Below are 58857 nucleotides of genomic sequence, written 5' to 3'. Positions count from 1 at the left end.
AGAGGAAAACCCATAACTCTGAGTGCCTGCAAAAAGAAATTAGAGAGAGCATTCACTAACAGCTTGACAGCACACCTGAAAGCTCTAGAACAAAAAGAAGCAAATTCACCCAAGAGGAGTAGATGGCAGGAAATATCAAACTCGGGGCTGAAATAAACTAAGTAGAAACAAAAAGAACTATATAAAGAATTAACAAAACCAGGAGCTGGTTCTTTAAGAAAATCAACAAGCTAGATAAACCCTTGGCCAGACTAACCAGAGGGCACAGAGGCTAACAAAACATAGAGAATTAACAAAATCAGAAATGAAAAGGGAGATATAACAACAGAAACTGTGGAAATTCAAAAAAAAGTCAGATCCTACTACAAAAGCCTATATTCAACAAAAGTAGAAAATCTGCATGAAATGGACAATTTTCTAGATGAATACCAGGTACCAAAGTTAAATTAGCATCAGATAAAAGGTGCCAGAACTTCTGAAGAAAAAGAAGCAGACATTCAAAGTCTCCCAATCAACAAAAGCCCATGACCAGATGATTTTAGTGCAGAATTCTATCTAACCTTCATAGAAGACCTAATAGCGATACTGTCCAAACTATTCCACAAAATATAAACAGAAGAAAAACTACCCGATTCCTTCTATGAAGCCACAATTACACTTATACCTAAACCACACAAAAACCCAACAAAGAAAGAGAACTTCAGACCAATTTCCCTTATGAATATCGATGCAAAAATACTCAATAAAATTCTCCCAAACTCAATCCAAGAACACATCAAAATGATCATACATCATGATCAAGTAGGTTTGATGTAGGGATGTTTCAATTTATGGAAACCCATCAACCTAATTCACTATATAAACAAACTAAAAAACAAAAAAACAAAAAACAAAAAACAAAAAAAAAAAAAAAAAACACATGATCGTCTCATTAGATGCTGAGAAAGCATTTGGCAAAATTCAACTCTCCTTCATGGTAAAAGTCTTGGAAAGATCAGGAATTCAAGGCCCAGACCAAAATGTAGTAAAAGCAATATTCAGTAAACCAGTAGCCAACATTAAACTAAATGGAGAGAAACTTGAGTAATCCCACTAAAATCAGGGACTAGACAAGGCTGCCCACTCTCTCCCTACCTATTCAATATAGTGCTAGTGCTAGAGAAATTAGACAAGAAAAGGAAGTCACAGAGAAACGAACTGGAAGGGAAGTAGTCAAAATATCACTATTTGCAGATGATATGACAGTATACTTAAGTGACGCAAAAATTTCCACCAGAGAACTACTAAAGCTGATAAACAACTTCAGCAAAGTGTCAGGGTATAAAATTAACTCAAACAAATCAGTAGCCTTTCTCTATTCAAAGGATAAACAGGCTGAGAAAGAAATTAGGGAAATGACACCCTTCAAAACAGTCCCAAATAATATAAAATACCTTGGTGTGACTCTAACCAAACAAGTGAAAGATCTGTATGACAATAACTTCAAGTCTCTGAAGAAAGAAATTGAAGATCTCAGAAGATATAAAGATCTCCCATGCTCATGGATTGGCAGGATTAATATAGTAAAAATGGCCATCTTGCCAAAAGCAATCTACAGGTTCAAAGCAATCCCCATTAAAATTCCTACTCAATTTTTCATAGAGTTAGAAAGATCAATTTGCAAATTCATGTGGAATAACAAAAAAACCCAGGATAGCAAAAACTATACTCAACAATAAAAGAACATCTGGGGGAATTACCATCCCTGACCTCAAGCAGCATTGCAGAGCAATAGTGATAAAAACTGTATGGTATTGGTAACAGAGACAGTCAGGTAGATTAGTGCAATAGAAGAGAAGACCCAGAAATGAACACACACACCTATGGACACCTGATCTTTGAAAAGGAGCTAAAACCATCTAGTGGAATAAGACAGCATTTTTAACAAATGGTGCTGGTTTCACTGGAAGTCAGCATGTAGAAGAATGCAAATTGATTCATTCTATTTTTTTTCTTTTTCTTCCCCATCTTTATTAACGTGGGTATTTCTTATTTACATTACATTGTTATTCCCTTTCCCAGTTTCCAGGTCAACATCCCCCTAACCCTTCCTCTTCCCCTTTTTTATGGGTGTTCCGCTCCCCATCCTCCCCCCATTACTGCCCTCCCCCCAACAATCATGTTCACTGGGGGTTCAGTCTTGGCAAGAAGAAGGGCTTCTCCTCCACTACTGCTCTTACTAGGCTACCTATGCAGTTGGAGCACAGGGTCAGTCCATGTATAGACTTTGGTAGTGGTTTAGTCCCTGGAAGCTCTGGTTGGTTGGCATTGTTGTTCATATGGGGTCTCATGCCCCTTCTACCTCTTTCAGTCCTTTCTCTGATTACTTCAACGGGAGTCCTGTTCTCAGTTCAGTGGTTTGCTGCTGGCATTTGCCTATGTATTTGCTGTATTCTGGCCGTGTCTCTCAGGAGAGATCTACATCCGGTTCCTGTCAGCCTCCACTTCTTTGCTTCATCCATCTTATCTAGTTTGGTGGCTATACATGTAGGGGCAACATGTGGGGTAGGCTCTGAATGGGCGTTCCTTCTGCCTCTGTTCTAAACTTTGCCTCCCTATTCCCTCTCAAGGGTATTCTTGTTCCCCTTTTAAAGAAGGAGTGAAGCATTTGCATTTTGGTCATCCTTCTTGACTTTCATGTGTTCTGTGCATCCAGGGTAATTTGAGCATTTGGGCTAATATTCACTTATCAATGAGTGCATACCATGTGTGTTTTTCTGCGATTGGGTTACCTCACTCAGGATGATATTTTCCAGTTCCAACCATTTGCCTATAAATTTCATAAAGTCATCGTTTTTGGTAGCTGAGTAGTATTCCATTGTGTAGATGTATCACATTTTCTGTATCCATTTCTCTGTTGAAGGACATCTGGGTTCTTTCCGGCTTCTGGCTATTATAACTAAGGCTGTGAACATAGTGGAGCATGTGTCTTTGTTATATGTTGGGGCATCTTTTGGGTATAGGCCCAAGACAGGTATAGCTGGGTCCTCAGGTAGCTCAATGTCCAATTTTCTGAGGAACCTCCAGACTGATTTCCAGAATGGTTGTACCAGTCTGCAATCCCACCAACAATGGAGGAGTGTTCCTCTTTCTCCACATCCTCGCCACATCTGCTGTCACCTGAGTTTTTGATCTTAGCCATTCTCACTGGTGTGAGGTGGAATCGCAGGGTTGTTTTGATTTGCATTTCCCTTATGACTAAAGATGTTGAACATTTCTTTAGGTGTTTCTCAGCCATTAGGCATTCCTCAGCTGTGAATTCTTTGTTTAGCTCTGAACCTCATTTTTTTTTTGGTTCTTTTTTTCGGAGCTGGGGACTGAACCCAGGGCCTTGCGCTTCCTAGGTAAGTGCTCTACCACTGAGCTAAATCCCCAGCCCCTGAACCCCATTTTTAATAGGGTTATTTGTCTCCCTGTGGTCTAACTTCTTGAATTCTTTGTATATTTTGGATATAAGCCCTCTATCAGTTGTAGGATTGGTAAAGATGTTTTCCCAATCTGTTGGTTGCCATTTTATCCTTACCACAGTGTTCTTTGCCTTACAGAAGCTTTGCAGTTTTGTGAGATCCCATTTGTTGATTCTTGATCTTAGAGCATAAGCCATTGGTGTTTTCTTCAGGAAATTTTCTCCAATGCCCATGTGTTCAAGACTCTTCCCCACTTTTTCTTCTATTAGTTTAAGTGTATCTGGTTTGATGTGGAGGTCTTTGATCCACTTGGACTTAAGTTTTGTACAGGGTGATAAGCATGGATCGATCTGCATTCTTCTACATGCTATCCTCCAAATGAACCAGCACCATTTGCTGAAAATACTATCTTTTTTCCATTGGATGGTTTTGGCTCCTTTGTCAAAAATCAAGTGACCGTGGGTGTGTGGGTTCATTTCTTGGCCTTCAATTCTATTCCACTGGTCTATCTGTCTGTCTCAGTACCAATACCATGCTCTGTAATACTGTTTGAGTTCAGGGATAGTGATTCCCCTGGGAGTCCTTTTATGGTTGAGGATAGTTTTAGCTATCCTGGGTTTTTTGTTATTCCAGATGAATTTGCAAATTGTTCTGTCTAACTCTCTGAAGAATTGGATTGATATTTTGATGGGGATTGCATTGAATCTGTAGATCAATTTGGTAAAATGGCCAGTTTTACTATATTAATCCTGCCAATCCATGAACATGGGAGATCTTTCCATCTTCTGAGATCTTTAATTTCTTTCTTCAGCGGCTTGAAGTTCTTATCATACAGATCTTTCACTTGCTTGGTTAAAGTTGCACCGAGGTTTTTTATATTATTTGGGACTATTATGAAGGGTGTCGTTTCCCTAATGTCTTTCTCAGCTTGTTTCTCTTTTGTGTAGAGGAAGGTTACTGATTTATTTGAGTTAATTTTATACCCAGCCAATTTGCTGAAGTTGTTTATCAGCTTTAGTAGTTCTCTGGTAGAACTTTTGGGATCACTTAAATATACTATCATATCATCTGCAAATAGTGATATTTTGACTTCTTCTTTTCCAATCTGTATCCTTTTATCTTCTTTTGTTGTCTGATTGCTCTGGCTAGAACTTCAAGAACTATATTGAATAAGTAGGAAGACAGTGGGGAACCTTTTCTAGTCCCTGATTTTAGTGGGATTGCTTCAAGTTCCTCTCCATTTAGTTTTTTTTTTTTTTTTGGTTCTTTTTTTCGGAGCTGGGGACCGAACCCAGGGCCTTGCGCTTCCTAGGTAAGCGCTCTACCACTGAGCTAAATCCCCAGCCCCCCTCTCCATTTAGTTTAATGTTAGTGACTGGTTTGCTGTATGTGGCTTTTACTATGTTTAGGTATAGGCCTTGAATTCCTATTCTTTTCAGTACTTTTATTATGAAGGGGTGTTGAATTTTGTCAAATGCTTTCTCAGCATCTAATGAAATGGTTATGTGGTTTTTATCTTTCAGTTTGTTTATATAGTGGATTGCATTGATGGTTTTCCTATATTAAACCATCTCTGCATGCCTGGGATGAAGCCTACTTGATCATGGTGGATGATTGTTTTGATGTGCTCCTGGATTCAGTTTGCAAGAATTTTATTGAGTATTTTTGCGTCGATATTCATGAGAGAAATTGGTCTGAAGTTCTCTTTCTTTGTTGGGTCTTTCTGTGGTTTAGGTATAAGAGTAATTGTGGCTTCATAGAAGGAATTCGGTAGCGCTCCATCTGTTTCAATTTTGTGGAATAGTTTGGATAGTATTGGTATGAGGTCTTCTATGAAGATCTGATAAATTCTGCACTAAACCCGTCTGGACCTGGGCTCTTTTTGGTTGGGAGACCTTTAATGACTGCTTCTATTTCCTTAGGAGTTATGGGGTTGTTTAACTGGTTTATCTGTTCCTGATTTAACTTCGGTACCTGGTATCTGTCTAGGAAATTGTCCATTTCCTGCAGATTTTCAAGTTTTGTTGAATATAGGCTTTTATAGTAAGATCTGATGATTTTTTAATTTTCTCTGATTCTGTGGTTATGTCTCCCTTTTCATTTCTGATTTTGTTAATTTGGACAGACTCTCTGTATCCTCTCATTAGTTTGGCTAAGGGTTTATATAGCTTGTTGATTGTCTCAAAGAAAACAACTTTTGGTTCTGCTGATTTTTTGTACAGTCCTTTATGTTTCTACTTGGTTGATTTCAGCTCTGAGTTTGATTATTTCCTGCCTTCTACTCCTCCTGGGTGTATTTGCTTCTTTTTGTTCTAGAGCTTTTAGGTGTGCTGTCAAGCTGCTGATATATGCTCTCTCCTGTTTCTTTCTGCAGGCACTCAGAGCTATGTATTTTCCTCTTAGCACAGCTTTCATTGTGTCCCATAAATTTAGGTATGTTGTACCTTTATTTTCATTAAATTCTAAAAAGTCTTTAATTTCTTTCTTTCTTTCTTCCTTTACCAGGTTATCATTGAGTAGAGCATTGTTCAATTTCCACGTATATGTGGGCCTTCTTCCCTTATTGTTATTGAAGACCAGCTTTAGGCCGTGGTGGTCTGATAGAACGCATGGGATTATTTCTATCTATCTGTATCTATTGAGGCCTGTTTTATGACCAATTATATGGTCAATATTGGAGAAAATACCACAAGGTGCTGAGAAGAAGGTATATCCTTTTGTTTTAGGGTAGAATGTTCTATAAATATCTGTTAAGTCCATTTGGTTCACGACTTCTCTTAGTCTGTCTATGTCTCTGTTTAATTTCTGTTTCCATGATCTGTCCATTGATGAGAGTGGGGTGTTGAAATCTCCTACTATTATTGTGTGAGGTGCAATGTGTGCTTTGAGCTTTACTAAGGTTTCTTTTATGTATGTAGGGGCCCTTGTATTTGGAGCATAGATATTTAGGATTGAGAGTTCATCTTGGTGGATTTTTCCTTTGATGAATATGAAGTGTCCTTCCTTATCTTTTTTGATGACTTTTAGTTGAAACTTGATTTTATTCGATATTAGAATGGCTACTCCAGCTTGCTTCTTCGGGTCATTTGCTTGGAAAGCTGTTTTCCAGCCTTTCACTCTGAGGTAGTGTCTGTCTTTGTCTCTGAGGTGTGTTTCCTGTAGGCAGCAGAATGCAGGGTCCTCATTGCATATCCAGTTTGTTAATCTATGTCTTTTTATTGGAGAGTTGAGTCCATTGATGTTGAGAGATATTAAGGAATAGTGATTGTTGCTTCCCGTTATATTCGTATTTGGATGTGAGATTACATTTGTGTGCTTTTCTTCTCTTTGTTTTTTTGCCAAGATGATTAGTTTCTTGCTTTTTCTAGGGTGTAGCTTGCCTCCTTATGTTGGGCTTTACCATTTATTATCCTTTGTAGGGCTGGATTTGTAGAAAGATATTGTGTAAATTTGGTTTTGTCATGGAATATCTTGGTTTCTCCATCTATGTTAATTGAGAGTTTTGCTGGATACAGTAACCTGGGCTGGCATTTGTGTTCTCTTAGGGTCTGTTGACATCTGTCCAGGATCTTCTGGCTTTCATAGTCTCTGGTGAGATGTCTGGTGTGATTCTGATAGGTCTGCCTTTATATGTAACTTGACCTTTTTCCCTTACTGGTTTTAATATTCTTTTTTTGTTTTGTGCATTTGGTGTTTTAACTATTATGTGATGGGAGGAGTTTCTGGTCCAATCTATTTGGAGTTCTGTAGGCTTCTTGTATGTTTATGGGCATCTCTTTCTTTAGGTTAGGGAAGTTTTCTTCTATGATTTTGTTGAAGATATTTACTGGTCCTTTGAGCTGGGAGTCTTCACTCTCTTCTATATCTATTATCCTTAGGTTTGATTTTCTCATTGAGTCCTGGATTTCCTGTATGTTTTGGGCCAGGAGCTTTTTCCCTTTTACATTATCTTTGACAGTTGTGTTGATGATTTCTATGGAATCTTCTGCTCCTGTGATTCTCTCTTCTATCTCTTGTATTCTGTTGGTAGTGCTTGTATCTACGGTTCCTTGTCTCTTCCTTTGGTTTTCTATATCCAGGGTTGTCTCCTTTTGTGCTTTCTTTATTTCTTCTACTTCCATTTTTAATTCCTTCACCTGTTTGATTGTGTTTTCCTGTAATTCTTTCAGGGATTTTTGTGATTCCTCTCTATAGGCTTCTACTTGTTTATTTATGTTTTCCTGCATTTCTCTAAGGGAGTTCTTTATGTCTTTCTTGAAGTCCTCCATCATCATGATCAATTGTGATTTAAAATAAAGATCTTGCTTTTCTGGTGTGTTTGGACATTCAGTGTTTGCTTTGGTGGGAGAATTGGGCTCCAATGATGCCATGTAGTCTTGGTTTCTGTTGCTTGGGTTCCTGCACTTGCCTCTTGACATCAGGTTGTCTGTGGTGTTACTTTGCTCTGCTATTTCTGACAGTGGCTAGACCATCTTATAGGCCTGTGTGTCAGGAGTGCTGTAGACCTGTTTTCCTGTTTTCTTTCAGCCAGTTATGGGAACAGAGTGTTCTGCTTTCAGAAGTGTAGTCTTTCCTGTCTTCTGGTCTTTAGCTGTTCCTGTGGACGTGTGTCCTGAGTCCACCAGGCAGGTCACTTGGAGCAGAAAATTTGGTCTTACCTCTGTTGTCAGACCTGAAGTCGCTCCTCAGGGGCTGCGTTTCAGCTCTCTGTGAGGGCAGCAACCAGAAGGGCCTGTCCCGCCTTTTCTCGGGTCCCTATGCACAGGGGTTCCAGATGGCACTAGGCGTTTTCCTCTAGAGTCAGAAATGTGGGCAGAGTGTAGTCTCCTCTGGCTTCCCAGGCGTCTCTGCCCCTCTGAAGGTTTAGCTCTCCCTCCCGTGGGATTTGGGTACAGGGGGCTGTTTGACCAGGCCCCTTCAGATCCAGGCGGTGTCTAGACCACAGGGAACCTGCAGCTTGAGTGCCCCTATGGTCCTGTTCCCAGAGGCCCTATACAGTTTCCTCTTGGGCCAGCGATGTGGGCAAGGGTGAGCAGTACTGGTGGTCTCTCCTGCCCTCCAGTCTCAGGAGTGCCCACCTTTCTTGGCGATGCGCTCTCTCTCCCACAGGGTTTGGAAGCAGGGAGCTGTGGGCCAGGATCAGCGAGGTTCGGGCTCTAGCAAATTGATCCATTCTCATCACCCTGTACAAAACTCAAATCCAGGTGGATCAAGGTCCTCCACATAAAACCAGATTCACTCAAACTAATAGAAAAAGTGGAGAAGAGCCTCGAATACTTGGGCACTGGGGAAAATTTCCTGAACAGAACACCAATGGCTTATGCTCTAAGATCATGAATCGACAAATGGACTTCATAAAACTGCAAAGCTTCCGTAAAGCAAAGGACACTGTCATTAGGACAAAATGGACACCAACAGATTGGAAAAAATTCTTTACCAATCCTACATCTGATAGAGGGCTAATATCCAAAATATACAAAGAACTAAAGCAGTTAGACTCCAGATTATCAAATAACCCTGTTTAAAATGTGGGGTACAGAGCTAAACAAAGAATTCTTGACTGAGGAATATTGAATGGCTGAGAAGCACCTAAAGAAATGTTCATCATCCTTAGTCACCAGGGAAATGCAAATCAAAATAACTCTGAGTTTCAACCTCACACCAGTCAGAATGGCTAAGATCAAACCTCAGGTGACAGCAGATTCTGGCAAGGATGTGGAGAAAGAGGAACACTCCTCCATTGTTGGTGGGATTGCAAGCTAGAAATCAGTCTGGAGGTTCCTCAGAAAATTAGGCAGAGTACTATCTGAGGACCCACCTATACCACTCCTGGCCATACACCCAAAAGATGCTTCAATGTATAACAAGGACACATGATCCACTATGTTCATAGCACCCTAATTTATAATAGCCAGAACCTGGATGCAACGCAGATGTCCCTCCACAGAGGAATGGACACAGAAAATGTGGTACATCTACACAATGGAGTACTACTCAGCTATCAAAAACAATGAATTCATGAAATTCACTGGTAAATGGATGGAACTAGAAAATATCATCCTGAGCGAAGTAACCCAATCACAAAAAATAAACCCAAAAACAAAACAAAAAAAAAAACCCACATATGGTATGCAATCACTGATAAGTGTATATTATCCAAAAAGCTCAGATTACCCAGATACAATCCACAGACCACATGATGTTCAAGAAGAAGAACGACCAAAGTGCAGATGCTTCAGTCCTTCTTAGGAGGTGGAACAAAAATATTCATAGGAGGAAATATGGAGACAAAGTTTGGAGCAGAGACTGAAGGAAATGCATCTAGAGACTGCCCCATGTGGGGATCCAGCCCATATACAGCCACCAAACCCAGACAATATTGAGGATACCAAGAAGAGCTTGCTGCCGGAGCCTGACAAATGCAGAGGTGGATGCTTGCAGTCAACCATGAAGTGAGAAGAGGTTTCCCACTAGAGGAGTTAAAGAAAGGACTGAAGGAGCTGAGGGGGTTTGCAACCCCATAAGAAGAACAATACCAACCAGACCCCCTACCCAGAGCTTCCAGGGTCTAGACCACCATCCCAAGAGTACACAGGGATCAACCATATGCTGCAGAGGATGGCCTTGTTGGGCATCAATTCAAGGACAAGCCCTTTGTCTTGTCAAGGCTCAATGCCCTAGTGTAGGGGAATGTCAGTGTGGGGAGGTGGGATTGGGTAGTGGGTGGTAGAGAGCACCCTCAAAGAAGCAGGGGGAGAGAGGATGGGATACCAGGTTTCTGGAGGGGAAATCGGGAAAGGGGTAACATTTGAAATATAAATAAAAAAATCCAATAAAATAAGATTCATGTCAATGTGAGCTGTAGATATGCCTCAGTAGGTAAGAATGCATGCTACTAAAACATGAGAATCTGTGTTTGAATCCTCAGAATTCATACAAAAACTGGGTATGGCCACAAATGTGTCTGTAACCTCAGTACAGTGACGGTTAGAGACAGGACCTGGCTGTTGGTCTATCTCCGTGTTCAGTGAGAAACTCTATCTTAGAGGAATAAGGAACAGAATTATGGATAAGGGCACCCTATATCTTCCTCTGTTTTGCATGCATGCACATACCTAGCACACATATACACATAGACTGTACACACGCACTGCATGATTTTTCTCTCTATGCCTGTCTGTCTCTGTCTCTGTCTCTGTCTCTGTCTCTGTCTCTGTCTCTCTTTCTCCAATCCTTAACCCCAAAGTCAAATAAATTAATGGATCAGTGGGTTCAGATAGAGTCTGCAGCTGTGGATTGGGAGAAAAGAAACAGCAATTAAGAAAACTAAAGATCAGATAGGAGACAGGAGGCAGGATTCTTAGGGTTGCAAGTGACTCAGAGCTCACGTATTACAGATCTCACGTATTAGCTTCCAAGGCAACACAAGCAATTAGCATGAGGATCAGGCATCACTGGCTTTGAAGGTGAAAGTGGTGAAATCACAGCTTTGCCCATTTCCTGCTTGATGGCTGTTGGCCATTCTAAAATAACCCTGCCTTCCTTGAGCTGCAGCTCCAGCCCTTCATCAATCTAGGTTCTGAGGGTATGAAGGACATATCTACCCCTCAGAAATCCTTAGAAAAGCCTCTTGGCTCAACCTAAGTGGCATTCTCACTCATCACTGAGGGAAAGTGAAGACCTAAGTGGCCAGCTCTGAGTCACATGGGCACATCTGGGGCCAAGGGATGACTTAACCATAAGGGTTGGGAGCAGTGTGGTCAAAGCAAGTTCAAACACCCATTAGTGGTTACTAACATGTGACGTCTATGATCCCTTAGAGCAAAGTAGGACTCACCAGAGGTGGGCAGGGTCATTCTTTAAAGTCAGCGAGAGGGCCTAGTGGATAAAAGTGCCTGCCAACAAGCCTAGTGACAAGTTCAATTCCAAGAACCCACATGGTGGAAGGAAAGAACCAAATCCCACAACTCATTTTCTGATCTCTACACAAGCTGGCTTACACATGCAGGTCCCACCATACACACACACACTCAGTAAACAATAAACATAAATGTAATAGCAAAAAGGGGTGTGAGGATAGGGGAAGAGGGGAGGGCATTGTTATAAGAGCAGCAAACTCTGCCCCACTGAGGGGTGTTCAGGAGTTTCTGCTCACTGGAGAGCTGTAACTGCCACTACCATCTGGGTAGACTGTTCACAGGCTACAACTTTCTAATTTGCCACAGTTCTCCTACATCTGTTCTTTCCTTTGATCTAAATTTAATACTTCTGTGAGTCAGAGAAGTTAAGTATCTTGTTTAAAGTCACACGCCCAGGAGAGCTCCCAGATTCCCAGCTTCTACACAGAGGACTAGGCTCACTTGCCTCGTACTGGGTTTGCAGAGGTTGTATATGGTTAGGAGAAGTCCAGGCATTTAAATGGGAGGATTATGAAGACAGAAGTAATTCTGACTGTCTTGTCTCTGTGTGCAGGTCTAACAGAAGTCCATGGTTGCACTGGTACAGGTGAACACAGAACTTCCTGGGAGATCCTGCTGATGTAGTGACTGCATTCATCAAGTGATGGTGGGAAAAGGGTCATTAAATCTGCTTATTGATTACAATGATAAAATATAATAAGTAACAAATAAAATATATTAATACAATACACTGATAAATATAAAACATAAATCACATATTAAAATATAATACATTATGGGGCTGGGGATTTAGCTCAGTGGTAGAGCGCTTACCTAGGAAGCGCAAGGCCCTGAGTTCGGTCCCCAGCTCCGAAAAAAAGAACCAAAAAAAAAAATATATAATACATTAGTAAATACAAACTAGTATATAATATAGAATCTAACTAATAATTATTATATAATTATAAAATTAATATATAATTAATGTATGCAATATTAAAATGTATCAATATACAGCACATTAATAAATATTAAATATCATATAAATATTGATACATAATATGTTAATAAATAGGAACTATAAAATATATAAAATAATATAAAATATAACCATTAATGTATAATAAACTGATACCTATAAAATATAAAATAATATAATATAAAATATAGATATCTTTTAATATAAAATATGCCAATGAATGAAAAATATAAAGTAATATATGATATACAAAATAATAACCTAGTCATTAATTTGCTGTGTTGTTCACTAACAGATTGTGTGGCAGGAATCCAGGCCAAGCTTCTCCCTGCTAGAGCCTGGACTGTGGTTCCAGATTCTTCTCAGTAATGTGTACCTGTACACAGGAACACGTACATATACAAACGTACACATGCAGGGGATTGGGCTGGGGAGGAGAGTATCAGAGTAAGAGTTTTCAGAAGTATCAACTCTCTTGACCAACCTTGACCAAGCACGACCAACCTTGACATCATGAGAAGACCTGAGGTAGCTTCAGGTTCCAAAACTTCCTACCAGATGGCCACCTTGCTCTTCCTCATCTGCATGCTCCCATGCCCCACCCTACCACCAATTCCCTTAGTTGGAAAACACTGTGACCTATTTAACACGTATCTATTCAGTGGCCTGCTAAAAGCAAAAGTTTTTTCCAATGCCAGCCTAGTCCCAAGAAAGACCTTGTCTGAAGGAAATAAGGCCAAAAGTGATAGAGCAGGGCCCATTACCCTCTCATCTCCATAGTTCTCCTGTTCTTGGCTCTAGGAGAGTGGTTCTAAAGCTACCTAATGCTCGGACCCTTTAATATAGTTCCTCGTGTTGTGGTGTGACTGCAACCATAAAATTATTGTTGTTACTTCACAACTGCAACATTGCTACTGTTATGAATCATACTGTAAATATCTGAGATGTAGAATATTTGATATTCGACTCCAGTGAAAGGGCCATTTGACCTCCCAAAGATGTTGCAACTCACAAATTGAGAGCCACTGCCCTAGGAGAAAAAGGGATGTGCTCATGTTTGGGGTGTCATCCTGGTAGAGACAAAATAAAAATAAAATCCTGTCAAATGCTGTTGAACTGTATTAAAAACACAACAACAACAACAGTAACAACAACCATAGATTGCACCTGCTGGAGGCAAGGCCAGAGGCTCTTGAAGAGGACTGGGTTCCCATGGCCCGATTGATCAGGAGTGGGAAAGTGGTCAGTGGTTGTAACTTGAGAGTAGTCACTATCTGGACCATGGAGACCTGCCTTTTGCTCCTAGATTCAATCACAAAGCAAAGCAGATGTTGTCTTAATAGTTTTCCAGTCCAGTAGCCAAGAGCAAGCAAATGATGTCATCCATGTGGTTGTGTTTAAAGACAGAGTTACAGCGCAAGCCCTGCCACACTGATTGCTGCTGGAGCAAAAGGGATTCTAGCTATGACCTTGGTTGAGTTAACTGTAGATGAGGACTCTTCAATTCAGCCAGATCTGCCAGAGACATCCAGCATTCTCAATGCTTTCTCCTGTTCTCTCTAAGGCTCCAGCCTCCATCTGGCTTCAAGGTGCATCTGGACATAGTGCACACCTTTAATCCCAGCACTTCGAAGGCAGAGGCAACCTGGCCTACAGAGCAAGTTCCAGGATGGCCAGGGCTACACCGAGAAACCCTGTCTCGAACAAACAAAAATAAGTGCTAGGTACAGTACATAAAGTAGTTTGGTGTTTAGACCTGACCATTGTAGAAAGGCTTCCATCACCTTAAGGGAGTCAACTTTTAAAACAGAAACTGGCTCAGATGTTTGAGGCCCTTGCCATGCAAGCCGGATGAGGTGTGTGTATACAGTCCAAGGAACGAATAGGGGGCTGAGGATTTGGCACTTTGCTAACTGACTCATCTACTTGGCCCCAATATCAATGCTTTTTAATTGCAATTGATTAGTGTCCAGCCTCTTGGAGACTGAATTAATCCAATAAGACAGACTGCACACAGGCACCTCAGGCTCCCTCCCTCATCCATGCCTGAGAGCCAGGGCCTCTGCCATCTACAAGACCAGCCAGTATTTCTGGCTTCACTTAGAAATTCCAAGACATGGGGAAAGTCTTCTCAGTGGTTCCCAGAGGAGTGAGGGTGGGTGGTGGCAAGGCTGGAGGCTGATTTTAGCTCTGCTTTGGGGCTTCTTGAATCATCTTCGATGGGAAACTGGAAAGACCAGAAAAGAACAGATTAAACCCATTCCATCTGAAGGAGCTCACTCAGGGGGTGCTGGGAAGATGGCTTAATGGAAAGCACCTGCTTCACAAGCATCAAGACCTGCATTTGAGTGCTTAGTACCTACAGCACCAGCAAGACAACTCAATGGGTAGAATGTTTGCTAGCAAGCCTGACAACCTTCGTTTGATCCCTCGGGACCCACAGAGCAGAGGTGAGAACCAACTTCCATAAGTTGTCTCCTGACCTCCACATGGGTCCTGTGTTGCGTGCGTACACACACACACACACACACACACACAGAGACAGACAGACAGACAGACAGACAGACAGACAGACAGACAGACAGAGCATGGTCATGAATAAGCCTGTTGTATCAGCAGGAACAAGAGGATGGCTGGGTTTTCCCCAAGGCCAGCCTAGTCCCAAGTTCAGAGAAAGACCCTATCTGAAGGAAATAAGGCCAAAAGTGATAGAGCAGGGCCCAGTGCCATCTCATCTCCATGTTTGTCCAAGGTACACACACCTACAAATAAGTGCATACAACACAGACATATTCAACACATACATATACCCTATCTCTCTCTTACATGTGCTTGTGGGAGCACACACACACACACACACACACACACACGCACATGGACACACACAGATGCACACACATACACACACACACACACACACACACACACAAGAATTGACTCAGATGCATAGGAGTGGATGATACATTTCTGTAGTCATACACTGGAAAGACAAAGACAGGAGGGCTCCTAGGCTGGGCCAGTCTGAGCTCAGCTTCATTGTAGAGTAAGACTTTGTAATAACAAGAAGGTCTGGGCTGAAGCTTAGTGATAGATTCTCTCAGATAAAGCATCTGACTGACATGAACTAGGCCAGGAGGCCCAGCACTGCCAGGAAATAAAATACATAGAAAGACACACATAGAGGAGCCAACTCTGTAAAGAAGCAGTCTGAGGATGGCATTGTTTGCCCTACGGTTTTCTTTTCCACTAACTGCAGGCTTAAACGTCTAGGGACATGATCTTGTGCACTTGTAGAGAGATGGTTAGGGCATGCACAGCCATTTGGACATGAGCCAGATTCCAAATCTTCTACTTGCTGAGTGTTTAGATGTGTGGGACTTTGGTTTCCTCATCTGTGCAACACGTACATTACAGAGTTGTCCTATGGAAAGGCTAGGAGATTCCCACATCGTACTCTTCCCAGAGCTTCAGGAGTCCTCCTCCTTCTCTGGTTTCAGCTCACATGGCCTGTGCCCCAGCCTGTTCATAAAGTGTCATGACCCCACTCTTTCTAATTTTTCCCCAGGTCAGTTAGTTTTCACTGCCACACTGAAGTGACAGTGGTAAAGCCAAGCTGACATTAAGAGAGCACCCCAGTGTAGATGCTTCTCCAAGGACTCATGAAAAATTCTGTGCAGTGACTGAAGGACAATGCAGTGGCCACACAAGCATAAGGGCCTGAACTTATATTCTCAGCACCCATTTGAGAAGACAGGCATGGCTGCGTGTGTCATAACCTTAGTGCTGTGGTAGGTAGACACAGGAAGATGGCTGGCTAGCGCTTGGCCTCCAGCCCAGCTCTAGATTTAGTGAGAGATCCTGTCTCAAGAGAGTATCAATACCACCACCCAGAAAAGTAAACACAGAAATCTCTCCTCATAGCAAGTTAAGAAATTTATTTGTTGGCTTTCCCATGTATTTGCCATGGGGACATCTTGTAGTCCTTTGTTTTGGTTTTCAATGTATTTTTCGTTGAATCTTCTCAATCTATTTTCCAAATGGCCCCCTTTACTTTCACGGGTGTGGAAAGGGAGTTCAGAGAGGTTAAGTAACTTGCTTATGGCGGCTCAGCACGGTAATACCAAGAGCATCTCGCCCTTCCTTTCTTGTGTCTGAACATGCATTTTGTCCTTTTCTTGCTAACACACCATAAACTACAGTTCATTTCGAGAGCTCTCAGCACTACGTTACCTAAAAACCTATCTTATTGGCAATGGGAGCAACCAGAGGGGAGTGTGATTTACCCCAAAATTACAGAATTATGAGTGGCAGAGCCAGAGCCAGCACCACACCAACTGACATACAAGGGAGTCTTCTGCACAGGGTTCACCTGGATGGCTCAAGCTTCCCAGACAATATTCTTTTTTTTTTCTTTTTTTTCTTTTTTTTTTCTTTTTTTTTTTTTTTTTCAGAGCTGAGGACCGAACCCAGGGCCTTGTGCTTGCTAGGCAAGCACTCTACCACTGAGCTAAATCCCCAACCCCGACAATATTCTTTAAAATTTTATTTTTATATGTATTGGTGCTTGCCTGCATGTGTGTACATGCACAGTGTCAGAAGACAGTATCAGACCCCCTGAACTGGAGTCACAGATGGTTGTGAGCTACCCCATAGATGCTGGGAACAGAACCCAGGTCCTCTGGAAGAGCAGTCAATGCTTATAACCACTGAACCGTCTCTCCAGCCCCACCATTCTTAATGATACTTCCTGTCTTGCCAGGACTAAAGCAACATTATCTAGCATATCTTTTATGATAGGAATGGCCTGGGACTGTATTGATTAATATGGCAACTGCACAGTCCATGCGGCTACGGATCACTTGAAATGTACCTAGTTCAATGATTCCTAACTTAAATGTTTCTCTTCTTTGAGGTACAAATTCACATAGCCCAGGCTGACCTTGAACTCTCTATGCAGCTAAAGCTGGCCTTGACCTCTTGGTTCTCCTGTCTCTACCTCTCTCAAGTGCTAGGATTACAGGTGTAAACCACAGCTCCTATGAGTTCACACTTCTATAGCTATGCATGGTCATAGCTACTGTACTGGATAGGGAACTGCAAAGACCAGAAGTTACTCTGACTCTGTAGTCCCAGTGAGTGTGTGTGTTGTATGAGTACATAACTTTTAAATTTAATTTATTTGCTTTTATTTTATACACACGAGCATTTTGCCTGCATATCCACAGTGCACCATGCATCAGAGGTCAAATGAGAACATTGGATCCCCTAGAACAGTAGTTATGTATGGCTGTTAGTAGTCATGTGGCAGCTAGCAACTGAACCTAGGACTTCTGTAAGAGGGGTGAGTGTTCTGACTGCTTAGCTATCTCTCCAACTGCTTTATTTATTTTGTTTATGTGTGCATGTGTGCACGAATGTGTGTGCACATGAGTAGGGAGGTCAGAGGTCATTTTGTAGTATAACTCCTCTGAAGATATCCACCTGGTTTTTTTTTTGTTTGTTTTGTTTTGTTTTTTGGGCAGAGTATCTCACAGGCCTAGAACTCATCAGGTAGGCCAGGCTAGCCGGTGAGCAAGTCTCAGGCATTCTCTGTCTCCACCTCCCTGGCTCCAGGATTACAAGCACATACCTGGCTTTTTATATGAGCTCTGGGGATTTAGGCCCAGTCCTGATGTTTACACAGAAAGTACTTTATGAACTGAGCCATATCCCCAGCTCTGAGAAGGTAACTGTAATAACTACCAACTCCAACCTACCTGGCCTGGGAAAGGGCTAACTTCAGTTTGATTTACTGGGAGGGAGTAACCTGATGTGCCTTTGCAAAGGTGACTGGACTGGTCTCTTCTAACCTGGGTTTGAATACAGCCTTCTTCAGGGGCAGTTGAAGCCCTGCTTTCCCACTAAGCAAAGAGAAAGCCACCCTCTCTGCCCCCTGAAATCCCTTCCGCCACTTAAAACTCTGGCTGGACCAAAGGAAGGGCTTTCTATTTTACCGAAAATCCTCTGGTAAGCAAACAGAGAAACAAGAAGATGAGAGAGGCAAAGGACAAGTTACATCCTTCAGTGACATCGACCCAATGCCATTCAATAAAAAGGTCAACTAAGTGCAGTCCTTAGAACTCACATGACAGAAGGAGAGAACTGACCCCCAAAATTGTCCTCTGAGCTCCACACGTGCGGTGATATGTGGGTCTCACTCTGCACATACCCCAAAGTACAAGAAAATAAACTAAAAAGTTGCCCTTTGATTTCCACACCCACATAATAGCACGTACATACCTGCACTCACCACAATACTAATGCAAGCAATGCACATTATTAACGAAAAAGTAAATATTTAAGAGAAAGAACACAGTTGGAAAACTCATGGCTCCTGGCTTCAAAGCCTGTTGCAAACCCAATGGTTCAGGAACTAGGTGGGTGGTTACCTCCAAGTAGATCAAGAGCTCAGAAATAAATTCCCACATTTCTGATGCTCACTGTGGTAGATATCCAAGGAGAACCTCAAGGCTGCTGAACAGGACATGGCTATTGCACACACCAACCCAAATCAGCTCCATAAGACATCTACCAGATCCGTGCAGTTAAACATTCCAGCATGAGTGGAGGAGGGGCTTCCAGGGCTCCATCTCCTAGCTGAGGAGCTATTGGCAGTTGATGGCTGTTGAGGTGGAGGAGAGCCATTTTTCTTTGGGGGGTGGCTATGGGTAGGTTGCCCATGTCCCATTGAGGGACCCCATACCCAGGCCGTGTATGAGCAATACTAACTTGATTCTGGTAAGCTAAGACTTGGGAGACAGTGTGTTAGTGGGCCCAAGGGGAGTTGGAGAGAAGCAGTCATATTTTTAAGGAGAGATGATTTATTTCAGCTCTTAGTATCAGAGATTTCAGTGGAAGGTCACCTTTGTATGTGAGAAGAGGCCAGATAACTTGTCAGCCTGGAGACAGAGGAAGAGGTACAAGAAAGGGCATGGGACAGACAGGACTCTGCTGGAACAAGATCTCATTCTTTTTTTTTTTTTTTTTCTTTTTCTTTTTTTTGGAGCTGGGGACCGAACCCAGGGCCTTGTGCTTGCTAGGCAAGCGCTCTACCACTGAGCCAAATCCCCAACCCCAACATCTCATTCTTAAGCTTAAGAGCAGCTCAATACTCTATTATTCCATAAGCTTTGTTTGCTTGAAATCTCTTTGCTTTCTTTTGTTTTGTGGGGCTAGAAATGAAACCCACAGCCCTGTGAATGCCATGTGAGCCCTCTATGTACAGTTATACTCTGGTTATCTGGGAGTCTTCCTCACATCCATCCTCTACCCTGTGGCCAAAGCATCTACCTAACCCTCACATGGGCTCATTGTAAGCTGACTTTCCACAGCCTTTGTTTTTTGGAAGAATTTTCATGGACATTTCCCAGTGTTTCAGAAGCTAGGGTGTCACTCTGATAGAAAGAGGTAGAGACTGACCTCTGGAAGTCCTGAGTCGGGTCGAATTGGTTCCTCTAGGCTCCCCATGTTCAAACATATTTTTTAAATGGAATCCAGCCATCTGGGCCAGCCAGATGGCTCTGTGGGTAAAGGTACTTGCCACCAACCCTGACAACCTTTGTTTGATCCTTGGGAACAACTTCTGTAAGTTGTCCTCTGACATGGGCAAGCCAGTAAGAGTCCATGCGCTCATACAAAGTTAAATAAGTAAAATGTGATGCCTATAAGACTTCAGTGACATCTAACATCATCTCTGGGGTACTCCTCTCCCTTTGGGCACCCTGCAGAAGGAGCTTGAGCTAGAAGCAATCTGGGATCCACACTCTGCATCCATCTCTTGGAAACCACTTGAGCTCTCTGACCTTTATTTTCCTATCTATTAAATGGGTATGATTTTCCTGACCCCTGAGTTTGGAGATAACCAAATAACAAATTATTCTAAGGTGCCTGCTGTTTCCACCCCTTCCTTGTCCCTGGCTCTTACCACTACTCCTTCTTCCTGTTGCTGCTTCCTGGAAGATCCTGGCTCTGCCATGCAGGCAGCCTTGCCATCTTGTTAGCCCTAGAACTGACTTTTACAGTCCAACTTTCCTCTTATTTTCTACTACTTTTCCTTGCTCTCTTAACCTTCTTTGAAAGCGGGGGAGGGGGAGACCTCCAGAAAGTGGAGGTACTGCTCTTAAAACAAAACAAAACGAAACACATAGATAGACTGGCAGCACCCTTTGACGTGCTTTTGTATTCCCAGCTGTTTCTCATTAGCTGCTGGAGGCTCCTGCACAGGTTTCCTGGGTCTGTGAGGAGGATGGTTCTGTGCCTGTGTGTCCTTTCTTCACTCTGCCACATGCTGTTCAGTCCTCTGTAGGGACTAAAAGATGGGCACTGGACAGCCCAGGCTGTTGGTGATACGATCCAGATAGACATCTGTAATTCCAGCCAGAGGCAACCCTGTAACTCAGGGAGAACCAGGCCTGAGAGCCAGGGGTCAGAGGGACCGAGGTTCTTCCTGTAGCCAAGCAGGGCAGGGAGATGCTCTGGAGTAAGAGTAGGGGCAGGGGTGGGCAAACTGCCAGCACCCTGGAGGCCATTCCCTCTGTAGAGCAAAGCATGCCAGAAATGTGTCCTCTGAGCTGTGACCCCTGTCCATAAGCCAGAACCTGAACAGAACTCTGAGCACTTGGCCATCCCTTTGCTTGCTCTGAGACTCGGATGGCACACTCCGAGGGCTGAGGTCTCTGATTATCTGTGTGGCAGATGGGGAAAGAGAGTTAGGAAGGTCCTATGGAACCACTGGGCTCTGCCCCAGACTGTAGGGAGAACCCAGGCAATAAAGCCCTCAAAGGCTCTGATCCTGGTCAGAGTTCCTCTTGTTAGTACATTCTTTTTTTTCCCTGGAGTCATCCCACTGGGATATGTCATTTTAGCTACTTTCCCGGTCCTTGGAGATCTCTTGTGGCCACATCTGTCCAGTACTGACCCTCATTAGCTTGTGACCTTTCTGGCCTCAGGCAGGGCTAAGTAATGGATTTAGGTGGCTTTGGGAAATATCCTATTGCCTTGCCTCCAGTAAGGATACCCTCTTACTTGACTAAATGAGGGTCCTATAGATGCCTAAAGCCTTCTTCCTTCTTTAAGGGACCTTTAGGAGTAACAGCTTGCACCTCAAAGTAGGGCTTCCTCCCACCCATGAGGTCAAAGCTGTCTACCTAACTCTCAAATGGGCTCATTATAAGCTGCCTTCCATAGCTCCTTGATCTTGATAGCTATGGACAACATGGGGAGTCTTAATCTTTTTTCCATCTTATTTCTTTATTTAAAGGCAGAGAGAAGCTCAGTGATTCTGCTAGACTGGCTGGCCAGCCAGTCCCAGGAATCTATCCACCTTCCTTCCAACATCCCTACACTGGGGTTCCAGCTGTGTACCATCACGTCTGGGTTTTTAATGTGTATTTTGGAAACCCAAACTGAGGTCTTCATGTTTGCCCAGCAAACACTTCACAAGCTGAGCTGTCATCCCAGCCCCCATGCATTGGGTTTGAACTGTGTTTTTATAAGACCAGCTGGCACAAGCTAGTCTATCTTAGCCCTGGCCTCCTTGCCTCTACAATACCTGCCTGGAGCCAGCATGCATTTAAGCTTCCCCTCTAGCTTCCAGGGAAAGAGGAAAGGAGACAGAGATACATGAGTAGATGTGTGGGGTATATGAATGGATGCATGAACAGTTTCATGGCTGGTGGAAGGATCCATGAGCAGAAGGGTAGATGGATGAATATGGATGGGATCAGCCTCAGAGCTCATGTCTGCTGGGAGATTCCGAAGGTCTCCAGCACTGCTTCTGCACATGTTCTGAGCAGGGTGGCACTGGAATATGCACCTCTGTGGAAGCACCTTCATGAAAGCACCCTCCATGACAGCAGCTGGCATCCATGGAGCAGGAAGCTCCGTGCTCTCCACACTTAGGCAGGAAAGAACACTGTGCCTGTGTGTGTGGGTGGAGGTGGAGAGAGACAAAGACAGCAGGAGCAGAGGGAAGTGGAAATGCAGCAGAGGCGTGCTGCTTAGCAACCACAGAAGAAAATTTAGCAAAGTGACAGGCTGTTTTGCCCAGTGCCTCAATAGAAAGGAAAAGCGACCTTCTCATACACCTACAGTGACTGGTCCCACTGCACGGATTGGAGGAAACTCAGTGAGAGCCCTTGGGGCTGTTCTGGTCATAGTCACACTTCAGGCACAGAAACTATGTCCTCAACTGTGTGGAAGGGAACACTCTTCAGGCCTTACCTACAAGGGGATTAAAGCCTTGCAGGCTCGATACAAAGATAGCACTTGGTGGGAGCCATTTTTCTCTGATGTCAAAGCAACTTCCCCGGGGAACCAACACTTGGGAAGGCTGAAAGGTCCCTGGGGATGGTCCCTTTAGTCATCTTTTCTCCCAGACTTCCCAACTGCCTGTCAAGGCCCCAGTTCTGTGCTGTCCTTCTCAGTGAGCCTCGATCCTTGCTTTTCTTTCTTAATTCGATTTTCTCTGACTCAGAATCAAGATCAAAAGAGGAAATTCTTTCCAGTCGTTAAGGAGTGATTCCCAGAGGCTCCCTCTGGAGAGGCATACATAATTACCATAATTATTTTAAAGGACGTTTCTCCTGGCTCACTTGCCAACTTTCCCATTTTTCCTACAGGCTCGAGGGAAGAGAGGATGGAGAGGGAGCTTGGGAAGTGGATATGAGGTTGAAGCTGGACCAGCATACATCATGTTCTCATAGCCAAAGTGGGATGAATGCGTGCTCCCTCCGCGTACATCAGAGAGCCCTGGGCAGTCGTGGTGGCAAGGATGGCATTGACTACGGGCATGCAACCTGACAGAGCCATCTACAGGGAAAATTTCTGATCACTTTCATTTCAAAATGTCTCAAGTTGGTGTTAGATTCAGCCTTGACACCTTCTCCAAAATAGCTTAACTTTACTGGCAATATTCCCCAGGCTTAGAATAAGCAAAAAACAAAACACACAAAACACAGATACACTTTAATAGAAGTTGCCGTCCACAGTGTGTGTGTGTGTGTGTGTGTGTGTGTGTGTGTGTGTGTATGTGTGTGTGTGTGTGTGTGTGTGTGTGTGTGTGTGTGTGTGTGTGTGTGTATTGTCCTCAGCACTAAATCCTCAAGCCTTCACAACCACACTGGCCTTTTTTTTTTTTTCCATCTTTATTAACTTGAGTATTTCTTATTTACATTTTGATTGTTATTCCCCTTCCCGGTTTCCAGGACAACATCCCCTAGCCCCTCCCCCTCCCCTTCTTTATGAGTGTTCCCCTCCCATTCCTCCCCACATTACCACCCTCCCCCCAACAACCACCTTCACTGGGGGTTCAGTCTTGGCAGGACCAAGGGCTTCCCCTTCCACTGGTGCTCTTACTAGGCTATTCATTGCTACCTATGCGGTTGGAGCCCCACACTGGCCTTTTTTATGTGTATTTTTGGGATAAAACTCAGGTCCTCATGCTTGTGGAGCAAGCACATTATTTACTGAGCCATTTCCCCAGTCCTGCTGTGTGTATATTTTGTATTCTATGAAAGAAGCTTGTTCCATACAAGCCTGCTTCTATTAAGAAGACAAAAGATAAACAATGAACCCAGAAGGAAGCTTGGGAAGAGCCTGCATTGTTAATCCCTGATCAAGGAACTGGCTTTTCATATAGCATGCCCAGGGAAGGTCCCTGTTGATCCGACTGGCCAGCAGTTAGCATTGGGTGAGGTAGAGTGGAGTGGGGGGTTGGGGCAGGGCATATATGGGCCTTAGATGACAGACATTGTTGTTGTTGTTATTGTGGCTGTTTCTGTTATTGTTTCAGGGCTGGGAACTGAACCCAGGGCTTCTGGAATGTTTGACAACTCTGCCTTTGAACACCTGAGCCTTGGATGAAGTTGTTTGTAATTTCAAAAATTGATCATCAAGTGTATATATTTTGGAGTGCAAGGCAGGGAGGCCAGTGGCTGCAAACTCACCTTAGTCGTAATCATATCTGACTTCCTGGAGTAGACAGTAGCTACTCAAATCTGGGCATCTAGTGGAAAGAACCATCCCTGGCTATGGGGCCTGTCACCATCTCTGCCTTTCTCTCCCTGGACACTCTGGTCCATCCACAGTGTTATCCGGGTTTGGGCAATGAGAGAAGCACTGAGCCTTCTGCCGGTAATGCTGGGGTTGAGACTTCCCCACTGGCTTTTAATCTAGGAAACTGAGATGTTAGTCTCCCATGGCCATTTCTTTTAACACATGGGGGAGCCAACAGTGAGGGAGTGGAAGAGGGAAATGGGGTGGGGAAAGAAACCCAATCCTGATGGTATCATTTCCATCCCTGGACCCAGCTCTGCCTGAAGTTAAACTCTAAATGCACGGCTTTCAGAGGCGACTGCAAAGCCAATGAATCTCCTTTCATGTAATCCTGTTAGGTTTGCTATTCCAGTCACCTGCACCCACAAGAGTCTTAACTGATGAAATGGCTCAGTAAAGATTCTTGGCAGTGGGGACAGAAAGAACCCTGGCTATAGCGTATTCCCAGGAAGTGGGGGAGGGGAACCAAGGAGTTTCAAGAGCACCTTCAGCTGTGTATCTAGTTGAGGTATAGCATGGGCTAAAGAGACTTTGTCTCAAAAAGCCAGAACAAAACAGAATACAGAAATAGCTGTAGGGATCTGGCCTACTGACGTAGGAAAGTGGCAATGTCCACACACAGATACTGGCACATGAAAATCTACTGCTGTCACAGAAACTCCAAACGCTCCTCATCCACGCAGCTCAGGCTTCACTTACTTCATCTGCGACAAATTTGTCACAGAGGCTCAGTCCTCATCAGCATTCTGTGGCTGGGGAAATTGAGGCCCATCTGTGACACCTAGTGGCCCCAGAACACTTTTGGCCACCAATACTAGCCTCAACCATCTGCCCTTCCTTCCTCCTCCTCCTCCCTTCCTCCCCTACTTTCTCTTCTTTCTTCCCTTTCTTCCTTCTTTCTTTTCCCTTTCTTTCCTTCTTTCTTTCTTTCTTTTTTTTTTTTTTTGTGGGGGAGGGACAAGACTCATAATGTAGTTTGGGCTGGTCTCGAACTCACAATCCTTATACCTCAGCTTCCTCAACAGTGGGATCACCAGGCACCAGGCAACCTTTTGTAGTGAAAGCAAAACTGACAAGGTGTGATGGGAAAGTGTGGCTGTAAGGTGTCACATAGTGATGCTCGTAAACTGTGTGCCAAGATCGTCACCTCCAGGAGCTGTATAGTATTCAGTTACATGGCTGTCAACATCCCTAAAGACCCCAGAAGAGAACCTCAGGGTAAGATCAGGGCACCCTGTTCATTAGCAGTGTTATTAGGTATATCTCTTGTCTGCCCTCCAGGAAAGTAGAGACCCACAGCCCCAGCTTCCTTCATCCCCCCAGGCTATGGCAGCACAAAAGAGAAAGGATTTGCAAAGTCAAAAGAAGGGACTGTGGGAAGACACTGGAATTCCTTGACTCTCAGAGTGAGCAAGCATGTGTGAACTAACCTCTCCACTTCCTCCCCACTCAGGGCTGGGAAGAGGCAGACTGAATGGTGACCTGAAAGGAACCTTTCTGTCCCCAAAGGGAGAGAGATAAGAATTGTGAAGCAAGAGAGGCAAGCACTGCCACAGGCACGTGGGAGTTTATTTTTACCCTGCTATCTCGATCCTGAAATGTCAGGCTTGGGGCCGCCTCATGTTCCTCCCAATGTGGCAACCCAGCCTGGAGACGGGGCCTCCTCTCCTCTGCTTCCTCTGCCTTTCTGTGAGTGTCTCAGTGCTATGGTGATAGGAGGCATGGAAACACTGAAAGGGAGGAGGAGGAGGAGGCAGGACCTTTTGTTTGGGTTTCACGCAGGCTTACTTCCTCGTAGGAACAGGGCCTGCAGAATGGAGGCACTTGGCAGTGATAGGCAGTGCCTACTGCAAGGTTTGGCACACGTGAGCTCTGTATTCCAGGGCACACAAGCCCAACCAAAACCAGCTTATATAATAAGGAGGATTTAAGTGGCTGAGGCCATTAAAAGATCTTGCAGTAGACTGGGCTTCAGGTGAGATTGCGTCCTGGTACTCAATGCTGTTGCAGGACTTGGTGTCCTCTACCACTTAGCTTTGCCTTCTCTGCCCCTGGCTTATGCTCAGAAGCCACTCTGTGCTCCTCCATGGTCCCACGCAGTTCTAGAACCATCTCCCTCCCCTTGTGGTCACAAATAGCTGCAATGGCTTTAAGTGTCCCATCTTTAAGTGTCCCATCTTTGTTCCCAGGGATAAGAGAGGAGGCAGGGTCTCCTGGGTTGCCTGGGCCTCTGAGTGGGTTCTAAGTCAAACACTCTGATATGCAGGCAGCAAGTGGGAGATACTTCTGAGTCATCTTAGCCCATTCTTGAAGGTAGGAAAGGATGCCAGGCTGCAGGCACGAGCCTGTTGTGTGGTTGGCTTGTGTTTGTTTCAGCTGCTCCTGCCCAGGAAGCCTCTGAGGTTAGGGATGATTATTCTTATAAACCAGCATTAATTTCTTATCTTTCCAGGCATAAGTCCACCAGGGAATCTCTGCTCTAAGCATCCCAGGTTTGTGGCTGGAGAGGTGACAGAGTGGATAAGTGCCAAGTATGAGGACCTGAGTTTGGATCCTTACAGTCATGTTTAAAAAGGCAGGCATGTTACTGCACATGTGCAATCCTAGACCTGAGTGGTCATGAAGGGGCAGAGAGTAGAGGATCCTGGGGCTCATGGGCCAGCAGCCAGTCAATGAACTCTGTGTTTAGTAAGAGACCTTAAATCAAAATAGTAAGATGAGAAGAGATAAGAAAGAAACCCAATGTTGTCTTCTGGCTTCTGAACACACATACAAGTGCACATACACATGTGTTACACACACACATGCACATACACAAGTGCTGCACTTACACATACAGATGTGCTACACACACACACACGTGCTGCGCGCGCACACACACACACACACACACACACACACACACACACACACACCACAAACACTGAAAAATGAGGTTCCTAAAAATCTGTATTCTCAAAATTTCATCCAGTCTATAAAATCTCTCCTGGGAAGACAAGTTAAAATGTCACATTCATACTCTGTATTGGAGATTAAACTACATCCCTGGCCTGCCAGGTACTTGGCCCCTCACATAGGTTTAGTCACAGAGCTTCTTTAAACAAGGCAATCACTCTTTGTGCCTCGGATTGTTCCATCTGCTGCTCCCCCATTCAGGTGGTTCTTCTCTCACGTTTGTGCATGACTAACTCCACTTCAGGGTGAAGACTGTCAAAAGCAATGGTCACTAAGTCTTGGCCAAGACTAGCATGTAGGGCATTATCATGTTCTATGATAGGTTGAGCATTTCTTTGGATCGTCAGCTTCAGGAAGCAAGATTAAACTCAACTCAATCCAGGCAACACATAGCTTCTGAACTCTGGCTCTGTGGCTGGCACATTGTAAGCAACTAATGTGTATTTGTTGTCTGATAGGTGAACAGCCATACCTGATGGCCTTCTGAAGTGCTCAGCATAGGATAACTTCTGTTTCTAATAGCTTTAAATTGGTGCTTACTAAAACGATGGGCACAGAGGCTAAAGACATGTTTCAGTGGCTGAGTGCTTGCTGTTTGCTTTTCCAGAGGTCTAGAGTTCAGTTCCCAGTACCTTTGGACCCTAACCTGTAGCATCAGTTCCAGCAGATGTGGCGCCCTCTTCTGGCCTCAAAGGACACTGACACAATCTTGTTCCTGCACCCATATACACATAGGGTTTTAAAGTTAATTTTCTTTAGACTTTTTTTTTAAGATTTATTCATTTATTATATATAAGTACATTGTAGTTGTCTTCAGATACACCAGAAGAGGGCATCGGATCTCATTACAGATGGTTGTGAGCCACTATGTGGTTGCTGGGAATTGAACTCAGGACCTCTGGAAGAGCAGTTGGGTGCTCTTAACCGCTGAGCCATCTCTCCAGCCCTTCTTTAGACTTTTTAAAAGTTCAAAGTGGCAGTCACACTGAATCAGAATAAGAAATGTCCAGAAAGTCACAGAAAGAATGGTTCATCATGCACATTGCAGACCCGTAAGTGAAGGTTAATGTCTCCATGTGAAAGATACCCAGGTGGAGGTCCTGTTGTCTCTGTGACTACAAACTCATGGAGAAGAGCATGGTGTCACACAGGCAGACACGGTGCTGGAGAAGTAGCTGGGAGTTCTACATCTGGATCCGCAGGCAGCAGGAGGAAGGGAGAGCCCCTGGGTGTTGCTTGGGCTTCTGAAATCTCAAAGCCCATCTCTACTTTCTCAAATCTCCAGTGGCATACCTCCTAATTCTTCTCAATACCACTCCCTGATGACCAAGGATTCAAATCTATGAGACTATGGGAGCCATTCCTATTCAAACCACCATATTCCACTCTCTGACCCCCATAGGCTTGTAGCCATATCGTAATGCAAAAATATGAAATTCATCTAACTATGAAAGTCCTCATACTCTATTACATTCTCAACACTTTAAAAGTCCCAAGTTTAATGTCTTTTCTAAGATTCATGAAACCTCTCAAACTATAACCCCCTGTAAAATGAAATCAAAGGCAGGTCACATACTTCTACATACAATGGCACAGACTATACACATCACCGTTCTAGAAGGGAGGGAAGGGAGCACACTGAGGAAATACTGGACTGAAGCCAGACTGAAACCCAGCAGAGTAAACCCCACATTCTGCATCTCCATGTCCGACGACCTCCAATCCTGTCACACTCAGCGTTGTTGACGGCACTCCCCTCTCTTTCGGGTTGATTCCATGCCCAGTCTATATCTCTTCTTGGCAGGTACCCCACAACATCATGGGGGTCTCCAAGACAATCCAGGCTTTGCTTTCACAAACAGCTTCATACAACGGCCTTTCTGGACATCCAAGCACGGACACCTCCACCACACAGCAGGCCTCAGCAGCGTTTCTTAGCCTCAGAGGGAGATCTCACATCCCTTCTTGTATCCAGAACCATATGGCCGAACCTGCCAAGTTCTGGTGCTTGTTGGGGCTGGAACATGGTACCATCTCTCACATTTTGCTATCCCAGCTTGCTGTTTTCAATGGTTTCCTTCTCTGCTTACGCTCTCCTTTACTTCCTTTCCCCAGGTTGGAAGCTTAGTTGGGTGGGGTCATGCCCCAAGGTCACCACTCCCTTTACTCCTTTTAGCTGGGGGCTTTTCTTTAAACTTCCTCTTTGAGCCCAGGACTTAGCTCATGGCACTTCCTGGTACTCCTTTTCTCCTCAAACGTACACCTTTTATTTTTCCTTGTCTTTCTTGCTCATTTTCTTTGCAGAACTGCATAAGAATGAACACTAAATAACAGCTCGGCTGAGTCAATACTAGTTTGTCTAGTCCCCTGCTGAGGCCATCAATCCAAAAACTTCAATTTAACCTCAGACAGATGGGGGGGGGGGGGGGGGAAGGGACAGGGACAAGGCTACAAAGCAGCCACATTTGTTACCAAATATCTCCAGAATGGTCTCTAGGCTAGTTACTCATACTCTTCCCCTCTGAAAGATCTTGAGCTGTGTTATCCTGTGATACCGTGAAAGGCAGCCTGGTTCCTAGCTGAGCTAAGGCTAGAAATCCAGTGACCCTCGAGGGACTGTGAACGTTTCGCCTGGCTCCTGGCAAGCCAGGCCCTGTCACCAGCTGCAGCCCTCCATAGATTTGTGGCCATCAGTCACTTAAGGGCAACACTCCAAGCTCCTCCACAGGTCTTGTAGGCTCAAGACAGACCTCCATTATAATGAGATACCTAAAGGCCTAGAGGCTTAGCCAATGAACTTTTCTTTCCAGACACTCCTCCCTGCAAAAGATATTTAATCTCAGGCCCACCCGGAGAAGGAGGGTATAGTTTTACTCATCCACTTTCCGCCATGACAATAAATGTTTTAAAATCATGGATGTCTCTTTTCATCAGGAGCTGCTGTGGGGGCCACAGAGAAGGCCTCCCCTACAGAGCCACCATCTAAGGTCCCATAGAAGGCCTCCTTGTGCTCCCAGCTGTGGCAGCCACCAAGCCAAACCAAGCCGGCCACAGTCAAGCCAAGGACTATCCCCATGGAACCAGCCAGAGGTCCCCCTTTTTCCCACCTCGGCCCAGGGCTAGATCCAGCCTGCAGGCCCCGACTCTGGTTCTCAGCTCTTCCACAGCATCCAGCAGCACTTGGGTGTCCAAGAACCTGAGAACAAGACAGGCCTGGTCTCGTTGCAGGACCGGGATCCCTGAACCAGCTCTGGCTGTGTCTTGCACCTCAGACTGCACTTCCCCACCCCAGAGCAGTGTCCTGGGGCTGCCCTATGACCTAACGCCCGCCCGTCATCAGCCAGGGTAAGCACTCAACTTCCTTCGTCCAGTCTCCCTGAGCAGCCCAAGCCCTGAGGCAGAGCTGACACCGGACCCCAGCTAACCCTACAGTTATTATAACCTGCATTGCTTTCAGTGCCAGTCTTTCATGTTTCCACTAGTGTGCCCTCCTTAAGCCCCACTTAAAGCACTCAACTGCTTTCCTAATCCAAAGCCCTAAGGCCACACTCACTCCAAGGCCACAACTCCTAATCCTTCTCAAATAGTGCCACTTCCTGATGACCAAATATTCAAATATATAAGCCTATGGGGGTCGTTCTTATTCCAACTGCCACACCCAGCCTCACAACTAGCAGACAATGCCTCCTAAACACTTTGTGTGGGTGTGTGGGTGTGTACAGATATTGGGTGATTCTAGAGGCTAAATGTAGGCCGTGCTGGCCGCCAGTGATACTTCTGTTTCCACCTCCCTAGCAGTGAGATTATGGACACTTCACCACACCCATCATTTTACATGGGTACTGTGAACCTGAATTCATGTCCTCATGTTTGTGTGGCAAACTCCTACCTCCAGCTTGAGGTACTTTTGAATGAGAGACTAGATGTGAATGGAGCCCAGAGGCAGCCAGCCTAACTCATCTGCAAGAGATGAAGGACACTGACATTTTTCACTTAAAAATCAGCGCCTGTCACATCATCACCTCTGGCATAGAGGAAAGGGGAATAAACAAATGAAGTAGCACTGTTCCTTCTCGGAGAGAAGGCAGTTAAGTTCACAGAGAGGGCAAATGACGGGAAGATACAATGTGTCAGTGAACCCAGTCAAGTCCAAAGGTTCCATTCAGACTGAGCAGGTCTGTTTGTAGGGTCACTAAGCCACATGCCAGCAAATGGGGGTGAGCTTCTAGTGCAAACTGAACTAGTTTGCAAGGTACAATGCTTCTTTGGACTTTGTGCAGAAAGTTCTGGGTCAGATACTCCCATGTCTATCAATATGCTAAAAACCAAACCAAACCTACCCAGGGGTGTGTCTGTGTCTGCGAGATACCTGGGTCTTTGCTGCCAGTTTGGGAGGATACTAAGACGATATGGATGTTTCTTCTCCATCATCACATCCTCCTTCCTAGGTGTCTTGGTGGGGTTTCTCTGCACCTTAATTTTCATGAAGATACTTGGTTTCCTGTTGTCCTTTGTTTTGTTTTGTTTTGTTTTTGTCAAACCTTGTGTGTGACAAGGAGATCACAGCCATTCTTTAAGCACCACTTGGAAACTAAATAACTCCAGTCCTCCTGAAATACTGAGTACTAGTCAGAAATCTGGGTGTCTGTGTGTCAAGCCTCCCCAGACAACAGAAGGGGCTGACTTCTGACCTACAGAATCCCTTCCCAAACCAAAGGAAAGGGGGAGCCCCCCCCAGTCCTAGGCTCTGGCCTGTTCCCAGGATGAGCTCATTACTTATTCTTAGAGACCAGACTCTCATTAAAAAAACAGCATCTATAAATAGAGTGGGGATCCACTTGGTGTCACCAAAAGGTCCTTTCCATGGGACAGACTCTCTAAAATGACGTTCTTAGGCTACCTGACTGATACTAAGAGGGGAAGGATTGCATTTTTTCTTTTCAAATGTGATCCAGAAAGGGGAAAGACAGTAGATGAGGTAAACTGGGGTTTAATCTGGTCCTCACTCCCCTCCTCCCCATATTCATACTGGCAGTCATAAGGCATAACAGAGGACAAGGGAGATGTCACTGCTTCATCGACACCCAGCAGGGCAGCTTCAGCAATTTCCTCTGGGGGTAGATCATGGTTCAAACTGTTTTGACAGTGTTCTGGCCTTTCAGCTGATTACAAAGTCCCAATAGGAGCGGTTCCTCCTGGCTCCCTTCCTGCTACTGAGCCCAGGGAAGGCATGGATTCCCATGGCAGACTCTGGGCTATGAAGTGAAAGGACCCAGTTAAGCCTGGTATTTATGAAAAGAAATGTTATGGAGCCCTCTTCTAGCTCTTGTGTGAGGTTGGATGTAGCCACACCCAGCCTGCCTGATTGACAGCCTAAGTAGGAGCTGCAGACACTTGTACTAACCGGGTAGTCATCAGGACATGGGGTGATACCCCATGTTTAAATAACAAGAGCTGTCTTTGATACAACCTACAGACAAGGACTTTCGTATATTACTAAGAGCTGTGTAAAAATCAACTTTTATTTCCCCCTAACTCCTATGAGCTAGGGCCTATTACTACCTTTAGAGGAAAGGAAGGCATGAAGAGGAGATGCTTTGCACAGGGTAGCACATGGGGGCGATATAAACAACATCTACCCCTCCTTCAAAGGTTGCAACCACAAACCCGAGGCACAATTCCACAAAAAAGTTAAGAGGAATTGATTAAGGGCAGGAGTGTGGGTGTGCTTAGAGCAGCCACACTGAAGGGTCTGCACGCAGCAGGGATTATGATTCCCTAGCGGCCACACAGATGTAGGCCCTCTCCACCCCCTCCCAGTCTATATTCTCAAGCATCTCCTCCTTGAGGTATCCCAAAATTAGGGGAGCATTGCATACAACTGGCTGGGAGGAGCGGCTGGCTGGATGAATGATGATACTCTGACCCTCCCTGGCCCTCCTACAGAGAGACCACCGCACTCAACAAGCCCAGCCCTGAAGATCTTTTGCTAGAGGGCAGAGTTTAACTCACTGTTAAAGATGGTGAGTTTGGCTTGGAGGACAGACATGGACAACACAAGACTGACTGGTATGGGTGGGTGTTACCGGAAAGGACTAGAAGGAAGATACTCCGAGCATCCCTCTCAGTCTGAACTGGAAGGAAATGTCTCATTTACCCTGCTACCCTAGGTGGAGCCTGCGGGCTGGGAATGCCGAGCTGATAAACTGATCCCAGAGCCTCACATGCTGCGCTGCAGGCTGCTCTGCTCCAGTGCAGGTAGAGGGGAGAGAAGGGGGAGGGGTGGCTCTCCTTTATTGTTTAGGTCAGCTCAAGGTGACAGCTTCACTAACTCACAGTAGAAAATCCCCTACCTGACTGACCTCAGCCTGTCACTAAAGACCCAACAAACAACATTTTCCTGCCTGCCCAGAAGGCTGGGTCTCAGTCTCTCCCAGTACAGCTGGGCTCTAAGGAAACTGTAGTATTGGTTACCTTTTTTTTTTTTTTTTTTTTTTTTTTGTCACTCTAGCAAAATTTTTGAAAAGCAAGTTAGGAGAAGAAGGGTTAATTGTGGCTTATAGTTCAGGGATTATTAACCATATGGAGGCAGAAAGGAGGCAGGAGGCAGGAGGTAGGAGGCAGGAGGCAGGAGGCAGGAGGCAGGAGGCAGGAGGCAGGAGGCAGGAGGCAGGAGGCAGAAAGGAGGCAGAAAGGAGGCAGAAAGGAGGCAGAAAGGAGGCAGAAAGGAGGCAGGAGGCAGAAAGGAGGCAGAAAGGAGGCAGAAAGGAGGCAGGAGGCAGGAGGCTAGGTGATCACATTGTATCAACAGCCGGGGAGTCAGCAGTCTCAAGTTCTGCCCAGGTGACCCGCTTCCTCTAGCAAGGTTACATTTCCTGAAAGGTTCGATAACCTTCCCAAACATTGCCACCAGCTGGAGACCAAGTGTTCAAACATATGAGTCTGTACAGACACTTCCCACACAAACACAAGCACCACCTTCCAACCCAGACTGGTGTCAATATTATGGCTTCTTTCGGTTGGCATGATACAGAAGTTGTACACAATGAGCATTTTATTCTACCTTGAAGTGCTTTATTCAAAGCAAATTAATTATCACTGGATAAATTGTAAGTATTTATCCCATGCTTCCTATGTGTTACATCCTCTTTTGTGGACAGAGGCGCTGGGTGACTACTGTTAGCATCATGTAGCTGAGGCTTTGCTGGATCTAGTGCCCCACTTCCTGCATTGTGTTCATCAGTGGTATGAGGTCATCTCCTTAAAAACTTCACTGAGTAAACATGATCATTGTCCCTGTTTTACACACCAGACAGAGTAAATCGGGAAATTATAAGACATGGAGATTTAAAGCCATAAAAAATTGCAAAGAGCTTTCCAGTTTTGATGGTAAGTTAATTGTCAGTTTGACAGAACCTAGGCCCTTGGGAATGTGTGGTGTGGTGGGAAGAGCCACCCACTGTGAGCGGCACCATTCCCTGGGTTTGGACTGTATAAATGCAGAAAGAGACCTGAGTGGCAACTTGAATTCCTCCCCCTGCAACTGACTGTGGATGTAATGAGACCAGTTGCTTTCAGCTTCCCCACCTCTCTGCCAGGATGGACTGTATCCTTGAACTGTGAAGTAAAATAAACTCTCTTAAGTTGCTTTTGTTGGGATATTCTATCATAGCAATAGAAAAGAAGCTAAGATGTAAGATAAGGGTGTTGGTTTTCACAGCAGTACTTGGGATCTCTTGTCTCTCAAATCCTTCTGGTCTTACAGATTCCTAGTCCATAAACAGGAGATATATATATCCTATATATACTATATAATACTATATAGTATATATAAAGAATCTTTAGAGGAGTAATTTCAAATACTGTCTTCTGCTTCCTATTAAACACACACACTCAAAAGTCAAGGGTGTCTTTATTTCTTCCTGTCTCCCAGTCTGGAGATAGCAACTTCTTCAAGAGGTGACAGAGGACCTGAATTCCCTGGAGGTAAAGGGGTATTGGGATTTACCTTTTGAACACTCAGAAGGTGAGAGAGAGTTGTAAGGAAGCTGCTATGGTTGAGGTCTGTAATGTTCCACAGATGTTCATGTGCTTAATGTTTGACCCTCATAATGCTGCTAGTCGGCGATAATGGAAACTTTAAAGGGTGGAGCCTACTGACAAGTGTTTGGTTTTGTGACAGTTTTAACTGTCAACTTGACCCAATCTAGAATCACCTGGATAAGGATGTCCCACGGGCATGTCTGTGGTGGATTGTGCTGATGGTGTTAATGAATGTGCAGAGACCACTGTGGGTGGCACCATTCCCTGGGGTTGGGTCCAGGATGAGCTGAGTAGATGATCTCTTGCTTTGGTCTTAACTGATGACATAATGTGACCAGGTGCTTCACATTTCTGCTTTGACTCCCCAGCAATGAACTATGGCCTGGCGTTGGGAACTGAGTAAGCCTTTTCTCACATAAGTTGTCCTTTTGTTAGGGAGGTTGCTTTTTGTCAGAGAAGGAGAATAGAAACCAGCAAAGTTCTTCTAGTGACTCCCTGTTGCATTAACTCAGCATCTGACAAGGCAACTTGGTAAGAGAGGGTTCTATTGTTCCCAGTGTGAGGGTGCAGTCCATCATAGCTGGGGCATCTTGGCAGCCAGAGTGGGAAGTGGCTGGCCACACTGCCTGTCTAGGCAGTGAGAAGAAGGCCCAGGAGCCAGTCTGTCTCTAGGCTGAGCCAGTCAGGTAAGCTGTTCCTGCTCACCCTGAATGGTGTTTCCTATATCTCCTTCCATTCTCTTGAGTATGTATGTGAAGGAAAATGATATTCACCTTCCTTCTTCACAGGAGGCCAGCAGCATGGGGAAAGAGGAAGAAGATCCATTCAGATAAAGGTTGTTATTAACATATTAGCTAGAATATTAATTTTTACTATGGGACTAAATCTATGACTTGAGACTCAAGTGACAAAGTCAGGTTCACTATGTAGATGAGGAATATGGACATAGCCATGAGTCTGTGGGGCCAGGTAGTGGAATGTGGTGGTCTGAATTAACATGGCACTATGGGCTCATACAGGGTCCATGGGCATGAGTCTATGGGGCTGGGAAGTGGGATGTGGTGGTCTAAATGAGCATGGCTCCCCCAGGCTCATATATTGTTTTCAAATACTTGGTTCCCCATTGGTTCCTTGTTAGGAAAGAATTAGGAGGTATGGCCTTATTGGAGCATGTATGTCACTTTGAGGATTCAAATACCTGCCCCATTCCCAGTGAGCTGTCTCTGGCTGATGTTTGTGAATAAGATGTGAGCTCTCAGCTGTTGTTTCAGCACATGCCTGCCCTCCTGATGCCATGACTGACTGATGCCATGCTCAAAACCATGATGATGAAACTGTAAGCCCCAGTAAACTCTTATTCCAATAAATTGCTTTGGCCATGGTGTCTCTTATAAAAGTAACTAAGATGCTGAGACTGTTTTCAAACTTGCTATGTAACCCAGACAAGCATCAAAATCGGAAACCTCCATCTCAGTCCCCTGGACTGACTTCAAGCGTGTGCTACCATACACAGCAAAGGACTTTTTGTTTGTTTAACTTCCTGGATGAAAGCACTCACTGTGCAAGCCTGAGCACCAGAGTTCAGATCTCCAGCATTCATATAAAGAGTAGAACAGGGCTGTGCCCAGGTCTATAACCCCAGTGACATGTGGCAGCAGAGGCAGGAGGATCCCTGGGAATGGCTGGCCAATCAGACCGACCAACAGTGAGCTCCAGGCTTAGGGAGAGAGAGACCTTGTCTCAAGGGAATGGCCTAGAATGGTAAAGCAGGACCTGTGAGGGCCTCCTCCAGCCTCCACAGGTGTGCACAGGATGCATATGAGCATGAGCACACGACAGGGGAGAAAAGGAATGCTCTGTTCTGCTGTTGGCCTCAAGTTCCTAATCCAGTGCCAGAGAAATAGCTTATCCCACTGGATGTGTAAGGGAACAACATAGAGAAGATCAGGTTCTGAACGGACATGCAGACAGGTAAAGCAACCTGCTCAGGGCCCAGAATCAGAGCTGGATTCCTAACAGTGCAACTGTAAGGTGATCTCCCAAGGAAGTGACTCATAATTCTCCTAATGGCTGGAAGAGCTCAGTTCCTGTTATCAGGAAGCCATCTTGAATTTTCTTCCATTTGCTCAGTACATTGCAAATGCCTCTGGCCCACTGCTGACAAAAGCAGATCTTACAAGGTAGAGACAGAATCTGAGAATGACTTCAATTAAGAGTTGACTCAAAGTGTGGCCCGGTGGTACAGGCCTGTAGTCTCAGGATTCAGGAGGTTGAAATAAGGTTGAAGCAAAAGGCTTTTAAGTTCAATATCAGCCTAGGCTTCCCAAGAAACAAGGAATATGGTTCAAGGACTAACAAATATAAAGCCCTGCCCGCATGTAGCTACCTGGTGACTGCAATGCTCACATTGTTAACACAAGCACTGGGCTGGCCATCTCCAAGGGCCAGATGCTTCAAGGTATTTTCAGATTCAATCCTGGTGTCCCCTCTGGTGGACCCTCCTATGAGTTCCCTTTACAAAGGAAGACACACTAAGGCCATAGCTAAGATCAATTTCTCTAGAAGTGAGACTATCTGTAGGTAGGTACAAGGTGTCAGCTTTCCATGTCTTCCACCATGTAGGTGTCTCAGAACATTATTAGTGTCTCAATGCCATGCTAGTGAGAAATGCAGGCTTGTGAGTCAGAAAGCCTGGCTTCAGCATATCAGTGAAATGTTGCCAGGGTAGGATCTGAAATTCAGTTTCTTTTTTTTTTTTTTTTTTTTTTTTTTTTTGGTTCTTTTTTTCGGAGCTGGGGACCGAACCCAGGGCCTTGAGCTTCCTAGGTAAGCGCTCTACCACTGAGCTAAATCCCCAGCCCTGAAATTCAATTTCTTAATCTGTACAAAGATCAGAGTCAGGCATGGCAGCACTTGCTTATAATCCTAGCAGAGTCAGGAAGCCCCTGGGTTCAAGGACAGCCAGGGCTACGAACTGAGATCCTGCCTCAAATCTTAACACCCCAAAGCTAAGGGTGGTGGTACTTGTAATCTCAGCCTTCGGAGGCAATGACATGCTGATCCCGGGAGCTCACTGTCCACCCAGCCTATTCTTGGTGAGTTCCAGTCCAGGAAGAGATTCCAGCGTTCACAGGACCAGGGAGCAGCTCTGCGGGGCCTGAGAGACCCATGGAGGCTCTGAGGAGAGACGCCGTGCCTGAGGAGGAGTGTGCAGAGTCACGGAAGGCAGAGAGTTGTGCAGCGGCCTGGAGTGAATCGGACGCTCCCAGATGTCCTACTCAAGATCAACCTCACTCTGGGCAACAATAGGGTATCTGAGTAGAGTCTTAGCCATATCCAGTACTTGTGGTGTTTCGGGAACCAGAAACCTTGCACCAGGCCAATGACTCATTGTAATCAGTATTTTCATGTAAAGCTGTTTGGGCCAACACACACACACACACACACACACACACACACACACACACACACACACACACACACATTGTGTGACACACTGCAGTTTGTAATGACACCTTGAATGAATAAATGGGAGCTAGAGAGGCTGAGCTGAGAGGAGCAGTGCTTGCCTGAGGTGGGGAGAGGCAGAACAAGGGATAGGCAGCTGGCGGTGGGTGGGCAGGGCAGTGACAAGTGTAGGAGTGCAGCTGTGAAGAACTGGGGTGAGGGGTGGGGGAGCAGTATGTCAAGTAAGGACAGCAGGGTGGTGTGCAACAGCAGCCTGGAGCTTACTCAGGCTCCACCCCTGAACTCACTGCCAAGCCACATGATCATCCTGACTAAGCAATGCAGGCATGTCCAAGATGGGGACAACTCTAAAAGCCTCCTCAAAAAGCCTTTAAGGTTGGTGATGCCACCACAGCCATGTTGGTGTCCATGATTCATGCTAATATCCATGGTTTGTGATGCTGTTGAAGGTCACGTGCATATCCATGGTCTGTGCTGCCGATGGAGGCCATGTTGGTATCTGGGGTCCATGCTGTATGCTGTCTATGCTGCTCCATGCTGCCACGTGTTGAGGTCAGTGTTCCCAGCTGCTTACAGAGGCTGTTGTCTGTGGTCTATGCTGCCGCAGGAAACCATGTGGAAGTCCATGATCTGTGCAGCTGCCGGCTTCTATGGACTAGGAAGCTTCTTTTGCAGTGGTATCTATGACTGTGGACTTATAGTTGAGAATGAGAAACATGTGACCACACATGTGATGATCCCCCCAAGAAAAAAGAAAAAAAAAAAAGAAGCAATCTAGATAGGATGCCTTTGAAGAGAGTCCTTAAAAACCGGTGACCAATTGGCTAAAGTGTAGCTGTTCACAATTGATGGCTTCAGAGGGAATGGGGAAGGACTCAGAGGGGAGTGGGGAAGGACTCAGGGGTGTGGGGAAGGACTTAGAAGGGGGTGGGGAAGGACTAAGTTACCTTTAAGTGGCTGGCCACTGGGAGCTTGACCATACTCCAGTGAGTATATTGGCAACACAAATTGGTCTTGTTGTATTTTTTCTTTTTGCAGGGAGGGCACAAGGGTAGGAGGGTAGACCTAGGAAGGAATGAGAATTGAGTATGATTGGGATAGATGGTATGAAATTCCCAATAATCAATAAAAATATTATGTTGGGAAAAAAAGAATTTAAAGGTAAATAACACCGAAGGCCATCTGACCTACACACACATACACTCACACACACACACACACACACACACACAAACACAACACACCACACACACACACACACACACACACACACACACACTCATACCTCTCCCAAAGAGCCATCCCCCAATTTTAACATTTGTAAGTCATAACTATTCTCAAATATCCTGATTTGTGTTTCTTTGGTATCTGAAAGATGATTAGTCTATTTTCACCCACGTTGAAGTTAACCTTGACCATATGTTGCCCCCACTGGTATAAAAATGAAAGCGATTTCTTGTTATTAGGTAGAGGTTTACACAACATTAGAATAGTTCATATTCATGTGTGCTGTGTTCATGTGCTGTGGCTAAAACAGAAGACCACAGGACAGAGGCATAATGTCAGATCCAGTGAGAGCTGAGCTCACCCTCCCACCACTTTAGAAGAAATAGTCATGTGATGAAGCCTTATTCCATCAAACAGGGTAATGTCCTAACAGCTCTTAAGTGTTCTCTACCTCCTACAATGATAAATGTCACCATGAGATTTTGGAGGGACATTAAAAACATAGCAGCCTGCTCTTTTGTACCCAGCGTTGTCCTCTGACCACACAGACAGACAGACACACACACGCACACACACACACACACACACTGCCACACCTCCCACCACTGAATAGTCCCTCTCAGAATCACGGATGAACGCCACCTCTCCTCTGCTTCCGAGTGTCACTAGACAATCAGTAAGAGTTGGAAATAAACCTTTGCATTTGAAGCTTTGGGGGTTTGTTACCACATGGCCTATCCTGACCATAGTATTATTTGTTGAAGAAAAAGACACACATAGAAAACTATACCCAAATGTGCCTGACCTTTTCTATGCATATGATAGACTAGTTATAAAACAACCAATGGAACAAACAAAAGACCCCAGACAATATAAGATGTTGAGAATGGTGTACAGAAGCCAGAATATGTCTGTACTGACTCTAAGAATATAGAATGGTATGATAACTTATAAAAATGTACAGTTTATTTAAAAGTTAAATGTAAGTTAATTATACAATCTGATTACTTTGTTCCAAGGAGTCTATCCAGGAGTGGAAACATAAGCACGCACAAATACTTGGAGGCAAATATTAACAGCAACACTATTTATAATAGCTAATCAGCTGAAGTGATCCAAATGTCTATCAATTAGCGAATGGATACACAAAATGTGGTACATCTATATAATGGAATATTACTCAACAATAAAAAGAATTAAAATACTAATGTATTCTACTCTATGAATCAAACTCAAAAACACCGTAGCAAGTGAATAAATGGACACAAAATACTATAGGTTGCATAATCAAATTTCTATGAAATGGCCCACAGTGACAAACATGTAGAGGGAGGGCAATAGCTGCCTGGAGCTGACAGGGGGGTGTGAGACTGACAAGAGCCATAAGGGAGCTTGCGGAAGTGAAGGCATAGTCTAAAACTGGACTATGAAAATGGTTGCAAAACTCTATAATTTTTTTTGTAAATATTTGAATCAGATACTTTCATGTTTATTTATTTACTTTTGAGACAGAGTCTCTCTACAGAATCCAGGCTGTGCTGAAACTTGCTATGTAGACCAGACTGGTCTCTAACTCACAGAAATCCACCTGTCTCTGACTTTCAAATGATACTTTTAATGGTCAAGTCATGCTGTGTGAATCCTATTCCAATAAAGCCATTGAAAAGGAATACACAGTGTTTGGCTCAAATCAATGGTTCTGTAGATGCGGTGTTAGTACTGATCAGTTTTGAATGAGTAGAATTAAGGACTGTTTTGCTAAAAGTGAAGCTTAGAGTGCTAGTTGATGGTCTGGTGCTTAAAGTGTTTTCCACAAGGCAGGAAAACCTGTGTTTGCATCATCAGGACCCATGTAAATAAGAAAAATGCAAGCAAGCCTCACAGTGCAGCTTTGTCAACCCCCACTGGGGTGGCCTCTCAGGTGATGCAGCTGCCTTTGAGTTACCTGTGCTCCTCACCGTACTCCAGTGAGCAACTCCAGTAAACTCACTGCTTTCCATGCTGGATTTTGATAGACTCATTACTTTGGTCTGTCACGGGTGAGTGGACATTTCTGTGTGTCACACTAGAAAGAGCAAAGGAGGAGTTTATAATGCTAGAACTCAAAAGGGCCCCCAAGCAGATGTAGATCATCAATGTGCAAAGCGTACTTATTTAAATGTATGTTGTTGCAACATTGACTAAAATAAACCAGTTAAACCCACACGGGAAAGGTCGGATGAGACAGGAAGTTATAGAAGAGCTTGTTTTAAAAGAGAAAGTGAACATGGGGCTAGAGGCACCCATTAGGGTCTTCAACTTCATGTGAAAAGCCAGGCGAAGCTGTACAGTTCTATAATCCTAGTGATGGGAAGCAGGGTGCAGGCTGCCTGGAGCATGCTGGCTACTCAGCTCACTTGAGCTTTGGGACCAGAGAGACTTTGCTTTAAAAATAAGGTGGAGATACAGGAAGCCAACAGAAATGGACCTCTGGCCTTCACATGCACACAGAACCACTCAGCTGACATAGTGGGGCAAGCTATAATCCTGGCACCTGGGAGGTAGAGGCAGTAGTTCAAAATCAGCTTGGACTATATGTGAGACCCTGACTTAAAAACCAAACCAGGGACTGGAGGGATGGCTCAGTGGTTAAGAGCACTGACTGCTCTTCCAGAGGTCCTGAGTTCAATTCCCAGCAACTACATGGTGGCTCACAACCATCTGTAATGAGATCAGATGCCCTCTTCTGGTGTGTCTGAAGACAGTGACAGTGCACTCAATAAATAAATCTTAAAAAAAAAAATCAAATAAAAAACTCCCAGTGTGGAGTTGGGGTGCAGGGAGCAAACCTGTCACATGAAGGGAGAAAGTGTTTTCTCAAGGATTTAATTGGTTCCAGAGTATAAAGAAAATAAAAATACTCCAATTAACTTTATCAAAGAAACTCTACCCAGATAACCAAATACCAAGGAGACAGAGAAAGGAAACTCAATAGCATAGGTTCCACTTACTCAGGTGTAAAGTGCATAGCTGGAGAGTGTCCCCCACAAAGTCTGTGTCCACCAGACCCTCAGGCTATGACTGCATTTGGAAGTAGGGTCTCTACAGATGTAACTATGAAGAGGAGATCCCACAAGACAAATGTCTAGCAACTGGTGACTTCATCTGAAGAGAGGGCACATGCAAATGATAGCAGAAACTGGCATGAGGCAGATGCCAAGGATGGTGAGGGGACACTAGAGCCATACGGATGCAAGGCAGGGTTCCCTATAGAGCCCATTCTTCAGCCTCAGGCTTCTGTGTCTGAAACCATAACAACATAGCATCTGCTTTACTAAGCAACCCAACATGTATCATATTCTGGAGTCACCAGAACACAAACTGCAGGGAGACATACAAGGAGTCTAGTATCTTGGGTGAACTTGTCACCCGGTGAATGAAGGGCAGGACAGACAAGAAAGCCTGGTATAATCTTCTAAATTATGTTTTATTTAGATATTTATGTGCCTGAGTGCATGCTGTGTGTGTGTGTGCGTGTGTGTGCGTGCGCGCGCACGCGCACGTGTGTACACAGGCATGCACTCCACAGCACATGTATGCAGATCAGAGAACAACTTTAGTTAGGGTATTGATTCTTTCCTTCTACCACGTGGGTCCCAGAGATCAAACCTGGGTTGTAAGGCTTGGCAGCAACTTCACCCATTGAACTAAAATCCTGATATTCTGACTCAATACATTCTGAGATTTTAGAAGTTCTAGCCAAAATAGAGGATGCTATGAACTTGGGCTGAGTCTAACCACCAGATGCTGTATTTGACCTGTCCTGAGTTTTAAACAGTTCCATTCATTTTCAACACTGAAAAGACCTTTGTGCGTTAAAAAAAAATGCTGATGTTTATCTAGTTAAAAGGGTCAGGGGTAGATATATAAATACACGAATGCAATAACAAAATCCTTCCATGCATATTAGTCCACACCTGCCATCCTAGCACTCAGGGACCTGAAGCAGCAGAATCGCTGTGAGTTTGAGGCTGGGCTGGGCTACACAGTGAGTTCTAGGGCAACAGCAACAAAGGAAAAACAACACCATAGCACTCAGGAGGCAGAGGCAGGTGAATCTCTGTGAGGCTGAGGTCAGCCTGGTCTACATGGTGAGAGTTTCAAGCCAACCAGGTGAGAACCTATATAAAAAAAAATGATAAAAAAGTAAACAGAAAAAAAATAATGCTAAGCATTCAGCATCTCAAAGAATAAAAGCTTGAGGATGCTTGGTTAGCGAATAAAAATTTCCAGGCCATGGTAATAGAGTGGCATCCATTCAGCAAATGATTTACATTTATTGCAGTCTTGTGGTTAGCTTTGCCAACTTGGCACATGCTAGAATCACAAGGGAAGACAGTCTCAGTGAGGGATTGTCTACACTGGGCTGACCTGTGAACATGTTTTAAGTTAATTGGTGTAGGAAGCCTGTAGCAGGGGGCACTACTGCCTCAGTGAGCTGAACCGTATAAGAGTAGAGAAACTGGGGATGGAGAAGTGACTCAGTGGTTAAAGGCACTGGCTGCTCTGGAGGACCCAGGTTCAATTCTCAGCACCCACACGACAGCTAACAACCATCTTTAACTCTAGTTCCAGGGGACATGACGCCCTCTTTTGACCTCTCTGGAAACCAGGCACCCAAGTGTTGCATAGATGTACATGCAGACAAAATACTTAAAATAAACTTCAAAACAAGGTTTTTAAAAAGTGAAGGAATGTAGCTGGGTGCAAGCAAGTGAGCGCACTGAGTCTCCTACTCCTGACTGGGGACTGGGTGAGCAACTGCTTCAGGCTCCCGCCATGCACTTCCTTGCAGTGAGGGACTTCCAGAGCTGCCACTTGAAATAAACTCTTTCTCACCTAGTTTTTTGTTTTTGTTTTTGGTTTTGGTTTTTTTGGAGGGGGGGCAGGTTATGTCATAGCAACAGAAAGGAAGCCAGAACCAAGAATGGTCTTTAAATGCATGCAACAAGAACAGAGGGACGAATGTAAAGCCAGAGACACACACAGCTGAGATGTCCGTGCAATACCACACAGGTACGGTTGGAATCAGCAGGCTGGCCAGGGGCTGTGGCTGGCCAGGGGCTGTGGCTGGCCAGGGGCTGTGGCTGGCTAGCATGCACAAGGTCCTGGGTTCAACCCCAGTGCCACAAAACAAAGTGAAACAACACAGTTCAGCAGGTAGCCCCCCATCCTAAAAGCTGCTCTCACCAGACACACTGACATGTTTTAAATGAAATACTGACAAATATAAAAACAAGAACAAGAGTTCCAGAAAAATTTGGATGTATTTTACCTGTCAAACAAAAGGGGACTGAAAAACAATGAGATTTAACAGCATCCACATTTAATGGGAAATGCAAAACAGTAAAAAGAAATAAGGCAAATGTAAAAAAAGACTTGACATGTTTAAATAGTATTTGTGATGGATATAAAATACTTACACATTAATATGAATGAACATTTAAAAGCTAAAAAGAGGAACCGCACCACTGGTCTGTGTACACACACACACACACACACACACACAGAGTCACATTCACACCACTGGGCTGTACACACCCACACCCACCAACACACACACCATTGGGGCACACACATATACACACGCCCACAGCCACACCCACACACTCCAGAGACAAGCAAACACAAATGATAGACACGTGAAAAATGTATCCTTAGCAACTGAAGACATTGCACACTGGATAATAAGACTGTGTGGCCTTAGAGGCAATGTGAGAAGCCAGGGTGAGACTGTGCTTAACAGGGATGCTGAGTCAGAAGCACTCTCATGACTGAGTGTGAGTTAATGAAACTGTGCATAGTGTATAGCACTTATTTATTGTATGTGCGTGGCCACCGGAATGTGAAGGTGTATGTGTGGAGATCAGGGAACATGGGAGTTGGTCCTTTGTCCCAGCACATGTGTACTAGGGGTTGAATCAGGACCTTTAGCTTTGAGACTTTGTCTTTCCCTTCAGAGCCATCTTACTGGCCCAGTATAAAACCTTCTTGGGATCATACCTTTGTTTTGGAAACAAAACAAAGTCTGAGAAAGTGACCATTACTGTGCACCAAGTTGTATTGTAAAAGATGCTCGTATCATCTCTATTTCCAGAAAAGCACAACCTGCAAGTGCAAACTCAACAGTATGGGACTGGTTGGGCTAGGACAAATGGCTCCGGCAATCAAGTGCCTAAGGTGAGTCACAGGCTGATGAGAGACAATGAGAGACATCACAAGGTAGATGACAGTCAAGGAATGACACCTGAACATGCATGCACATGAAAAAAATACAGTGATTTAAATCCAAGATTTAAAAACTTAACACTGGTAGATGCTCCTGCAGGGCCAGGGGCATCTGGCTGGTTGGGGGCAGGGGGCAGGGTTATGTCCTGGTTTACAGTGCTAGGCTGTATCAGGGCTTCTAGCCTTTCAGGAGAAGAACACCATACCACGAGATGAGATGCTGAGTACACACAATGAAAAGCTATGATGGGGTTGTAAGTTTCATCCTCTTTCCTTTCTCTATAGACTTTTGTCTGTATCTCAAGTTCGACAAGATAAAGTTATGTTTGTTATGACCAAGAAAGAAACCACGCACAGCTAGTAAATATCATAACACTGTACTCTGTGAATCCCACCAGAACCTGGTGTCTGGATATTTCTTCTTCCTCCCAGGCTGCAGAGTTTTCCACCCTGTTGTTCCCTAATTCCTCTCTGTATCCACACAGTCTTCCTGCCAGGGAGGCTTTCTCTTCTTCCAGTTCTGATCTATCCGTAGTAAATTCATCAAAAGTGCCCCACCCCCAATTCCACCAAGAACACTGGCTGGAAAAGCAGTTTGCATATTTCCTGAAACAAAGTTTCAGTAGCCCCAGAAGGAATGAATGCTAAGTTTGAATTCTTGAGAAAAAGTAGACCTTCAGTGGTGTTACTTCTTTTTAATGTTTTTAATTTATTTTTACATGTATGAATGTTTAATTACATGTATGACTATGTGTCATATGTGTGTGCTGTCCACAGAGGCAAGAGGAGGGTATTATATCCCCTGGGACTGGACTTCCAGGCAGTTGTGAATGGCCACATGGGTGCTGGGAATTAAAGCTTGGTCCCCTAGAGAAGTAGCCAGTGCTCTTAACCACTGATATGATCCACTATGAGGATTTACCATGGGGACATTAATTCTCTTTCCTTTGACTTTCTTAGGATGTTTCATGTCCGTCTTGAATGTGAATTGCTGTTCACTCATTTATCCCAAATGATCCCTGAGAAAAATGACTGAAATGTCGACATTTTCCAGGAAAGGACAGTTTCAGTGAGCCAAGCCTTCTTTAGTCTGTTTTCACGTTTTATTAAGATTTCAGATTCCCTCGCTATGATGTGTATTGAACCTTGATGTATTTGAAATTTAATTTGAAATAAATTCAATTTTAAGTTTAATTCATTTTACTCTGAAATATCATGAAAGGAACAGAGAACATTGTAAATGCTTACACTTTGAAAAATACAGAAGACACTCAAAAGTATCGAAAGGAGTAGAAGAAACAGAAATTAAAGACAGGCGATGCTTTAATTTTTGTAGGTAGGGGCCAGCAAGATGGCTCAGTGGATAAAGGTGCTTGCCATCATATCTGGTGACCTGAGTTTGATCCCAGGGGCCACTTGGGGAAAGGTGAGAACTGACTCCCATAAGTTGTCCTCTACCCTTCACACATGCACAATGGAATGCACACACACATGTGCTCACACTTAGAAATAAAATATACATATAATAAAAAAATTAAAAACTGTTTTAGTGGGTTAACAATACTTAATTGTAAAAATTATTTGTTTTTACTTTGCTATTTTTTTATTATTTTAGGATTTAATTGAGGGCTTCACAATGCTACCTTTTAAAAAATTCTTGAAATTTTTTATTAATTAATTTATTATTTATTAATCATGTATGTGGGCATGACATATGTCTATCACAACACTTGTGTGGAAGTCAGAGAACAACTTTGCAAGTTGGTTCTCTTCTTCAACATGTATATGGGGCCCTGTGATCCAGCTCAGGTTATCAGACAAGGCAAACACTTTTACCAACTCCTCAGCCTCTTGTTTGGAGCAATGTTTACGGGGCGGGTATACAATGGCAGAGCACATGTCAAGCATTGTATAAATCCTGTGTTCTGTCTTCAGTAGGGAAGTCCAGAGAAGACCACAGAAAGTACAAAGTAATCAGGCATTGCGCCTCATGCCTCTAATGATGGAACTGGAGAGCTTAAGCCAGGAGAATTCCCACAGGTTTGAGGCTACAAAGAACAGTAACAAATAAAAAATAACAAAGTAGCATGCTATAAGGTCACTTGCTACATTCACTTTTAGCTGTCAGTCTCAATTGAGTCAATAGCCAGAAACTGCCTCTCAATTAAGGATAGTACTCAAATATTCCAATTAAAGCCATATGCAGAGGGAGAGATGACTCAGTGGTTAAGAGCACTGACTGCTCTTCCAGAGGTCCTGAGTTCAAATCCCAGCAATCACATGGTGGCTCACAACCATCTGAATGGGATCTGATGCCCTCTTCTGGTGTGTCTGAAGACAGCTACAGTGTCCTCAAATGCATAAAATAAATAAATCTTAAAAAATAGTTGGGACTTTGCAGATTTCAGTATATTGGTCATTTGGCAAATTGGGTTTCTGTAAGTTAATTTTCTGTGAGTTGGTCATAAAATGAATTGACTAAGAGCTATATACCCAGCATATTATTTAATTTTTTTCTAATAAACGTATGCTTTCTGTACTGTTGTCTCCCTTTTATGAATGAAAGCAACGGATGCTTTTATGGGTAGGGCTGTGGAAGCCCAGAGCTCATACTATAAACCTGACCATAGAGCCAGATTCTAGGTCCGCAATCATTGAGTTACTGTAAGAGCTCTGGCTTCACCTTGGGCTTTTCTTTCTCCAAGAAGCCTTTGCTGACCTACAGAACTAGACACAGGCCCTGTGTCCCAGCATATTTACTGCTCTGGAAGTGAGGAGTTGCCACTCTAGGTGTTGGCCTTGTCATGATATTGTGAGCTCCTTGAGCTACTCAGAGACGGAGGGAGAAGAGAGGAGGCCCAAGGAAGGGGCTTCTTAGTCTCTGCCTTTCTCATTTCCTCATTTTCCACAGGGAAATCACTCTGCAGTGCTTTGGCTCCGTCCATCCCTCCTCCAGCCTTGCAGGAATTTCTGGAAAGCTCTGTAGTAAGGTGCCAGGATTAGCATGGTAGGCAGTACAGAGCTGGTGTTTCTCACCTGTCTCCAAGCCAAGTGGGGACACTGTGGTCTGACTTGGGACTTCTCTGGGGATTTGGCTCAAGGCATCTTACAACTTCCTAACAGATTATAAGGAAAACAAGTTGGGTCTGGATGGTTGTCACGGTGCATGCCTGTCATCACAACTCCAGCAGTCTGAAGGAGAGGGATTTCTGTGAGTTCTATGCAACGCTATCTCTAAAAACAAAACAAACAAACAGAAAGGCTGAGCTGGGGAGACAGTTATCAGACGAAGGTGCTTGTTGCCAAGTCTGATGACCTGCATTTGACACATGGCCAAAGGACAGAAGTTGTCTCTGACTTACACACATGAGGCATGCTGTGCCTCACAAAGACAAACACAAACACATAAATAACTACACCTTTAAAGTAAACAATATAAGTAAAAGGAAGATGAGGAGGGGCAAAAGCAAACCTGGATGGACTGTGAATTGTTACAATGCGCCCTACACAGGTGCTTGTTGTTGGAGCCAGGGTCTGCCTTGGTTGTCTAGGCTCACTTGGAATGTGTCTAGGATCACTTCTCCCTCAGTTGCTGAAGGACCAAACCACAGGCTTATACCTTCTCAAGGCGTATAATTCATAAATATCCTGACAGCAGTATCTGACATGTTGAAATTTAAACAGAGATGCATCACTTAAATAAAGAGCTCCTCAAGGAGATAGAGAAATAGGGCATGTGTGGTGATGAGCTGCAGGGACTCCAGGAACTTCATGCAAACCCCCACACACTAACTGGCTGGGATGTAGCTCAATGGTAGGGCACTTGGCTAGCATGCTGAAACCTAGGCTTGTTCCTCAGCAACGCACACACCAAAATGTTAAAAAATATTTGCTTATATGCCGCATTACAAAGGAACTTGACACCAACTTCATCCAACAATGTATGAGAAGTGTCCAGGACAACTTAATAAGAAAAACCAATTGAAGGCACAGAGATCCGAAAGGAGGGATAAAGAAAATAGCAAGGTGAAAATATGGAGATATATATTTATATATGCACACACACATATTTAAGATTTAAGTTGTTATACATGGAATTTAACCACATTCCTAAATATCACATTCAAGTGAGAATCCTGATTGCATTTAACATGCTAAAGCAGAAGAAATCAACAGTATCAGATAATGTAAAATAGCTTAAAATAATTTGAATATGGTGTATCTGTGATTCCTGCTTGAAAAAAATGATAAGGCTTTGTTAAGAGATGTTAAAGGAGGCTAAACAGGTAGAGAGACATTCTATGCTCATGAGTAGTGTGAAAACTGAATTTAGATTCAAGGTCATTGCAATTAAAGTCACAAGAAGGATCTTAAGGAGCTTGATAAAATGATTCTAAATTTTATTTGGGGTCCGGAGTCACTAGGACATTTTTGAAGAAAAACAAGAGAGAGCAGTCTGGCCCTACTGTATATTAGGACTACGAATGAAGCTTTAGCAAGTGAGACATCTGTTAGTGAGGGGAGAGCCAAGATGGCTCAGTGGGGAAACAGACCTGTTGCCAAGCACAATGACCTGGGTTTGATCCTCAGGAAGGACACGGTAGAAGGAGTGATACAATTTCAAAATGTATTGTTTATTTGTTTGCTTGTTTGCTTTCTTCTTTCCTTCCTCCTTCCTTCCCTCCTCCTCTTCCTCCTCCTCCTCCTCCTCCTCCTCTTCCTCCTCCCCTTCTTCTAGAGGCCCAACCTCAAGATCACCTATAAAAGATGCTTGGCACGACTGTGAAGATGCTAGTATCAATTATGTGATACTCACTAACTTGAAATTGCTAGGCATAAACTAAACCTGATAATACCAGAGGACTGTGTTAGAAGCTTTTACAGATCCATTGACCCTCATAATATTTTTATTTACTGTCTTCTGGCCTCTACATGTATGCCATGGCAGGTTTGTGTGCACTTAAGAGCACACACACAAGATAATTAAATAAACATAAAGAGAACAAAAGACTACTATCTCATGCAAAAGAGAGCAAGCAGTAGTAAACATAATTCAGGTTGACGATGGATTGGCAGGGGGAGGAAGACAGGATGGACCATGGACATACACACAGATGGATATACACACGGAAGGATATACACATGGATGGATATACAAACAGACAGATATACACACGCATGGATATACACAGACGGATATACACATGGACAAATATACACATGGACAGATATACACACAGATGGATATACACATGAATGGATATACATACGGATGGATATACACATGGATGGATATATACACGGATGATATACAGATGGATATACACACAGATGGATATACATACATGAATGGATATACACACAGACAGATATATGCACAGGGTTGCATGTAGGTGATAGTCTTGTCAAGACAGAGGAGTATGGTTCTGAATTATTAAAAAGCAACTAACTAAATTAAAGTAGGTCATGCTTGGACCAATAATGTGCTTCACTGAATCCAAGCATGTGATTACTGTTATTCTATGCACTGGTGGCCTGATAATACCAGATTAAAAATACAGTAAACATCAGATAACAAATGGAATGTGGTTATCTACTAGAGGAACCTGATGAAGCTTGCATGTAGACCAGATACTAAGCATTCCATTCAAAGAGACAGAACAACAGTTTGGAGTCCCCTACCAACAAAATAATAATAATGATTCCAGATCGCCTCTGAGGAATGCATTTCAAAGGTCCACCTCAGAATCTTTTTGTTTTAAATTCTCTTCCGTCTTAAAACCCTCTCTCCTACACCCAAGGGAAGCCAGTGAATGTCACAGAGACCTGTTACTCCTTTATTCTCCCACTGATCAGGGCACACATCCTTGTCCTTTCAGTCCTAAAGGAATTAATGTGAAATGAGGCCTTGCCCAATGGTTTGCCATAGAGTAGGGTCAGTCTACAACTTCTATAATTTGTTTTCACAGCACAGAACCCTGTGAAGCACATCAGAACACTCTGTACTTTGGATCATTCCGAGGTAACCAGAGTTTGTTCAAAGTGTCAGGAACGTGCCAGTGTGAGCGCATCTTTACAATGTAACTTCTTAGATTCTTTAGGGCCTGGAAAATAATAATCACATCTTATCTCCACCATATTGGCTGTGTTCTACTATTCTGGCACACAGTAGACACGTTGGTATTTCTTGAACACTTGGCATGGTTTTCTAAGGAATAGTTTTGAAGACCCTGGTTTTAAGGAGAAAGCACTTGTTGAGTACCAGGGAGATGGCTCAGTTGGTAAAATGGTTGCTGTGTAAACCAAAGGGTCTGAGTTTGAGCTCAGAACCCAACCAATAAACCAATCAACCAACCAACAAACAAACAAACAAAACAAAACAAAACAAAACAAAACACCCCCAAATCCAAACCAGCACCACTGGGTGGGGGACAGCAGGGGAGACAGGAGCTTGTTGGCAGATAGCCAGGCAAAGTGGTGAGCGTTATCTAAGCAATGATTGAAATTGACTTCTGGCTACCACTGACAGGTGTACAGACACACACACACACACACACACACACACACACACGCAAACATACACAAACACAAACATACACACACAAGCATACACACACAAACACAAACATACACACACAAACACAAACATACACACACAAACACAAACATACACACACACAAACATACACACACAAACACACACATACACACACACAAACATACACACACATACACAAACACACACACACACACACACACACACACACACACACAAACTGACAGAGATTTGAAGACAAAGACAAGCCACTTACATGGGGCTGAAAATGTCTCTGCAGTTAAAAGCATGCATTGTTCTTGCAAAGGACTCAAGTTTGGGTTCCCAGCACCCAGATATTGGCACTCACAACCTCCTGAAATCCACATTCAGGAATCTGCTGCCCTCTTCTGGCCTCCTAGGCACCTATACTCACATATCCCCACATAGATACATATACATAGAATTAAAACTAAAATAAGCCTTTTTTCTAAGATGTGCATATATGTTAAAAGACAACCATAAGAACAGACAAGGGCTACATGGAAACTGTGGGGAAAATCAAAGAAATAATTAAGCCTTTGGAGTAAGGTGAGCCATCAAATTGAAAGCAGTAAAGCCCTTTCTCATAAGGCTAGCTGTCAGAAGCAGGTGTCCCCAAGAAAATACCTATTTAGAAAAAAAAGAAAATGTCTGTTTACTATCCACTGAGAGTGTTTTAGAAGGCAGAAAAGCCCTACATATTTTTGAGAAGCTCATAAACAAACCCATGTCTAGACACATGCTCATATTTTTCCAATCGAAGATATTTACATTAAAAAAAAAAAAACAAAAACCAAACCCTGGGCCACCCTGCCTCTGAGACTCTGTGGTCTGATTAACTCCACTTACCAAGATGCTTTTTTTTGCCACTTTAAGTGCATAAGTGTTCATTTCCCCCTGATTTAATCCATTTGCAGGTGTGCACACCCCCAAGTGTCAGTAATTTTATGTGTGTTTTGCAAGCACAGGTGACAGCAGCCCTCTCAGGCTGTGGACTTGACTCAACTTGCTTTCACTGGATCAAGAATGGGCTTCTCTGGCCTGTGGCTGCCTGGGGTGGGGAGGGGTGGGGGACACTCAAGGTGCCTCAGTTTTCCACTGCCACCTAAGATTTCTACCCACACCTTCTCCACCTTCTCCAGAGCCGTTGCCCATCCTTGCTCACCTGATCCCCCTGGCTTCCACCCCCTCCAGGCCAGTGAACAGGAAGTTGAGTAAAAATGAGCAGAGCACTCAGCAGCAAATACTCTGGAAGACTAAACTTGGCACTCAGCACTGTGGTGTGGTCCCTTCACACTGGCCATCTTTTGTGTCTTCACTAAATACAAGGCAAACAAGGAGCCTCTGGGAGGTCACAATGAATGTACTATGTTGGGCAGCTGCTTTTTCCTCCACTAAATGTCTGTCTGTCTGTCTGCCTGTGTATCTATCTGAACCACTGGGTCATGGGCATGCCAGGAAAACACTAAGTTATATATTCACAACCCTCTCTTTACCTTTCCTTTTGAGATAGTCTCACTGGGTTGGCCCTAAACATACTGTACAGTCCAGTTACTTTTTATTTTTCTTTAGTGGTTGGAATTGCAGGTCTGTGTCACCAGGCTTGGTTAACTATATTTCTTCTTTAAAAACAAAAAAACAACCACATTATGCTGTTGGAAGATTTAATCGGGTTCCTATGCAGTAAAGGTGCACAGAGCCAGGCGATGGTTTTGGTATATGTGCCATAGAACCGCTGCTGCTACGGTCACAAACCTTTCTACCTATTCTTTTTTTTTTTTTTTTTTTTTTTTTGGGGGGGGTTCTTTTTTTCGGAGCTGGGGACCGAACCCAGGGCCTTGCGCTTCCTAGGTAAGCGCTCTACCACTGAGCTAAATCCCGAGCCCCCCTTTCTACCTATTTTTGTTGTCTTTGCGGAGGTGGCCAATTTTTATCTTCAATCAGGAAACTTCCTGGTTTTGAGGGATGCAACTTCTCCTAGAAGCCCAGGGTTTAACATGGGGTTGCCGACAATATTAAGAAATCCGACCACTTCCTCTAAATACATTTCTCCCTTAAGGGAAAAATTCTCTCTGACCACCAGACTCAGGACTGTTGGTCTGACTCAGGCTTGACCTGGGGCGTACTGGAGCTCCGATAAGAGGCAGCGAGCCTGCCCTCCGTTTGTTCATTATGAGTCATGCTGCGAGTCAGGAATCTTTTCCTTTTTCTTTTGCTGCAAGTTAGGAATCTTCTTCTTTTCTTTTCCTCGCCCCACCTCACCCCGCTTTCCCATGTCATGCTTAGGCAAGAACCAGAGGCAGATACGCCCTGTCCAAAGCGTCACCATCCTGAGTCCAGTAACCCCAGCGTACTGTAAGACGCTCGACTCAATGAGGACCCCTACTGTCGAGATCCGGAAGGACAGTGTGGGCGCGGACGTCGGCTTTGAGCACTTCTCAAAGGCAGTGTTTGTTCCTCTCCGTGAAAATACAGGCACATTTCTATTCGTTTTGTTTTAGTTAGTGAAAATGCTAGGTTTCATCACGGCGTTTTCATACATATCACACTCCTTTGCTCACATTCACTCTCAATTACCTTCTCGTGTCTGTCCTTTTCCCCGCCACAGGTCTTCACCCTCGTCTACTGACATGCCACATATATTTATGATTTAAGAAGTCCAGATTCTTCATATGAGAGAAACAGTAATATTCGTCTCAGGCTGGCTACCGCTGCCTCCCCCTGAACCAACAGGAGTCTTCTTGGTGTCACAATGTACAATCCCTGGCTCTTGCCCGTAGTGCAGCAGTGACCGTCAGTGTGCAGTAACCAGGCAGGAGGCCCCAGAGCAGCCGCTGGATCCTTAGTACAGTCCCACCCTCATCTGCCCCACCCTCACCCGCCCCACTCTCGTGCCATCTATTTGTGACAAGTGTGGTCTGCGTCTCAGTTTTCAGCCTCTGTTCGCACTGGAGCAATTAATCATAGTTGCTTCCAGGATGAACCTTCCCCAAGCTGCAAGTCTCCCTCAGAGCTTCAGGCTGAGAGCCAATAGTTTTTACGAGTGTGAGGGCTGAGAAGACCCCGCTTGAAAATGCCCAAGCTGCAATTTTTTTAACCAGTGCTTTTTGGGCCCTGATCCCAAATTTCCCTTCCATGAGTCCTGATGGGAGTTTGAGGATTCTTCAACAAGAATGAGTGTCATGACCATGTCACTGTGCTGTGTGGATGTGTGGAAGCACAAGGCTCTGTTTTGAGACCCAGTCACCATAGCAACCCATCTGTCCCAGTTACAGTGCTCTCAGCACCACCAAAATGAAAATCCTCTCTGAGCTGCTGAATGTCGACTTTCAGTTTCCAGGGGACATTTCAACTTCATGTTTTCGGAAAGAGGTTTTAAGTAATAATAGTAAAATTATGAAGCTGGGTTACACATGTAAAGGGGTTCTAGGCTGATCCTTCCAACACCCACAGATCACAGAGCCACACAGCAGCGCTGTCACAAGGCAGCGGGCAGGAGAAAGCTCACTGTGGTTTACTGGGGCTTGCCAGTTCCATCCCAGGTTAGGGGTGACATAAAACACAAATGATGATCTTTAGAAGAGGCGGCTCAGAAAGGTTTTCTGTAGGTGTGACAAGCTAGAAACGCAAAATCCATCTTTATTTTTCTCTACCCAACCCCCTTCTCAAGTTTATTCAGTGTGTGTGTGTGTGTGTGTGTGTGTGTGTGTGTGTGTGTGTGTTTACATCCTGTGTATGCTTGTGTCATTGCATTCAAGCCATGTGAGCAACTTCAGCACGCGTGGCTCCTGTTTCGCAGTTCATGGCTCTTTGACCAGCACAGCTCAAGTCCCACCTGTTCCTGTGCTAATCTGGTCCAATGGGCCAAGTGTGCACCCCTACATCTGTCTGACAAGTCCTAGCCATTTCCCAACTCAGTTGCTGTGTGTTGGCTGGCCCCGTGTGGCTGTGACTTCTTCCTCTGATCTCTGGAGCCCTTTCATCTCTGCTGTGGCCTTCTGCCTGTGAATTCTCGTTGCTGCAGGACTGAGTGAGGCTTGATGACCTGGACTGTGTGGTACATCAGAAACAGGGCTCTTTGCCAGATGCAGAAAGCAGACTTGCCCTGCCATGCGTCCCACACTCTCTCCTCAGCAGCCACTGCATGCAGCTCTGCCCAGAAATAAAGCTGCACAGGGAGACAAGCCCTGACTAAGCAAGAAGTGCTCTCTTGCTGACAGATTCTGGAGTCAAAACGACAGGCAAAGCCCCAGTGTGACTTCGACAGGCTGGGCCAACATTTCATTAGGACTCGTTCGGTTACCATTTTAAAGTATTAAGAAATTACATTTATTTGTGTTCACGAGTCATTAGGCTTGGTGGCAGCACCTTGGCCTGCGCTAGCTCCCTGGCTCCTTTTTACTGTAGCCTAGAACCCCAGGAACCCTTTTGTCTAACAGCAGAATGGAGTTTGCTTGGCCACAGCTCTCCGGGAGCTGCATTCTCTAGTGGGTCGAGATGCCTGGAAACTAGTCACAGTTCTTCCTTGTCACTCACAAATCTGTGGGAACAGAGACTCCCCTGGCACATGCACCGAGAAGGCACTTAAAAGCATCTGAAAATGAACTATAGTTCTTAAAATTGTCACCACTGGGGCTGCAGAGATGGATCAGTGATTGACAGCACTGCTCCTCCAGCCTGAGCTTGGTCCCCAGCACCCCTGCCAGGCGCCACCTTCTGATCTCCTTGGGCACTGCACTCACATGTGGACACACACACACACACACACACACACACACAAATAAATCTTTAAAAGTAAGCATTAACATGCGGTTTTAAATATAATAATGTCTTAGTACCAAATTATACTTCCAGAACACGGATGACCACACTCTGAGAACAGAAGGGTTTATTTGAGAGAAGCAAGAGGATCCAGAGGAGGGAAGATGGGTGAGGCACAAATATGACCCAAGTGTCATGGGATATATGTTTAAAAATGTTGTAATGAAATATTCTGCATGCTCTCTAAAACATGAAAATGTTTATTTTTCATCCTATCTTTATCTTATGTAAATGTATATTTATTTTAATATATTTTTATTTATACTATTTACTTTATTATATGCTTATTTTATATATAAATATATACAAATATATTTATATAATAAACATAATAATGCATATTTTATATAATTTTACTTACATAAATATAAAAGTATATATACATTTATGTTTCAAATACCAATTAAAATATACATTTACATATATTCAGCATATATCCTTTTAAAAATGTACTTTTGTTGAGTTTTATGTGTGTGGGTGATCCAGCTGCATGTATGTCTGTGTACTATGTGTGTGTCTGGTGTAGAACAGATGCCAGATCTGAAATGGAGTTGCAGATGGCTGAGCTAACATGTTAGTGTGGGGAATTGAACCTGGGTCCTCTAGAAGGGCAGCCAGTGCTCTTCACTACGAGCTATCTTTGAAGCCCACAAACTCTTTTCTTTAACGAGGTGTAACTTGTCGATATATAATGCTGGAAATAGGTTTTATCCCTGGGAGTCATGGGCGCTTGTTTGGCAATGCTATAAAAAAGTAGTTTTCAAAAGTCAAAAACCATGATTCACAGAAAGAATTAAGCTAAACAGTTTTTTCAGAATTGTATGTGTGAGCGCGCGCGCGTGCGCCACTGATGGCAAGCAGGAGGGCTGGCCCTCACTTGCTGCAGCATTTGGGAGAACAGGTCCTGCACCTTGCTTGGCCGGCACAGTAGAGTTGGCCCTGGATTTGGGAGTTATAGATGAGCTGCCTGAAGGTCCAGGGTGTGAGGTCAGGAGAGACAGCCCTGCCTCTCGTCTGCTGTGAGGTGGTCCAGCTGCCTTCCACCCATCCCCTGGCCACCTATGACAGGCAGAAGAACTGGCT

At 44.2% G+C, this 58857-nt stretch overlaps 1 long non-coding RNA gene across 1 annotated transcript; it reads right to left on the bottom strand.

Annotated features, from left to right (window-relative positions):
• Window positions 1–39233: 39233 nt before the first annotated feature.
• Window positions 39234–55818, bottom strand: LOC148002732 (uncharacterized). The gene is made up of 3 exons (XR_015631396.1): window positions 55531–55818; window positions 39830–39947; window positions 39234–39576 (listed from the first exon to the last, which is right to left on the bottom strand). It is a non-coding gene; the product is annotated as an uncharacterized LOC148002732 (long non-coding RNA).
• Between the last annotated feature and the right edge of the window lie 3039 nt (window positions 55819–58857).

This window comes from Rattus norvegicus, chromosome 10 (assembly GCF_021556685.1).
Source record: "Rattus norvegicus strain SHRSP/BbbUtx chromosome 10, alternate assembly SHRSP_T2T, whole genome shotgun sequence".
NCBI classification, from domain to species: domain Eukaryota; kingdom Metazoa; phylum Chordata; class Mammalia; order Rodentia; family Muridae; genus Rattus; species Rattus norvegicus.
Note: the sequence above shows the minus strand (reverse complement) of the source record. Positions and strands in the feature narration are given on the sequence as shown.